The 72,089-nt window shown below is 43.3% G+C and overlaps 1 pseudogene; it reads right to left on the bottom strand.

The window, feature by feature from the left end:
* Positions 1 to 43,820: 43,820 nt before the first annotated feature.
* LOC148149190 (endogenous retrovirus group 3 member 1 Env polyprotein-like) lies at positions 43,821 to 60,815 on the bottom strand (annotated as a pseudogene).
* Positions 60,816 to 72,089: the final 11,274 nt, after the last annotated feature.

Raw genomic sequence — 72,089 nt, 5'->3', positions numbered from 1 at the left:
TAGAACTCATGTCTCACAGCACCAGGGAGCCAGGTTTAATTCCACCTTCAGAAAACTGTCTGTGTGGAGTTTGCACATTCTCCGTCTGTCTGTGTGGGTTTCCTCCAAGTGGTCTGATTTCTTTTAATACTTCAAAGATATGCAGGCTAGGTGGATTGGCCATGCTAAAGTGCCCATGATGTGGAAGGTCTGGGTAGGAGGGTCGGTGTGGACTTGATGGGTTAAATGGCCTGCTTCCATACTGTAGTGACACTGCTAATTTATTTTCCAATCTGAAATAGAGCCTTTAATGCCAACTTCCTGTCTTCAGTGTCTATCCATCAACCCCCAATTCATCCTCATAAACTACTGTGATTTTCTATTTTATTCAATCTTATCCAATGCCTTCTGAAATTCCAAAACACTATATCTACAAGTTCCCATTTATAAATCCTGCTTGACCCTTAAAGAAATCTAGCAAGCTTGTCAAACATGATTTTGTGTTCACAAAGCCATGTTGATTCTATACATGTTAAGTCTCCCTAATACTTCCTTAATACTGGAGTCTAGCCTTTCCCAATGATAGCTGTCCGGCTAAGTAGTCTACAAGAGTCCTGCTTTCTTTCTGCACCCTTTCTTGAAGAGGAGTGTCACATGACCACTTTTCCAAACTGCTGGAACTCTCCTGGAATCCAGTGAGTTCTGGAATATTTCGACTAGTATATCATTATAACTGCAGCCACTTCCTTCAAAACCCTTGGATGTAGGTCATCAGGACCTGAAGACCTTTTTGCCCACAGTCCCATTATTTTGTTAACAAGATAAAACCTTTCAGAAGATATTTCCTTGCATTTACTTGTTTATCTGTTATCTTTGGGGTGTTTCTAGGCTCGGGATATCAACACCGCCACCATTTCCAGTTGTTCTTCTACTCATTTAAATTTCCATAATGTCTACAGCATGAAAGTAGACACTCTACACAAATCTCCTCACGCTCTTCATCATCCATTTATCAAAAGGTGGTTCCTTTTACAGAGAACATTGGATATCTACAATTAGCTGCTTCCTGTGAAACTGACTCACTGCTTTTCTTCATGTGACACCCTGGACCACTTGGAGTGAACAGTAAAATGGCATGCACTCCAGGGAATTCAGCACCAGGGTCATCTATAAGGTGAGTTTTGATCCCCAGATTTTCCTCTCCCAATTCTAGAACGATCCTGAGTTTCATTCTGGATTTTGCCTCTTGTAGATCAATTGGTTTTGGGTGGAGTGAGCAGGGTATCATGTTGTGTGGCAAATGGGTCAGGTGGCCTTTGCCTCTCCATCATTGTTCATACAAAGAGATCAGAGGCCAAATGGTATTGGTGGATCCCAAATTCCACACAAGTAAGCAAGTCATTGTTGCTTGAACCCATGCCCTTTTGTTGTTAGGAAGCTGGTTACAGCAATTGAAAGAGCGTCCAGCAATAAATGATGATAGATGCTTCAGTTGTATGGTTTGGTAGGAAATGTTAGAATGGGGATGCTTCCATTCATCTGCTGCCTTGTTCATGGTAATATCCAAGATACATTTCAATGTCTTTTTCTCTTACATACTAAAGAACAAATTATGAAAGCCAAGACATTGGAAATTTGTCCTGCTCTTATCAAAAGAAAAGCATGTATATTTTTTACGAACAACCTTCAAGTCTGAAGACTAAAATATTAGCTTACCTTCTACAACTTGATATTGCATTCCTTGAAGACAGTTATCTTCTTTTGACATGTTCAAGCACAGTAGACCCACCTTCTGCTCAATGATAAAAAAAACACATCAATTGACGAGCCTTTGAAATTTTTACATTCAGTTTCAATTTTCCTTCCTTTGCCTGGAGCCAAGGAGGTTGCCACATTTGTGCTGATATGTATAATGCAGGAGCGCTGTATGAAGTATTTATTGTGCTCAGTGAAAATCCTCGATTTCAATGCAGCTGAAGATGGTTGAGCCTAAAGTAATCCAGCGTAACCCGAGCAGTGAGATCTGAGAGTGTCTGATCCAAACTGAAATAATTGGCCTCCAACAATCACAATCATCCTCCTTTGTGTTGGGTATGACTTCAACAAATGCATTGCTCTCCTCCGATTTCCACTGACTTCAGTTTGGCTTGGGCTCCTTGACATCACACTTTTCAAATGCTGTCGCTCTTACCTCATCTTTAGTACTCATCTTTTTTTGCCCATATTTAGACCAAGGCAATAGTGAGGAGAGGAGTTGAGTATCCTTGGCAGAACCCAAACTGAGTATCAGGTTTACTGAGCAGGTTGGTTGATAGTACTGTCAACAACACCTTCCACCACTATTCTGATGACTGAGAGCTTTCTGAAAGAGCAAATTAGTTATGTTTAATATGTCCCTTTTTTGGGAATTACTGACCAATTTTTAATGTTGCTAGGAGTACCAGTGGTAATAATGTACTGTGGAAAAATTGGCTGTGGGTGCATCTAGCTTAGGGTGCATTAATCTAAAGGTAGAATCCTTTTGTTGCCTTTGAAGTGTCCTGTACCCTTAGCTATTTCTTCGTATAATGTGAAGTGAATCAAATTGGCTGAAGAGCCAGCATCTGTGTTATTGGGTTCCCAGGCGGAGTCAAAATTGATCATCCTCTTGGCACTTCCGGTGGTAGGTAGTGAATAATACTTTAGCCTTGTCTTTTGTACTAATGAACCGGACTCCCCCACGACTGAAGATGAAATTGTAGGTGGGCAGTCCTTCTCCCGTGATTTGCTTAACTGTCCAACACCTTTCCCAATGCATGTAATAGAAATGTTTAGCTTTGTTACTGAGACTGGAGAGGTTGAGCCAGATAGGCTGGAGACTAGGAGGCTGAGGAATTATGTTCCAGAAGTCTACAAAATCATGAAGGGCATGGTTAGGGTGAATAGCCAACATCTTTTCTACAAAGGAAGGGAATCCAAAACTAGTGGACAAAGGTTTAAGGTGAGAGGGGAAAGATTTAAAAGGGAAATGAGGGGCAACTTTCTTCACAAAGAAGGTGATGCAAATATTGAATGCACTAACAAAGCAAGTTCTAGAGGCAAGTACAACTACAACATTTAAAAGACATTCGGCTAGGTACATGGATAGGAAAGGTTTAAAAGTATATGGGCCAAATTCAGGGAAATAGGAGCTGATCAGTTTAGGAAACCTATTCAGTTTTGTGCTAGACCAGTTGGGTTGAAAGGTCAGTTTCCGTACTGTATGACTCTATAGCATCAGTAATCCATATACAGAACAACCTCAATTATCTGAACATCAATTATTTGAATTTTGGATTATCTGAACAAGATCTCAAGGTCCCTTAAAAATGTTATCCGTTATCCAAACAATCGGTTATCCGAACAATCAGTTATCTGAACAATTAGATATCCAAACAAAATACTCCCCGCCTATCTCGTTCTTCAATTGAGGTTCTTCTGTAGTAGCAATTTCATTTTTCCCCAATCACTGGATCAAATGAATAAATACGTTTATTTCAAACTCCATGTTGAACTTATTAACTATTATCTAACATGAAAGAACAAAGCAAAATGTTTTGATGCTGGAAACTGGACTGTATTACTCCAGTTGAGTCTTGGAGAGACATTAGTTAATATTGCAGCATACATTGGATGTTGAAAGGCATTATCTTTTATTGATTACTGGGGTGGTAGCATCATTGTGGTGATGTCACTGGACTAGTAATCCAGACACAGACAAATGCTGTGGGGACATGGCTTCAAATCCCATCAGGACAACTAGTGGAATTAGCCTCCGATAGATAAGGGTGTGGGCTCGTTGGAGTTCGTCTGCTCCAAGGCAGTGGCATCGTTATCTCCAGGTACTTTTCATCTTTTTTCTTTTCCTTCTTCACCTTCAAGGCTAGAGCGGTGTTGGTGGGGCAATGGCTGCAGCATTTGCAGTGTGGATCAGGACTCTTGCCAGCAGCAGTGCCTCAGTGAGGACTCCTGGCAGGGGTAGGCCCCCAACCTAGACTCTTTGCGCTCGCAGCAAGGCAGCTGCAGCAATAGCGACAGCAGCAGAGCCAGGGTGTCCTGGGATATCAGCATTGTCATTGTTGTTCCCTTAGTCGGACTGCTCGAGGTGACCTTGCAAAAATCCTGATGCCAAACTTGTACCCCAGCTTGAACAGAAGATGAACTCTTACCTAAGTAGTTTCTTTTTGTCCATATTGTAACTCAAAATGGCACAAGATTGTGGCAACAAAGCTCTTTTCCATGTATCTTTAACATTTATGTGACAGTAAATCAATCATTGATTCAATAAATCTTTCATTGTATTTGATTAATAAATCTGGAGTCAAAATCTTCTCTAATGATAGTCAAGAAGACATTGTGGATTGTCATAAAGACACATCTTGTTCATTCACGCCCTTCAGGAAGGGAAATCTGCTGTCTTTATCCGATCTAGCCTACATGCCATTCCAAACCACAGCAATATGGTCGTCTCTGAACCACTCTCTGCAATGACCTAGCAAGGCACCCAGTTGAATAAAACTGCTACAATGCCCAAAGGGAATGAAACTGGATGGGCCATTTGGCATTAACATCAATACCAGAAGCAGCAAATCTAAGCTGGTTGACCTTATCAAGTCCTTACTAACATATAGGAGACTAGTAAATGTCTGAAATAGTTATAATCATGGAAAAATACCCTACAGAGGATGTCCTAGAAAACACACTTCATCTGTCACCTCAGCTGGGCAATGCCACTCAAACTGGTAACGCAATGGAATACGTTGGAAAGCACATTTCCCTGAATGCTCAATATTGAATTCTCACAGCATCAGATCAAACAAGGGAGAGAATAGCTCCCTTTAACAGATGATCTCTGAGAGAGGAGTCATGGGGGTGGCATGGTGTCTCACTGCTGCTTCACATTGCCAGGGACCTGGGTTCAGTTCCAGCCTGGAATGACTGTCTGTGTGGAGTTTGTACATCTTCCCTGTGTCTCTGTGAGTTTCCTCTAGGTGCTCCTGTTTACTCCCACAGTCTAAAGATGTGTGAGTTAGGTGATTGGCCATGGCTAATTGCCCATTTCATTCAGGGATGTTCAGGCTATGTCAGTTGATATGGTAACTGTGGGGTTACCATATCTAACTTGGATGGGCAGGTGTGAGTCAGGCTGGGTCTGGGTAAGATGTTCTTTAGAGGGTTGCAGTGGACTCCTCAAATGTTCTGGAGATTTTTAGGCCCATCAGTAGCTAAATAATGACCACTAAAGGGTCTTTATCAGTGCTTACTGCATGGCAGGAGGATATCGACATAATTTATTGATCTGGCCTTATTGTGGACCCGTACCAACCAACCCCTCCCACCCGCTGGCTGAACACCTCAACTCCCCTTCCCACTCCGCCAAGGATATGCAGATCCTGGGCCTCCTCCATTGCCACTCCCTAACCATCCGATGCCTGGAGGAAGAACGCCTCATCTTCTGCCTCGTGACCCTCCAACCCCATGGCATAAATGTGGATTTCACCAGTTTCCTCATTTCCCCTCCCTCCACCTTGTCCCAGATCCAACCTTCCAACTCGACACCGCCTTCCTGACCTGTCCTACCTCTCCATCTTCCTTCCCACCTATCCGTTTCACCCTCCCCTCTGACCTGTCACCATTACCCCCACCTCCATCCACCTATTCCACTCTCAGTTATCTTCTCCCCAGCCCCACCGCCCCTCCCATTTAGCTCTCCACCCTCGAGGCTCCAGCCTCCTTCCTGATGAAGGGCTTTTGCCTGAAACGTGAATTGCCCTGCTCCTCGGATGCTGCCTGACCTGCAGCATGACACCCATGGACTCCATTGGCCAACAGGTCCACTTCCACACAGTAGGGATTCTACGATCCTATGATGTGACCTGCTCGTTCCATTAGGAATGGAGTTGGGAATGTGTCTGAGACATTTGGGGACTTTCCCAGCAGCTGAATGGGGCATGAAGAATGTGAAGACTATGGTAAAGTATTCAGTAAGTATGTGTCTTTAGTTGCACTTAATTACTGCATTTTATAAACTAACCAGCTGAGCCAAGCATTGACATTATTACAACTTCATTATGCCAAAACAACCTGGTGTCAGCTCTGAGCGTGTTGGAAATATTGAGCAATCCACTAGCTCTGGAGATTTTGGGGTGCATCAGTAGCTAAATAATGACCACCAAAGGGTCTTCACCAGTGGTTAACCAATGGCAAGAGGATATTGACATAATTTATTCAATGTCAATCCAATTGCTGAATTTGTTGCTATCAATATCCTAGTCATTACGGACAACAAATTGACTGGACTAACCACTTAAATATTGTATCAACAAGAACAGTTATGTGATGAATAAATTGCCTCTTGTCTCCCCAACCCTAGGCCTCCCAAAAGTCTGTCCACTTCTTATAAGACACAAGTTAGGAGTGTGAGGAATACTGTTATGAAGTTGAAGGTGTGTATTGTACCTGTAAGAGAGTGAATGCAGGCACCTGTCATGTGACTCACAGCACTCTCAGAGCGTACAGGAAAATTGAAAGTATGTAACTTTTGCCTGTGAAACAAATACCTGAGCTTGGTTGGTATGTTTTCACAGCAGGCCAAATTTAAGCAATCAATTTAAAATATGCCCCAAGGTATTAAAACCCAATTGAATTTGAAGTTTCCTGTTTTGACAACATTGAAACAATGTGGTGATCCGATGTTTTGAGGTATTAAAAGCAGGCATTTTGGTCAGTTAGCCAGAGAAAGAGCACCTCCTGCCATTATCATACACTCTGCCCAAACACTCTATAAAAGGTACCTTTTCATATGAAAATTCTGTGCAGCAGAAGACTGAAGATGACCCAGGGAGATCTACAACCAGAGGATTGACACTGCTGTCTGGTTTTTGAAAATTGATTTGCTGTAAATTGAATAGGGGTTTTATTGGATCAGTATATTGTTATGGAGAGGGAGGTAGATAACAAAGCTTTAAGAGAAAGGAGGCTTAGAGTTGTAAATTGTTGTTGTTTAATGTTCACTTTTGGAGTTTAAGAATAAACTTGTTATTTTTTTCTTTAAATATTGGAATTTGAGGTAGTTCTCTGTCACTCATATTTTAACAGATTATAAGGCAAGGTGAGCTTTTCTATGTGTTTGGTTTAATTAGCAGAAGGGATCCCCCCCCCCCTCCCCCGTCATACCAATACCCAACCCCCAACTCTTGCCTGGATGGGTGCAGCTTCAACATCAAGCAAAAAGCTTGATATCACCCAGGACAAAGCATTCTACTTGGTTGACATCATATGTATCACCTTCCAGGCTTACTTTTCACAGTGGGTTTTCCAGTGTGCACCATCGACAAAATGCACTGCTGTAACGCAGCCAGCTCCTTACAACAGTGTTTGCTACTGTCTAGAAGGATAAGGGTGGCAGACACATGGAAATCCCAGCACAGGCAAGTTCCCCTCCAAGTCAAATGTCATCCTGAGTTGAAACTCTATTTCCTTCACTGTCACTGGAATCCTTGAATTGCTCTCCAAACAGCCTGCTGGTTATCCAAACATCCCAAGGACTGCAGCATCTCAAGAAGACGGGTAATCCTTGCCTTCTCCAGGGCAATTAGGTTTGGGAAACAACTGCTGCTGATGACCAAATAACAAAAAAAACACTCATTTTAAAGGCAAGCATCACTATCTTGAACGAGTCTTTTTTTCTTTACAAAGTGTGTGTCAAACTCCAGGTGTTCAGTCTTTCTCTCAATTTCTTGAGCTTTTTTCACCTAAAGCCAATGATATTCAGTTCAAAACAAACTTTCCTACTCGGGATCCAATGCAATTGTGCCTGAAAATTCTGTCAACACTGTTGAAAGTTAAGGAAACACACACTGAGTGATGAAAATGTAATGAAATATTCTTGAAATTGGACACCTGATAATAAAGCTAACTCGGTAAACTGAGCTAGCATGGTGAATGAAGAAAGGTTTGATCTTCACAGAACAATATTACTTTACCACCAATCCGATTAGGTTCATTGCTAGTATTGCAGCAGTACTCTGTTACCAAGCAGCCGAATCCTACAAAGGATAAACAGAAAGCACCTTTCGTGACCTCAGGTCACTTCAAATAGTGTTACAACCAATTTTCTGAAATAGTCATTATTATAATATTGGAAACACAACAGCCAATTTCTGCACAGTAAAGGCAAGAGTAAATCATAGGGTTTTAGGTCTAACAGCTCAGTTGAAAGACAGCATCTCAGTCGACATCTTATTCAAACTCTCCTCACCCAGAAGTCAACTTACTGAGTGAATTTTGCACCCTCGTCACTAATACCTCCAAAGCATCTTCATCCATCCTTAGCCAAGAAGACCAAAAAAAATTGCATCTGGTTTGAGTTATAAAAATAGGTTGGATAGAGCCATAGACCCATAGAATCATAGAGATATACAGCACAGAAGCAGATGCTTTGGTTCAGCTCGTCTATGCAAACCAGATATCCCAACCCAATCGAGTCCCACCTGCCAGCATCCAGCCCATATCCCTCTAAACCCTTCCTTTCAGGTACCTATCCAGATGCCTTTTAAAGTTGCAATTGTATCAGCCTCCACCACTCCTTCTGCCAGCTCATTCCATACATGTACCACCCTCTGGGTGAAACGTTATCCCTCAGGTCTCTTTTATATCTTTCCCCTCTCACCCTAAAACCATGCCCTCTAGTTCTGGTCTCCACCACACCAGGGAAGAGACTTTGTCTCTTTATCCTATCCATGTTCTCATGATTTTATAAATCTCTATAAGGTCACCCCTCAGCCTCTGATGCTCCATGGAAAACAGCCCCAACCTATTCAACGTTTCCCGATGGCTCAAATCTTCCAACCCTGGCAACATCTTTGTAAATCTTTTCTGAACCCTTTCAAGTTTTGCAACATCTTTCTGATAGGAAGGAGACCAGAATTGCAAGCAATATTCCAACAGTGGCCTAACCAATGTCCTGTACAGCTGAAACATGACCTCCCAACTCCTGTACTCAATACTCTGACCAATAATGGAAAGCATACCAAACACCTTCCTCACTATCCTATCTACTTGCGACTTCACTTTCAAGGAGCTATGAACCTGCACTCCAAGGTCTTTTTGCTCAGCAACACTCCCTAGGACCTTACCATTAAGTGTATAAGTCCTGCTAAGATTTGCTTTCCCAAAATGCAGCACCTTGCATTTATCTAAATTAAACTGCCATTCTCAGCACATTGGCCCATCTGATCAAGATCCCAGTGTAATCTGAGGTAACGTTCTTTGCTGTCCAGTACACCTCCAATTTTGGTGTCATCTGTAAACTTACTAACTATATGTCTTATGCTCACATCCAAATCATTTATATAAATGATGAAAAGTAGTGGACCCAGCACTGAACTTGCGGCACTCCACTGGTCACAGGCCTCCAGTCAGAAAAACAACCCTCCACCACCACCTTCTGTCTTCTACCTTTGAGCCAGTTCTGTATCCAAATGTCTCGTTCTCCATGTATTCCATGAGATCTAATCTTGTTAATCAGTCTCCCATGGGGAACCTTGTTGAACGCCTTACTGAAGTCCATATAGATCACATCTGCCCTCATCAATCTTCTTTGTTACTTCTTCAAAAAACTTAATCAAGTTTGTGAGACATGATTTCCCACGCACAAAGCCATGTTGACTATCCCGAATCAGTCCTTGTCTTTCCAAATACATATACATCCTGTCCCTCAGGATTCCCTCCAACAACTTGCCAGTCAGTCTTGCAGATGTACAAAGATATTTAAGCATAAAGTGTTCACTGACTGACCACCAAAATGAGACTCACTAGTCTGTAGTTCCCTGGCTTGTCCTTTCCACCTTCCTAAAATAGTGGCACCACGTTTGCCAACCTCCAGTCTTCCGGCACCTCACCTGTGACTATCGATGATACAAATATCTCAGCAAGAGGCCCAGCAATCACTTCCCTAACTTCCCACAGAGTTCTTGAAATGCATGAAAGTGGATAAATCCCCAGGACCTGATCAGATGTACCCAAGACCCCCTGCACTTCCTCCTCTGTAATCTGGACATTTTGCAAGATGTCACCATCTATTTCCCTACAGTCTATATCTTCCATATCCTTTACAACAGAAAATACTGATACAAAATACTTGTTTAGTATCTCCCCCATTTTCTGCAGCTCCACACAAAGGCTGCCTTGTTGATTTTTGAGGGGCTTTATTCTCTCCCTAGTTACCCTTTTGTCCTTAATGTATTTGTAAAAACCCTTTGGATTCTCCTTAATTCTATTTGCCAAAGCTATCTCATATCCCCTTTTTGCCCTCCTGATTTCCCTCTTAAGTATACTCCTACTGCCTTTATACACTTCTGAGGATTCACTTGATCTATCCTGTGTATACCTTATATATGCTTCCTTCTTTTTCTTAATTAAACCCTAAATTTCTGACCTTAAATTTACCTGGACTTCTCTGGCACCTCCCTCCCCTTCCTGGACCTCTCCATCTCCATCAATGACGACCGACTTGACACAGACATTTTTTACAAACCCACCGACTCCCACCCTACCTCTTGCAAAAATGCCATCCCGTATTCCCAATTCCTCCAGCTCCACCGTATCTGCTCCCAGGAGGACCAGTTCTACCACAGAACACACCAGATGGCCTCCTTCTTTAGAGACGCAATTTCCCTTCCCACGCGGTTAAAGATGCCCTCCAACGCATTTCGTCCACATCCCGCACCTCCGCCCTCAGACCCCACCCCTCCAACCGTAACAAGGAAAGTATGCCCCTGGTGCTCACCTTCCACCTTACCAACCTTTGCATAAACCAAATCATCCGCCGACATTTCCGCCACCTCCAAACAGACCCCACCACCAGGGATATATTTCCCTCCCCACCCCTTTCCGCCTGCCGCAAAGACCGTTCCCTCCGTCACTACCTGGTCAGGTCCACGCCCCCCTAAAACCCACCCTCCCATCCTGGCACCTTCCCCTGCCACCACAGGAACTGTAAAACCTGTGCCCACACCTCCTCCCTCACCTCTATCCAAGGCCCTAAAGGAGCCTTCCACATCCATCAAAGTTTTACCTGCACACCTACTAATATCATTTATTGTATCCGTTGTTCCCGATGCAGTCTCCTTTACATTGGGGAGACTGGACGCCTCCTAGCAGAGCGCTTTAGGGAACATCTCCGCACCAATCAACCACACCACCCTGTGGCCCAACATTTCAACTCCCCCTCCCACTCTGCCAAGGACGTGGAGGTCCTGGGCCTCCTTCATCACTGCTCCCTCACCACCAGACGCCTGGAGGAAGAACGCCTCATCTTCCACCTCGGAACACTTCAACCCCAGGGCATCAATGTGGACTTCAACAGTTTCCTCATTTCCCCTTCCCCTTCCCCCACCTCACCCTAGTTCCAAACTTCCAGCTCAGCACTGTCCCCATGACTTGTCTGGACTTGTCCTACCTGCCTAGCTCCTTTTCCACCTATCCACTCCACCCTCTCCTCCCTGACCTATCACCTTCATCCCCTCCTCCACTCACCTATTGTACTCTATGCTATTCTCTCCCCACCCCCACCCTCCCCTAGCTTATCTCTCCACGCTTCAGGCTCTCTGCCTTTATTCCTGATGAAGGGCTTTTGCCCGAAACGTCGATTTCCCTGCTCCTTGGATCCTGCCTGAACTGCTGTACTCTTCCAGCACCACTAATCCAGAACCTCAATTTCTTTAGTCATCCAGCATTTCCTATACCTACCAGCCTTTCCTTTCACCCTGACAGGAATATAATTTCTTTGGCTTCTCGTTATCTCAATTATGAAGGCTTCCCATTTTCCAGCCGTCCCTTTATCTGCAAACATCTGCCCCAAATCAGTTTTTGAAAGTTCTTGCCTAATACTGTCAAAATTGGCCTTTCTCCAATTTAGAACTTCAACTTTTAGATCTGGTCTATCCTTTTCCATCACTATTTTAAATCTAATAAAATTATGGTCGCTGGCCCCAAAGTTGCCCACCCCACTGACACCTCAGACACCTGCCCTGCCTGATTTCCTAAGAGTAGGTCAAGGTTTGCACCTTCTCTATTAGGTACATCCACATACTGAATCAGAAAATTTTCTTGTACACACTTAACAAATTCCTCTCCACCTAAACCCTTAACACTATGGCAGTCCCAGCCTATGTTTGGAAAGTTAAAATCCCCTACCATAACCACCCTATTATTCTTACAGATAGCTGAGATCTCCTTTGTTTCTCAATTTCCCTCTGACTATTGGGGGTTTATAATACAATACCAATAAGGTGATCATCCCTTTCTTATTTCTTAGTTCCACCCAAATAACTTCCCTGGATGTATTTCCGGGAATATCCTCCCTCAGCACAGCTATAATGCTATCCCTTATCAAAAACGCCACTCCCCCTCCTATCTTGCCTCCCTTTCTATCCTTCCTGTAGCATTTGTATCCTGGAACATTAAGCTGCCCGTCCTGCCCATCCCTGAGCCATGTTTCTGTAATTGCTATGATATCCCAGTCCCATATTCCTAATCATGCCCTGAGTTCATCTGCCTTCCCTGTTAGGCCCCTTGCATTGAAATAAATGCAGTTTAATTTATTAGTCCGACCTTGTCCCTGCCTGCCCTGACTGTTTGACTCGCTTCTGTTCTCAACTGTACCCGTCTCAGATTGATCTCTTTCCTCACTATCTCCCTGGATCACACCCCCCCCCCCCCCCGCCAACTTACTAGTTTAAATCCTCCTGAGCAGCTCTAGCAAATCTCCCAGCCAGTATATTAGTCCCCTTCCAATATAGGTGCAATCCATCCTCCTTGTACGGGTCACTTCTACCCCAAAAGAGATTCCAATGATCCAAAAATGTGAATCCTTCTCACATACATCAACTCCTCAGCCATGCATTCATCTGCTCTGTCCTCCTATTCCTGCCCTCACTAGCTCATAACACCAGGAATAATCCAGATATTACTAATCTTGAGGATCTCCTTTTTAAATTCCTGCCTAACTCTCTAATCTCCCTTCAGAATCTCAACATTTTTCCTTCCGATGTCATTGGTTCCAATGTGGACAATGGCCTCTTTCTGGCCCCTCTCCCCCTTGAGAACGTTCTGCACCCTCTCTGAGACATCCTTGATCCTGCAACACACTATTCTGCTTTTTCACTACTGGCCACAGAAATGTCTGTCTGTACCTGTTTGGTAATTTTCCCAGACCCACTCCGATGTCCAGCGATACATGAATTCAAACAGCGAAAGTAGTAACTGTGCAGGTTCACTGTGGTCCTTTCACCTTAACATGAATATACTGTCTCTGGACTCTCATTATCTCATTTCTGAAAGCTTCCCATTTTTCAGCTGTCCCTTTATCTGAGGGGTATCTTTATCTGCCCACAATCAGCTTTTGAAATTTCATCCCTAATACCGTCAAAATTAGCTTTCCTCCAATTTAGAACTTCAGCTTATGGATCTGGTCTATCCTTTTCCATTACTATTTTAAACCTAATAGAATTATGGTCGCTGGCCCCAAAGTGCTCCCCCACTGACACCTCAGTCACTTGGCCTGCCCTATTTCCCAACGTTTCTCAAGTTTTGCACCTTCTCTATTAGGTACATCCACATATTGAATCAGAAGATTTTCTTGTGCACACTTTACAAATTCCTCTCCATCTAAACTCTCAACACTATGATAGTCTATGTTTGGAAAGATAGAATCCCCTACCATAACCACCTTATTATTCTTACGAAAATTCATATCTCCTTACAAATTTGTTTCCCAATTTCCGTCTGACTATTAGGGGGTCTATAATACAATCCCAATAAGGTGATTATCTCTTTCTTATTTCTCAGTTCCACCGAAATAACTTCCGTGTATGTACTTCTAGGATTGGCCGCCTCAGCACAGCTGTATTGCTATCCCTTATTAAAAACACTATTCCCCCTCCTCTCTCACCTCCCTTTCTGTCCTTCCCGTAGCATTTGTATCTTGGAATATTAAGCTGCTGGTCCTGTCCATCGTGAGTCATGTTTCTGTAATTGCTATGATATCCCAGTCCCATGTTCCTAACCATGCCCTGAGTTCATCTGCCTTCCCTGTTAGGCCTTTTGCATTGAAATAAATGCAGTTTAATTTGTCAGTCCTACCTTGTTCTCTGCTTTGTCCCTGCCTGCCCTGATTGTTTGACTCGCTGTACTCTCAACTGTATCAGTCTCAGATTGATCTCTTTCCTCACTAACTCCCTGGGTCACACGCTCCCCTTCTCCCACCACCCCTCACCACCTCATCTTAATAGTCTAAATAATCCTGAGCAGCTGCAGCAAATCTCTCAACCAGTATATTAGTCTCCTACCAATTCAGCGGCAATCCGCCCTTCTTATACAGGTCACTTCTACCCCAGAAGAAATTCCAAAGATCGAAAAATGTGAATACTTCTCCCACACACCAGCTTTTCAACCATGCATTCATCTGCTCTATCCTCCTATTCCCACCCTCATGAGCCCACAGCACTGGGAGTAATCCAGATATTACTACTCTCAAGGATGGCCCTTTTAAATTCCTGCCTAACTCTCTGTAATCTCCCTTCAGAATCTCATCCTTTTGCCTTCCTATGTCATTGGTTCCAATGTGTACAATGACCTCTTTCTGCCCCTCACCCCCTTGAGAACATTCTGCACCCTCTCTGAGACATCCTTGATCCTTGCACCAGGGAGGCAACACACCATTCTCATTTTTCACTGCTGGCCACAGAGATGTCTGTCTGTGCCTCGGACTAGAGAGTCCCCTAACTCAATGGATCTCTTGGAACTCGATGCACCCCTCATTGCATTAGAGCCTGTCGCAATACCAGAAACCTGGCTGTTCATGCTACATTCCCCTGAAAATCCATCACCACCTACATTTTCCAAAACAGCAACCTTGTTTGAAATGGGTACAGCCACAGAAGATTCCTGCACTACCTGCCTACCTCTTACCTTTCCTGAGTTAACCCATCATACATCTCTATGACTCTATGTGACTGTATCTGCAACTTTTCCCCCTTCCTTTAAATGCCACCCATCACATCCACTCGCTCTTGTAAATTCCTCATTTCCTCTAACTGTCTCTCCAACTGATCCATTCGATCTGATAGGAATTGCAACCAACAGCATTTATTACAGATATAATCCTCAGTAACATGTAAGCTCTCCCTAAACTTCCACATCTGACAAAAAGAGCATATCACTCCATTAAAGGCCATTTTTGCTTCTTTAAATCTTATTCCTCAACAAAACACTGATCCAGGCTAACATAATAAATATGGCTTATATTTTTAAGTTTAATCAAGAGACATATCTCAATAAAACATATAATCAAGAAAGAACTCACTCTACTCACTACTGCAGACTTATTGTAAGGTCACATTTAAAAATATTCTCTTATCTGTTTCTGTGCAATGATCTCTCCCAAACAGGTTCCTCCAAGATCAGTTGTGAATTTCACTGATTGTTAATTTTCCCAGACGCACTCCGATGCCCAGCGATACATGAATTCAAACAGCAAAGGCAGTAACTGCGCAGGTTCACTGCTCTGTCAATTTGCAGTATGGGTTTCATTCTCTCCCTCTCTCTCTCCTGCATTGACCTCACCATCTGCTGGCTTTATCCATTCCTCTCCCTCTTAAAAGTGTTGTTGTTTTGACTTTTTTTTCTAAAGTTCTAAAACAATGCAACAGCATATAAAACAGCTAGATGAGCTGCTCATTTTTAAGATGAGAGGAGAGAGGTTTAAAAAAGACATGAGGGCAAATCTCTTGCACAGAGAGTGGGGTTCCTGTGTGGAATGAACTTCCTGAGGAAGTGATGGATGTGGGCGCAATTGCAATGGGTTTGATTTGATTTGATTTATTGTAGTCACATGCACCTAAGTACAGTGAAAAGATTTGTTTGTGAGCAATACAGGCAGATCATAGTAAGCAAGGATATATAGATCATAGAGTGCTTAGACATAGTGAGGCAGACAAGGTTACACTGCACAGGGGATGCACAAAGTAAGATTAACAAGATCAGCTTTATTTGAAGTTAGAGAGTCCATTCAGCAGTCTAATAACAGCAGGGAGGAAGCTGTTCCTGAACCATGTTCAAGCATTTGATGGAAGAGGTTGTAGGAGAGCATTACTTGGGTGGGAGGGGTCTTTGCTGATGTGGGCAGCCTTTCCACAGCAGCAAGAGGAGTAAATGGAGTCCATTGATGAAAGGTTGGCCTCCGTGACAGTCTGGGCTGTGCACACAACTTTCTGTAGTTTCCTACAGTCCTGACCAGGGTAGTTAGTCTGGATTAGTGGTGCTGGAAGAGCACAGCAGTTCAGGCAGCATCCGAGGAGCAGTAAAGTCGATGTTTCAGGCAAAAGCCCTTCATCAGGGTAGTTAGTCTACCCTGGATATGCAAAAGTTGGCTAGGGTCCTTATGGACATGCCGAGTTTCCGAAGCCCTCAAGGAAGAAGAGGCATTGTTGTGCCATCTTGACCATCGCAACTACGTGGGACGTCCAGGATAAGTTGGCGGTTATTGCCACTTTAAGGAACTTAATGCTATCCACCCTCTCAACCTCAGCTCCGCTGATGTAGATGGGGGCATATTCTCTTCCTTTCTTTCTAAAGTTCAATAATCAGCTCAGTTTTGTTTTGCTGACATTGAGAGAGATTGTTATCACTGCACCACAACACCAAGCTCTTTGTCTTCTTTCTGTATTCTGACTCATATTGTTTGATATCCATCCTACTATGGTGATGTCATCAGCAAACCTGTGGATGGCGTTCATTCGAATTTAGCAACACCGTCGTGTGTGTACAGGGAGTGCAATAGGCGGCTGAGAATGCATCCTTAGGCGGATCCAGTGTTGAAGTGGAGGTGGTGTAGTTGTCTATTTTCGCTCATTACGGTGTTTGGGTCATTTGCAAAGGGTAGAGCTGATACCAAGGTCTCAGAGCTTTGAGGTCAGTCTGGAGGGGTATTGGTGTTGAAGGTGGAACTGCAGTCAATGAATAAGAATCTGACATATGTGTCCTCATTGGCCAAATGTTCCAGGGATGATTGCAGGGCTAGGGAAATGGCATCTGTTGATTAAAAGATATTTGGATAAGCACATGATTAGGAAAACTTTAGAGGGGTATGGGTTGGGAGCGGGTAGGTGGGACTAGATTACTTTAGGATTATGTTGGTATGGACTGGTTTGACCAAAGGGTCTGTTTCATGCTGTATGACTGACTGTATGACTTGAAGCATTGTTTAATCAAAACCCTTTATACTTGCAGGAGGCAATATTACTTTATTGTATATTGTGAGTAAGTGTCTAAGCAAGGTGCTGACAGTGGAATGTAACTTTGAAAGGTCTTTATGTCTATAGATGCATAGAAGAAGGGAAGAAAATCCACTAAGGGGAAAATTGGCCATCTGGTCAACTTAAATTGATAGATTATAGTCATTTGTTAGCACGTCCTATGGATATTTCTGAGAAGAGACACTTTTTGTGGCAGCTTTTGTCTTGTACTAGTTAATGCAATTCTTAAGAAAACCAGTTTAGGAGGAACGCCAATTGCTTATACTATATGAGAGGGGTGTTTGGCATGTGGATGCTGTTTAATAGTTGTGTTGTTATGAAGAAAGCACCAGATAATGATGATTGGCAATCAACTCCCAGAGTTTACACTTTAAATCAAGCAAGTTGACTCTCGATAATCTAAGCATTGCCATGAGAAACGAACAATGAATGGCTGTTACCTATTTTGTTGAAGAAAAATAGGTACAGTGCAAAGATATTAATATTAATGTATGTAGCTTCCAATGCACACTAGTGCACCACACAACAATCCAGGAAATGCTGTCGAGTTGCAGAATCACATTAACGGTGAACACTGTGTTGTGAGTTTTACAGGCACAGCTAATTGGGTACAATCAGTAACTTGCTTCTTGTGTATAGCTGAAGGAATATGCTCTTTTATATGATCCAGCAATCTCTGGGGTGGCCTGTGTACCTGACGGTATACTGGCACTGAAATTCAATTTACACACTGCAAACATTGGTTTTCCCTTTAAATTGGCATTCTCACGAAATGTCCTAATGAGTGCAAGAAGAAACTCTTATTTAAAAAGTCTTTGACAGAAATATTGAAATAATTCACGATTATGCATTGCTGAAGTGAACCAGAGCACTGCTAAAATCACCCTATCCATCAGCATCCCACAAACTGAGAAACAAACAAAATATCTTCTTGTTATATAAATCCTCAAATGGATATTGGGGAAGGGGTGTGTGTGAACTGAGCAAAGAATTTGTATTCATGTAGAGCCTTTCACATTCTCAGTATGTACAATAATGTTTCAAAGACAAATCAATTACATCTGAAGATTCAACACTGTCCTTGTACAGGCAAATGCAACGGACAAGTTCCACACAGCAAGATCCATCAATTAATCATTTCTTAAATAAATCATTCTGGTTGCCCCTGGTGAGGTCAGCATTTATTATTCATTTCCCATAACTGTTAAGGAAATACTAGTCAATAGATTAGTTGAACCAAAGAGGTCTGTATAGTGAGCCGTTAAGTAGGAGTGTTCAGGATTTTGATCCAACACTAATAAAGGAATGGCTGGATATCTCCCAGTCAGGATGGTGTGTAATTCAGAGATGGACCTGGGAGGTGAAAGGCACATATCTTCCCCTCTTTTGTATTGGACAATGGAAGCTGCATGTTACTGAAGAGACAGTCTCAGTATTTCTGGTTTTGTGTTGTACTTTGAGGGATAAATATTGGCGAGAACATGGGCATGCACCTGAGATGCAGACAGGGCTTTGGTTATACAGTGTATCAGTTTGCAAATATCTGAAAGGGTTAATAGCGAGCAGGACGTGACAAAATCCTTTATTTTTATGAACTGTGTGCAGTAGGAACCAAAAATCCAAAGTACATTATTACGATCAGGGAGAGATAGTTCCCAAAAGATTTGAGGCCTACAGCTGGTTCCTGTGGTCAATTCTGTCTGGCATGAGGTTTAGGTCTTGATGTACTTTTTGGGATGTGAAAGAGGAACCCTTAAAAAGTAGTTCTGTCCCAGTTAGTTGAAGTTACAGATAGACAAAGGCAGAAAGAAGCTTTAGCTGGGAAGTTAAAAATCACACAACACCAGGTTATAATCCAACAGGCTCCTTCATCAGGTGGTTGTAGAGGTTAAGATCATGCTCACAGAATTTATAGCCAAAGGAGTCCAGTGTCATGGAGATGTGAGACAGTAAACAATCTTGGGTTAAAACTTTCATCTTTTATAATGGGATATGCTGGTTTCGGTTCTTTGATCTGTATATCTCAGAACTTCTTTTAAATCACATTCTCAAGTTAGCTCAGCTTTTTAAACAGTCGGTGTGAAGTCTATCTGTGTCTCAATGCTATGTCAGATGGACAAACTCTCTGTATAGCTTTACAGTTTTACATGGATTCATGCAGTTTTTGAGCAAAATAAAATGCAATTCTGCAAAAACAAATCCACCCCATAAGCTTAAATGTGTGCGCATGTAGGAACAACAAATTGAGTGTGCATGTGAGTGTGTGAGTCACATGATAGAATGTATGTGTATATATGTGTGTGTGAATAAGCTTGGTTAAGTATGTGTTGGTGCGAATGCTGGGGTTGATGTGTGTGCACATGACAGAGAAAGAGAGAGAGTGTGTGTGTGTGTGTGTGCGCGCGTGCGATAATGTATCATGCAGTGGGGTCACCTGTAGTGTGACATGAATCCAAGGTCCTGATTGAGGCCATCCCCATGGGTACTAAGCTTTGCTATCAGTTTCTGTTTAGCCACTTTAAGGAAATGAAGTCCTGAAGTCCGCCTTGGAGGATGATCACCCGAAGGTCCGAGGCCAAATGTCCCAATGTCCATTCACCTGTTGTCTTAGCGTCGGCTCGGTCTCGCCAATGTACCATACCTCAGGGCATCCTTGCCTGCAGCACATGAGATGAACCACATTGGGCGAGTCACATGAGTACTCAGCATGTACGTGGTGGGAGGTGTCCCCACGTGTAATGGTGTTACCCGTGTCGATACTCTGACACATCTCACAGTGGCTGCTGTGACAGGATTGTATGGTGTTGTTGTTCTGAAGGCCGGGCAGTTTGCTGTAAATCATGATCTGTTTAAAGTTTGGTGTTTGTTTAAAGGTGAGAAGTGGAGGCACAGGGAAGGTCTTAGCAAGGTGTTCATCCTCATCGAAAATGTGTTGCAAATTGCAAAGAACATGTGGTAGTCGTTTGGCTCCCAGGAAGCACTGGACAATAAAGGGTACCCTGTCTTTGCAGCCTGTGTCTGCAAAGGATGTCCTACCATGCTACACTTGTCCAGCTTCCATCTGAAACATATTAAAACAGCCATCCCCTATGGACAAGCACCACGCATACACAGGATCTGTTCAGATGAGGAGTAATGCGACAAGCACTTGGAAGTACTCAAGGATGCCTTCATATGAATGGGGTACACTGATCAACTCATTGACTGCCAGTTCTGACGTGCCACAGCGAGAAACCGTAATGACCTCCTCAGGAGATTTTCGATGAGGATGAGCACCTTGCTAAGACCTTCCCCACAGCTCCACTTCTCACCTTTAAACAGCCACTGAACCTCAAACAGATCATGATTCATAGCAAACTGCCCAGCCTTCAGGCCAACATCCTACACCTCTGCCACAGCAGCCACTGCAAGACGGTCAGAATGGGACACTTCAGTGGTCCAGGACATTTGATCTTGGACCTTTGGGTGGCCATCTTCCAAGGCTGACTTCGGGACAAACAACAGCATAGAGTGGCTGAGCAGAAACTAATAACAAAGTTCGGTATCCATGGGCCCGGCCAGGACCTTGGGTTCATGTCACACTACAGGTGACCACCATTGCACTACACACACACACACACACTCTCTCTCACATGCACTCCCCTCACTCACAGCAACACATGCACCCTCTCACACATACGCTATCACACTCACACTCACAAACACACACATACTTAATCAAGTTTACACACACACACACAGTATCACATTACTCACACCCACACACAGTCACATGCACACTCAACCTGTTGCGCCTACATGCGCACACATATAAGGTTATGGGGTGGATTTTCTTTTGCAGAATTACATTTTATTTTGCTCAAAAACTGCATGAATCCATGTAAAACTCTGTAAAACTATACAGAGGGCTTGTCAGTCTGACATAGCCTTGGGACACAGACAGACTTCACACATGTTGTTTAAAAAGCTGAGCTAACTTGAGAATATGATTTAAAAGAAGTTCTGGGATTTACATATCATTGAACAGAAACCAGCATATCCCATTATAAAAGATGAAAGTTTTAATCCAAGATTGTTTACTGTCTCACATCTCCATGACACTGGACTCCTTTGGCTATAAATTCTGTGAGCATGATCTTAACCTCTACAACCACCTGATGAAGGAGCAGCGCTCTGAAAGCTCGTGCTTCCAAATAAACCTGTTGGACTATAACCTGGTGCAGTGTGATTTTTAACTTTGTCCACCCCAGTCCAACAGCAGCACCACAAGTCTCAGACAGCAAGGAAAGTAAACCATTCTGGTTCAGGTGAAAGTGAGAATCCAATCTTTGCTGTGGTTCTGTATAATCAGGAAGAAATTTCAGATGTCAGTTGGTGCAGCTTGGTGTTGAAATCAGGGCTCAGGAAATGTCTGGGGTACAGTGAAGTCTCAGATACAATTGTGTGCCACTAATAATTCGGCGAGTGAGGGTGAATGAATTTTGTTTCAATTGGACCCAGGAGAAAAAATATGGGGCAGTACTGACTTGGCAAAACAAACTGTTCATGAAAACGATGGAGTTATGCCTGTGAGTATACAATAGTCTCTGGAATCCAGGGGATGTAGTGCTAAATAAGGAAGGTGAACTGTCAGAAGATGAGTAATCATAGAGCCATAGGGCATGGGAGCAGCCCCTTCAGTCCAACCAGTCCATGCTGAAAATAATCCTAAACTAACCTAGTCCCACCTGCCTGTGCTTGGCCCATGCCCTCCAAACATTACCTCTCCATGTACTTATCTAAGTGCCTTTCAAACGTTGTAAGTCTGCCCAGCTCCACCACTTCCTCAGGAAGTTCATTTCACATGGGAACCACTCTCTGTGTAAAACATTTGCCCCTCATGTTTCTTTTTAAAATCTCTCTCCTCACACCTTAAAAATATGCACCCCAGGCAGTTCATGATAGAGTGGATTTTTAGAGAGGGTTAAGTTCAGATCATCAAAAGTAGAGAATTATAATCCATTCTGAAATTTTATTGAGGTTTAGTGACCCACAATTTCACTAATAACTAGGAGGAATTTCTCAGGAGTCTGGCCTCACATCTGGAACCCCTCATAGACTCGGTAACAATGTCTATTATATCAATATAATTCATTGCTAGAGTCTATCATTTATTAAACTATGTATTATTAGTGAGACCAGTAAGCCCTTTTCCTCTCTTACACCATAGATTCAGAAAGGACTTACAAGGACGTTGCCAGGGTTGGAGGATTTGAGCTATAGGGAGAGGCTCAATAGGGTAGGGCTGTTTTCCCTGGAGGTCAAGCAGCATCCGAGGAGCAGGAAAATCGACATTTAGGGTCGGAGCTTTTCATCAGAAATGATATCTGCTCATTCCTGATGAAGGGCTCCGACCTAAAACATCGATTTTCCTGCTTCTCAGAAGCTGCTGGACCTGCTGTGCTTTTCCAGCAACACGTTCTCAACCCTCATCTCCAGCATCTGCAGACCTCACTGTCTCCCTGTTTTCCCTGGAGCTTTGGAGGCTGAGGGGTGACCTTTTAGAGGTTTATAAAATCATGAGGGGCATGGATAGGGTAAATAGACAAGATCTTTTCCCTGGGGTGGGAGATTCCAGAACTAGAGGGCATAGGTTTAAGGTGAGATGGGAAAGATTTAAAAGAGACCTAAGGGGCAACTTTTTCACACAGAGAGTGGTACTTGTATGGAATGAGCTGCCAGAGGAAATGATGGAGGTGACATTTAAAAGGCATCTGGATGGGTATATGAATAGGAAGGGTTAAGAGGGGTATGGGGCTAGGTGCTGGCAGGAGGGACTAGATTGGGTTGGGATACCTGGTCGGCGTGGGCAAGTTGGACCGAAGGGTCTGTTTCCGTGCTGTACATTTCTATGACTCTATGACCAGACAAAGCAGGCTTTGTTGTTCCTTCCACTTCAAGCAAGTTGTAACAGCAACTTTCACCATAAGGAGCAGTATCATGGGGTGGCAGGTGCACACAACAGGTTAATCCATTCACCTAAAAGGATGATGTCTCTCTCAATGATTGCTCCCAGCTATCAACCAAGACTCTTTTCAACAATCTGAAAGTTGAAGTTAAACGTCTAATCTTCTGACTCAGGGATGATTGATCCTCACTCACGCATACACAACAACTGAGGTTCAAGCAGATTTAATAATGTGTTAAATGTTTTCCATGACTGAATTTAAAGCATCTGTTTAGAATATTAATGGGTAAATTGTATTAATGTTAGCATGGTATTTTCTGTTACTTTGAGCCACAAACGCTTTCAATGGATAAATAATCCAGTTTCTATTGCACATGACAGTGTAAGGCCGATAAATTTTCATTCACTTTCTTTTTACATTAGACGGATTTTGAAATATAAACTGCTGCTTAAATCTCAATGATGTGCTGAGATTGATCATGGAGTAATCCAGGCATTTTTTATATCAAAGATGCAAAACACATGTTCTCAGGAACTCTATATGACTGTAAGACACTGACATTTCATGGAAAAATTGCAATTATAACATTTGTCACTCATATTTTTCAAGAAACACAAGCAGACCAACCTTTGCAGGAATGTATTTGTGACAGCAGTAGCGTGTGTGTCAGAGGTACTGGCTGATGAGGTTTATCTCTCACAGAAATATGAGATGGAGGGCAGGAAAGGCACCAGACATGGAAGTGATGATAAAGAAACTAACCAAGCAGCTTTAATGGATTCTGTACAATCAAATAGTACATAAGAGAATTCTCTGACCTATAGAGTCTGTGATGGTTCTTTGAAGCAGCAATCCAATTCAGTTCTCTGCTCACCCCGAGCAGCCGTGAAAAGTTGGATCGTTTACAATATATTCAAATTAACTTTGGAAAGGTTTTATTCAATCAACCACGAACAACCTATCAGTCAGTGCATCCCCAATGACAAACAACATGCAACACACCTCTTTTGCATCATTCTGGGATGTTGAGGGTAAGACAGTACATTCTGGGGAATTAAATATATCGCCATCAAGCAATCATATCCAACAATGGATTTCTGAGGCAATACCATGCAGTTCAGTCTCAATCGACCATTCGGGAAAGCATGAGAGGGGTTATTATACCTCTCGTGAAGTTGTCACAGTGTAACACAGAGTCACTGCACTAATCACAGACTCACAATTTTACAGTACCTGGTCACAGGCTGCCAGATTGCATTAGTGTCACAACATCACTGCTTCCAGTCTCAGGGGCCACCGTGTATGACAGTCTCACAGCACCTTGCCAACAGGCTGTCACAGGGTATCATAGTATCACTACTCCCAGGAGAAAGTGAGGACTGCAGATGCGAGGGATCAGAGTCGAGAGTGTGGTGCTGGAAAAGCACAGCAAGTCAGGCAGCATCCGAGGAGCAGGAGAATCGACATTCTGGGCATAAGCCCTTCATCAGGAATGACTTCATCAGTGACTTATCACTGCTCCCAGTCACAGGCTGTCACAGGATGTCACAGTGTATCACAGCATCACTGCTCCCAGTCACAGGCTGTCACAGGATGTCACAGTGTATCACAGTATCACTGCTCCCAGTCACAGGCTGTCACAGGATGTCACAGTGTATCACAGTATCACTGCTCCCAGTCACAGGCTGTCACAGGATGTCACAGTGTATCACAGCATCACTGCTCCCAGTCACAGGCTGTCACAGGATGTCACAGTGTATCACAGCATCACTGCTCCCAGTCACAGGCTGTCACAGGATGTCACAGTGTATCACAGCATCACTGCTCCCAGTCACAGGCTGTCACAGGATGTCACAGTGTATCACAGCATCACTGCTCCCAGTCACAGGCTGTCACAGGATGTCACAGTGTATCACAGCATCACTGCTCCCAGTCACAGGCTGTCACAGGATGTCACAGTGTATCACAGTATCACTGCTCCCAGTCACAGGCTGTCACAGGATGTCACAGTGTATCACAGCATCACTGCTCCCAGTCACAGGCTGTCACAGGATGTCACAGTGTATCACAGCATCACTGCTCCCAGTCACAGGCTGTCACAGGATGTCACAGTGTATCACAGTATCACTGTTCCCCGTCACAGGCTGTCACAGGATGTCACAGTGTATCACAGTATCACTGCTCCCCGTCACAGGCTGTCACAGGATGTCACAGTATATCACAGCATCACTGCTCCCAGTCACAGGCTGTCACAGGATGTCACAGTGTATCACAGTATCACTGCTCCCAGTCACAGGCTGTCACAGGATGTCACAGTGTATCACAGCATCACTGCTCCCAGTCACAGGCTGTCACAGGATGTCACAGTGTATCACAGCATCACTGCTCCCAGTCACAGGCTGTCACAGGATGTCACAGTGTATCACAGTATCACTAGTCCCCGTCACAGGCTGTCACAGGATGTCACAGTGTATCACAGTATCACTGCTCCCCGTCACAGGCTGTCACAGGATGTCACAGTGTATCACAGCATCACTGCTCCCAGTCACAGGCTGTCACAGGATGTCACAGTGTATCACAGCATCACTGCTCCCAGTCACAGGCTGTCACAGGATGTCACAGTGTATCACAGCATCACTGCTCCCAGTCACAGGCTGTCACAGGATGTGACAGTGTATCACAGCATCACTGCTCCCCGTCACAGGCTGTCACAGGATGTCACAGTGTATCACAGCATCACTGCTCCCAGTCACAGGCTGTCACAGGATGTGACTGTGTATCACAGCATCACTGCTCCCAGTCACAGGCTGTCACACGATGTCACAGTGTATCACGGTATCACTGCTCCCAGTTGCAGGCTGTCGAAGTGTCACTGTACATAGTCACAGACCATCAGAATGGATCATCATGCTGTCATTGAACCTTGCCACGGTGTATCAAAGAGTTCCAGTACTGAACCACAGGCTGTCGTACTGTATCACAGTGCTGCTGTTCCCAATCACAGGCTGCCATAGTATATCACAGTGTCACTCTTCCTATTCACTGGGTGTCACAGTATATCACAATGTTATACAACAGGCGTAGTCAGTCAATGTTTATCATACTGTCACAGGCTGTCATAGTGTGTGCCATAATATATCAGAGCGTCACGGCACCTCATCACAGATTGTCTCACTGCTCTGATACAGGGGCTGTCACAGTTTCACTGTATGTTTTGATGTATCAAAGTGTCAGTGCACCTAATTAGACAGTCTCAAATGTATCATAGTGCACCACAAGGTTACTGTTCCGAGTTACATGTTGTCATTATCATTATCATTATCCCTGTAGCTAATCATGTGGGCTGTCTCAGTGTCACTGACTGCCAGTGCATCAGAGTATCACTGCACTACTCACTGACTGGCACAGTGTATCATAGTGTCACAACTCCAAGCCCCAGAACATCAGTGTCACTGTTTTTTTGGCACAGACTATCACAGTAATTACAGTGTCACTACACTTTGGCACACGTTGTTACAATGAATTGAAGCATCAGTGTCTGAGTACCTAGTCACAGAGCATCCTGCAATGCATCCCAGACCACAAAATCTAACTTTTAACAGGCCTGTTTTACAACATTCTGTGACTTTGAAGTTGTCATGTTAGAAGATGAATGCTGGAGAGCTAAGTGTATTACCATCAACTTTAGTGAGACAATGTGCACAATCTCAAAACCTCATTATCAGCAGTGTCACAGTGTCAGTGAACCCAGTCACAGTCTATCATAATGTTGCTGCACCTTGTCAGTTTGCACAGTTCATCAGTGTCAGTGTCATTGCACATAGACACTGGTTGTCACAGTGTATCAGTGTTAACACACCTAGTCACGGAGTGTCACAGTTTTACAGTGCAACAGCATCCAGTCACAGAGTTCCACAGAGTTACAATGTCGTTGCTCCAAAACACAAACTGCCACAATGTATCCCATTGTCAATGCACCGAGTCGTAATGTCTGACAGGCCACAGTGCTATTATTGGCTAAGGTTTTAGTTTATCCTGTTAACCAGCTAAACTAGATTAAACTCCAATCTCATGCTGTTGCCCCTGCTTGAATGCTGCTGCTGTCAATGCCTCTGGAATTTAAAATTATGATGCTCAGACTTCATTTCACAATCGCATGACATCACACAGGATGCAAAGGAGATGCTGACTTTGCTAGGCACCCTTTTGAACCATCAGATCATTTCTTGCCTAAATGCCTCAATATTAGTAGGTGGATTATCCCCACTTCCCAAATCCTCCTCATTAACTACTAAAGGCCTCTTACAGTGGTGACCATGGAGGAAACTTGAATGGAAAACCTTCCAATGAAATGACTTTCAATGAATGACTGTACATTCTTTAGTCGCGTGATTTGATGCCATCTATGAGTTTGGGATCAAGACAGACTGGCTGAGGGGAGAGCCAGTTCAGGAACTATCCTCAGGCCTAAAACTCTTAACATCATGATTTATTTCAATGAAGTTCTAAATCGAGCAATACTAAACATTGCTTTAAACGTTGATGCACCAGACTCTGAAACTAGGTAAGACTATTCTTTGCATGTGCTCCTGTTCTATTTAATCTCTCAACATATCCAGACTTCAACCAACAACCAAGTAACTCCTCCCTTACCATGCTATATATGCCCAGTGAGGAGTAGATCTATGACATCATTGACAGAGTGCTCCAGAGTCCTAAAATTCTTACGCAACATGTATCACCCATGGTTCAGCATATAGCACACATGCCTCTGCTTACTAACTTCTGATTTCAAGTCATGAACTATGTCTGAAGCACAAATATCAAAGCTAACTTTGATTGAACTGCAGTTCTAAGGGATTATTGTGGGTGGCACGGTGGCACAGTAGTTAGCACTGCTGCCTCACAGCGCCAGAGACCCGGGTTCAGTTCCCACCTCAGGAGACTGACTGTGTGGAGTTTGCACGTTCTCCCCGTGTCTGCGTGGGTTTCCTCCGGATGCTCCGGTTTCCTCCCACAGTCCAAAGATGTGCAGGTCAGGTGAATTGGCCATGCTAAATTGCCCATAGTGTTCAGTAAGGGGTAAATGTAGGGGTATGCATGGGCTGCGCTTCAGCGGAGCGGTGTGGACTTGTTGGGCCGAAGGGCCTGTTTCCACACTGTAAGTAATCTAAAAAAAATCTAATCTAAAAAAAAGTGAACTTTCTATGGATGTTTTGTGTTTCAGATGAAATGTTAAATCGAAGTCCTGTTATACAAAAGATCCCATAGAACCATTTTAAAGACCCAGGGAGTAATCTCTCATGTCAGCAAATATTTGTCCTTCATTTAATATTATAAAACAAAATGGCTCTCTGGTTATTATCACATTGCTGCTTGCGAGTGGAAGTTGCTGCAATTCCTATGTTACCTTTCAAAATGTGCTTCATTCTCTGCAAAGTCTTCTGAGACATTTGGTGGCTACCTAAAGTAAATAACTGCAAATCTATCTTTCGCATTAAGAAATTGTGACCAAGTGATAAATCGCCTTCACACAGAATAATTGGGTGTGGACAAAGTTATATTTGGATGTTTTTTATTTTGAAATAGTAAGAAACATGTTGTGAAGAGGAGGTGCCAGTTTACAAAGTTTCTTATTAATGGGCTGAAAAAAACTGCATGAATTGCAGGGCGATTTGATCGATCTTTCCCAGATTATTGGAAAAGGTCTGTGACTGTTTTTGTAGTGAGATAATTAAGCCTTCATCGGAGGCCTGTCAGTCAGCTAATCCATCAATAATCCCATTTCATTGCACATTGCACTGAATTGAGTCACATGATTCACATCATTAATTCTCTCGCTGCAGTTCTTTACTTTGAGAAAATCTGATCGGGTCTTGCTCAGTATTATTGCCAGAAGCTTTTTTTTTTGGATGCATTTGGATTTTCACTACCAAACAAAAATAACGTTTTTCCAATTTCTGTGATATGTCATTGGGTTCACACTGAGTGCGTACAGCATACTGCCTTTCCCTCAATTATGAATTGCCATCTGTAATCGTCAGAGTTGGAGATGTTCTATCGAAGCCCCAAGTCAATCACTTCCTATCAATATATATCAATATAAAACTGGCTCTGTTTTGCAATATTAGTACTGAGATGTGTGACAAGTTATATGGAAGTGACTGGAAAATTATATGAAGGAAACTACGAATTTAATACATGGCGGTGCAGACTGGATGGGTCAAAGGGCCTGTTCTGCTCTGTGTGTTTGCTTGATTCTATGAAACATTCACAGGTCCATCGATATGGAACATAGGGAATGGGACTACACTTGCAAATAACCCATCACTACACAGGCCCAAGGATGGACCAAATTAACCCTTTCTGTGACACATGAATCGTCTCCCTTTATCTACTTCTGGGTTCAGAAAAGAACCTTCGCTCACTATTTTTGATTAACTGTCAGCTCACATTCTCCAATGGAGCTTCTTCAGAGCTCTGAAACTCTAGATAGAGTCACTTTGACGCTGGAACCCGGCTGCCTGCACATAATCTCCCACAAGGGGCATTTGATCTGATGCCAAGTTCAGGGTCAACAAATCTAATCTAATCAAAAGGCACAGGTCCTCAGCACCTACTTGGATTTTAAAGCTAAAGAATTAAATGCGTGTAGTCAGCTCTGATACAACAAACAGAGAAAGACTGAAGGGCTAAAGGAAACCAAGCTACTCCATTGAAGCTGCTTATTTTTAGCTCCAACTCCCAAAAACACACTTTGTCCCTCTCCAACCCAGAAGGAACATAAACCTCCTTCAAAATGCATCTTTAATACCCTAAAGCAATTAAATTCAGTCCAGGAGAATGCATCAAATAAATGATACATACTTTTTTTATTTGTTGGTCGGAAGTGGACATTGCTGTCTGAGGCAGCATTTATTGCCCATCCTTAGTGGGGATTGAACTGCTTTCTTGAAGCCAACAATGTCATTAGGGAGAGAGTTCCAGGACGTTGACCTTGTGACAGTGAAGGAGCGGAGATCTATTTCCAAGTCGGGTTGGTGAACTTGCAGGTGGTAATGTTCCCACGTATCTGTTGCCCTTCTCCTTCTAGACAGAAGTGGTTGTGGGTTTGGAAGGTGCTGTGCAAGGAGCTTTGCAATGCGCTTTGTAGATAGTACACATTGCATCCATGAGGTATCAGTGGTGGAGGAAGTGAATGTTTGCAGATATGGTGTCAATCAAGCGGGCTGCTTTGTCTTGGATATTGTTGAGTTTCTTGAGTGTTGTTGAAGCTGCACACATTCAGGTAAAAGGGGAATATTCCAACACACTCCTGACTTGTGTCATGTGGATGGCAAACAGGGTCTGGGGAGTTAGGAGGTGAACTACTTGCTGTGGGATTCCTCGGACTGGACCTGCTCCTGTTACAGTATTACTATAGCTAACTCAGTTCAGTTTCTGGTCAGTGGTAATGATGAGAATATTGATACTAAGGTACTGTATTTGATGGGATCTTTACTCAATCAAGATTCAGCCAGTTACCATTAGACACCATACAGAGAGTATTACAGACACTTTAGGTGGTTTAACCTGACATTATTGTTCACTTGAGCAATCCTGGATACTTTTGCTGAACATTCAGCACTTACCGAACCAGAATTAGACAGCACAAGGGAATCTAAATTATTGCTCATGGGTGCTCCTGTGGGGAGCAACTACATAACATCTGCTTTACAGCAGACTGTGTGCAAAGGAGGCAATGAGGTTTAACACCCAAATACCCTTTATGTGTGTGCCAGCTTATTACTGAGGTAATTTAAACTACACCCACCTCCTTGCTTTCTTCTTATTGACTCGTGCTAATATTTATCCAATTTACCTGTTAAAATTGACAATGGACTTTATCCAACCACTCTGCACCAGAACATCCCATGTTTTAACAATGCTCTGAATAAAGAAATTTCTCCTAACCTTTCCCCTCCAATCCTTCTATAATAGGTTTAAACTGTCTTGGCCTTCTCTGCTCCATTGACATGAATTAATTCTTGGAACTATGTTTTCCATCCATGGTGACTCAAGCAGTGAATCTCCACTATTTAATCTTTTTTTCAGATTTTAATGTTATTTCTGCAATGGTAGGCACAAGGCTCTTGCTACAGTGGTGTCTCTGGTTGGAGAACACACCCATAGAATCCCGACAGTGTGAAAACAGGCCCTTCGGCCCAAAAAGTCAACACCAAACCTCCAAAGAGTATCCCATCCAAACCCATTCTGCATTTATCCCTAACTAATGCACCTAACTTATACATCCCTGAACGCTATGGGCAATTTATCCTGGCCAATTCACCTTACCTGCACATCTTTAGACTGTGGGAGGAAATCAGAGCACATCCAAGCAGACACGGGGAGAACATGCAAATTTCACACAGACAGTCGCCCGAGACTGGAATTGAACCCAGGTCCCTATGCTGTGAGGCAGCAGTGCTAACCACTGAGCCACATCACAGTCTACAAATGCTGGGATCCATACCATTGGGAAGGGCAGGGAAACATACATACACTTTACTCGCTGAGTAATACATCATGGTGATTTATATTTGTATTGCAGGGCCTTCATTTTCAACAGGTTAAAATTCTCTCCCAGGCAACACATTTGAAACACCATCAACATAACTACTGAGGACTTAGGAGAATGTTAACAAGTGCTGGATGCTGACTGGCACACATTGCCTCTCAGTACTGTGATGCTCTGAATGTAACATTCACAATGCTGTGTTTGAATTCCTTCATAATATTAACGTCCATCTAGTTAACTTCTTCCAGCAATGGAAATCACTGCATTTCTCCAATTCAAGGTTCTTGAGTTTTCTCTTTCAATTGACCCTTCCTTGGTGGCCATATGCCTTCAGGTCCCTGACTTTTAACACCAGAATACCCTCCCTAACTCTTTCATCTCCTTTAAGTCTCACCTTAAGATCTCAGCACCTTGATCAAGCCTTCGGTGATGTATCTAAATACTTTTCAGTGACTAGGTCTCAACATTTATATTGGAAAGCTCCTGTGGAGGAGTTCGCAAAGTTGTAATCTTCAAAAGTGTTTTATTAATTCAAGTTATTAAGGAGACATACAGTTGGACCATTCTGCACTCCATTGCTACTCACTTACTTGGAGCACGTACCTGGATGCTCACAGCATCCCTGGCATGTCTCGCCTTGCCTTACCTTTCCTTGCCTCTTGCACTTTCTTTCCCCCCAGCCAGAGCTACCAGCTTCACAGTACTTCTGACTTAGTTTATCTTTAGCTTTTCAAAAGCCAGGAAGCCTTGCTCTGGCTGTCAGCAGTCCTCAAGGGAGACATCCTTCGCTCTGGGGCCTGGCACAGTCACCAGCAGCATCCGATATAAGTCCAGTGGCTTGAACATGGTCTTTGGGAAGGTGATAGATATAGTTCTTAGATATGAAGAGATCAAAGGCAAAGGAACAAAAGCAGGAGCAGGAGACTGAGTCGGATGGTCAGCCAATGTCATATTGTATGGTAGGTTAGGCAGAAAGAGCTGAATGGCTCACTGCTGCTCCTAATTATCCATGTTTCTATGGTTAGTTGTCCTTTGATATAGTCAAAGTCAGGATCCTCTCCGACTAAAGGAAGTGGAGTTGAGTGTCAGGCAGCCCACTGCCCTCTTTTGTCCCTATTCTGGGCTGTTTTGTCCCAGGATGAGAGAAATTAAGGGATAGAGTGAGATGAATGTAGGTGGCACTCCTCTTAAACCTAGTCAGGGAAAGACAGTAAGCTGTCCCGAGTGAGGGACCAGACAGTGCAGGGATCATGCAGAGTTAGGATGTTGGGGTTTTGGAGTGAGACCGAGTGAGGGAACATATTGCAGGTGTAATTGAGAAAGGTAGAGCAATTAATAGCCTTGGTGGGAGGTCGGAGCAGAGGTAAAGTGAGTGTGAGGCATTGGAGAGAAGATGGTAATACTTACCTTGGCCAAATACATCAAGTCATTAACCTTCTTCCTTCACGGCTGAGTCTTCCATCAGATGGTTGGATCTGCAAGGACCCATATGATCACCTCAGATTTGGTGGCGTGGTCACCTCTGCTGGTCCAGCAGGAAGAGGACATCCACCCAGAGTTGCAAATCATAACCGCAGATTCTCACCACAAAACTATATTTGGCTGTGGTACAGATGATAGTATGAGTGGTTGGTCATGTTAATTTCTGTGTGTTAATGTATCTGAGCTTGAGTTTAATTTATTGCTGTTACATGTACTGAAAGACAGTGAAAAGTGTTGTTTTACATGCTCTACAGGCAAATTGTACCATACAATCCGGGTAGCAGAAATGAGTGCAGAATACGGTGTTACAGCTGCAGAGAAGGTAGAGAGAGAGAGAGAGAAAGAGAGATCAAAATTAACATATGACAGGTCCATTCAAAAGTCTGATAGTAGCGGGGAAGAAGCTGTTCTTCAATATGTTCATACGTGTATTCAAACTTTTATATTTTTGGGGGGGGGGGGTGTGCACAGAGGATACTCTTATCTGCAAAATACAATTTTGATTTCTCTGTTTAAAGAATGACTGTAATATTCATACTGTTTCATGAGGAAGCAACATAACTTTAATATAGTGAACATAAAACCCAGCACAGAGTGGAGATTTTCAATTTATTTTCCTTTGCTGAAATTGGAGGACAGCTCATTCTCTTAATACAATTGGGCAACTGGCTGTGTTCAACTAATAACAATGTGGATTTTTATAAAAATAGTGCATAGACACATCCAGGAAGCTAATTTTAAGTTAGTATCATTTGATGTTTCACCAAAGGTGCGCAGGAACCTTTGCAACACATCAGCAACACATTGTGCCTTCAATAAATTTCATTTTGCACTCATATTATCTCCATCGAGCAATATTTCAACAAAACCTATTCCTTCAGATACAACACTGCAAATTTTAGTCAAAACCATACATGCCCAAGCCAAGATTGAGGATTACAATGGTGTCAGAGGTTCACCAGCATCTGCTGATCTATATTACCAGACATACCCTTGTGGGACAGGATCAAGTATAAGTGCTAATTTGGCAGGTCTGTAATGTGGGTTAGAGGTGGGCAAGGTATTTGTGCTTTGGTTGGAATAAGAGAAACAAAGCAGGCTATTTGGTTTTTACTTTTTGCAAATCTGAAGACCCATGTGCTACAGTTATATATTGTACCAGCTTAGTATGAATTAATGATTGTTCCTCAGATCTTTATCTGCATGGTGAAGTATCCAAGTTCAGCATGATGTATTGCACATTGAAAATCCAGACTACATGCATCGCTCTAACCCATTTCTCACTGGTACACTTTGTGACTCTCTGCATGTATTATTTTCTTTGCTTTCTGGACATGAATGCACAGTAATGTATTCCTTACTATCCACTGAACCTGACATTTACAAGTAATCTCTCAACTGCTTAATACTTGTGATCCTCAGAGTACATTGTTTCTCACTTGGTCCCACTCTGAGTAGCGTACTGTTTTATACTTGCCCGACAGCAGATATACACAGTTTGAAAATGAAAAATGAAGAAAGACTTGTAACTGTAAAGCACATTTCACAACCTCAGGGCAAAATCTGGACGAAGACATACATTTCGAATGGAGTCACTCTTGTGATACAAACTGGATAGCTGCCAATTGGTATACATCAAGTTCACCCAAACAGTTCTGAGATAAGCGACCAGATCGTCTGTTTTGATGATATGGACTGAGGGATAAATATTGGCCAGTGCGCAATAAGATCTATTTTTTAAGATAGTGCCATGGAATGAGTGCCCAAGAGCATATAAGGACTTAGTTTTAAAGTCTCCACAAAAGGCAGCACTTCTGACTGTTCATTAGCACTGCCTTGGAGTATCAGCCTAGATTCAGGTTTCCAGGATATATTGCCTGACTGCAGATTGTGTGCTACTGATTACGAATGCTTTCCCTTGATGTATATGATCCTTGAATATCAGTGGAACATGCAATATCCCTTTAACTGGAGGTGCTGCACACAGCTTTAAGTCAGGTGGTAAAAGTTCACCTTGTGGGCCTTGGCAACTCATCAGAGATGACCGTCTCGCTGGCACTAGTATCCAGCTCAAATTTGATTGGAGAACAAACTTACCCAGATCATTTCTGATTAAACTTATCAGGTTACTGTTTAATCACCCCTAGAGAAGAGTAACATTAGTGTTCTGTAAATGTTTGTTCCTCATAAAAAGAAACTTAATCCATTGCAAAATTGACCTGTTTGTCAGGGTCAGAGTCAGGGTTAGGGTCAGGGTTAGGGTCAGGGTTAGGGTTAGGGTTAGGGTCAGGGTTAGGGTTAGGGTTAGGGTTAGGGTTAAGGTTAGGGTTAGGGTTAGGGTCAGGGTTAGGATCAGGTCAGGGTTAGGGTCAGGGTCAGGGTTAGGGTCAGGGCCAGGGTTAGGGTTAGGGTCAGGATTAGGGTTAGGGTCAGGGTTAAGGTTAGGATCAAGGTTAGGGTGAGGGTTAGAGTTAGGGTTAGGGTCAGGGTTAGGGTTAGGGTTAGAGTTAGGGTTAGGGTTAGGGTTAGGGTTAGGGTTAGGATCAGGTCAGGGTTAGGGTCAGGGTCAGGGTTAGGGTCAGGGCCAGGGTTAGGGTTAGGGTCAGGATTAGGGTTAGGGTCAGGGTTAAGGTTAGGATCAAGGTTAGGGTGAGGGTTAGAGTTAGGGTTAGGGTCAGGGTTAGGGTTAGGGTTAGAGTTAGGGTTAGGGTTAGGGTTAGGGTTAGGGTTAGGGTTAGGGTTAAGTTCCAAGACATGAATATGATTGGAGGCTGGGAGTGAATTCGTTTGATATTGGGTTTGTGTTTTACAATATCACACATCCTCAAGAAGTGAACCTTTATATGAAAATCAATGCATCATCAGAGAAAGGCTGCATTGCCTTGCCACTGCTGTGCAGGAATTAGGAACCTCAGCTGAGGTGTGTGTATGCTGTATTATTGGAGGTTAATTAAATAAAACTTGCTGACAAGTTGCCCATGGCTTGCCTGGTTCAATGTACCTACCGTAGGTGCATTTGAGCATCCACTCTCAGGTTTATGGATAGTTGAGTGGGAAGGCTATGGCACAACATCAACAGCAGCACTACTGCATGGACTGTTAGAGGTCAGGCTGATGGGCCTTTCACTGTGCTGTGAAGTATTGTGGTCATGGATGCTGCTAATGAACTGTAGGAAGCCCTGCTGTGAGATACATTGACAGCCTGAACCATGAACCATGAAGGAGAACCAGTTTGGACTTTTGTCTCACATATGCTATTTCAATATTAATGCAGGTACGTCCTCCAAAGGAAATAAACCTCTGCACAGCAACAACCTATAAAAATCTCAGCAGTCTAACTGTGTGAATACTGATGCAAATAATCAGAAAATCACTGGACTGCAAAATTGTTCTGTAGCACTCTGCAGTGCAAGTTGGTGTGGCAGGTTTGAATGAGTTTGTGAAAGTGTTTTCTGTGGTAATCTCAGGCAAACTTTCATTGTCCATGGACATTGGATGAATTTTCCTGAAAAACATTTTGTTAGATTATGTGACGTGTACACAAATTCATATTGACCCTCTGGGTTTGACCATAGTGACCATCCCTGCAGACTATTCTACAGGCTAATTTACGGGGGAGGTAATCCCCTACTGTTTCTTTACCTTTGTTGTTAATGAAGAGGAGATTTCAAGGTGTACAGAGGCAAACTGACTTTGGTGCTAGCTTCCCAAGTGACGATTTACAAGCTTTCTGAATCCTGCACATAGCATGGTTTCCTAACACTCAAAGACACTGCTCATAGATTTTTGTGAAATCCTATTCTCTATGGAGAAGGTTGGGGACAAAGCCTTTTTACTCAATAGGGAAAATTGCCAGTTACTAATTGCAAATGCTTTCTCTTGCTAGATGAGATCCTTGAATATCAATGGGACATGCAATATCCCTTGACCTGGAGCTACTGCACACAGCTTTGAGTGAGGTGGTAAAAGTTCACCTTGGCTGACCATGAAGTCTCATCAGAGATAACTGTGACACAGGCACCAGTATCCAGCTCAAATGTGGTTGAAGAACCATTTACCAAGATCATTTCTGATCAAGTTTAGCAGTGTTGAATCGCTTCTAGAGAAGAGTAATATTGGTGCACCATAAAAGAAACTTGTTCCATTGCAGAATTGACCTGCTTGTCAAGGTTTGGTTCCAAGACATGAATATGTATGGTTGGATCCAGTTTGATATCGAGTTTGTGTTTTACAATATAGTACATCCTCAAGAAGTGAATTTTTATACTATAATCATTACATTGTTGGAAGAAAGACATTGCAACATGACACTGCCTCGGATTTCATGTTGATCTTGTCACGTTTTTGTTTAATTCGTTCATGGGTTGAGGGCTTCGCTGGCTGCCAGCATTTATTGCCTATCCCTAATTGCCCAGAGGACAGTTAAGAGTCACTATATTTCTGTGGGGCTGGATTATGATATATTTTTCAAATGAGATGTCTGTCTCCTCTGTTCTGATGTTTTATTATTTATAAGTAGTCAGTAGTCCCTGTAAAATGTTCTGCAGTAAATTGGACAAAGCTTCTTGGAATAATTTTCTAAACTCTAGTACTATTACCCGGATTGCATGTTCCAACGTTAGATCCTCTTTTGCTTGAAGAAATCCAGCAACTAATCTATCCAAAGGACAAAAAGCAATTCTGCATAAATGAGCCCTTGTTGTAAGTGTCCATAGCTGTATGAGTCTGATAATCCATTCAGGTCATCAGTGAAGCTGTCGACAGACTCTCCTGGGAATTGGTATCTGCTGTGGAAGCATGATTTTTCTGGTGTTCTATTTGTTTTTGAAGTGAAATATTGATCAAAGACTGTTAGGAGATTGTCAAACATAATTTGCTTCTCATCAATCCATTGTCAACGTAACACGTGATCTGGGTTCTTCCCATATAGCAGAGAAGTGTGCAGTATGTCATAGAGGTCTGAGCAATATGGGCAAGATTTGCAGCAGAATCAAACAAGAAATGCAGTGAGGCTCTTTTAAGCTTTTCGCAAGTGCTCTCATGAGATTTTCACGAGGCAGCAGCATGTTACCAATTTAGAGAAATTATTATTTGTTAAATGCTTCTTTGAGAGTGCAACTCACCTCATTAATACTCAATCTTCGATCTTGCCAAACAAGCTAGCTGTCGAGAAAATTCAACATGGAAACAAGAGCAGGTACCTGGCAGATTCAGCTCGGTGCTCACTTCGAATGACCTCTCTGTTCAATATGATGACCACAGTACCTCACAGCACAGTGAAAGGCCAATCAGCCTGACTTCCTAATGGGCCGTGCAGTGGTGCTTCTGTTAATGCTGTTCCATGTTCTTGCCACTCAACTATGCACAACCCTGAGAGTGGATGCCCAGATACATGATGTTGGACAACATCTCAGGGCATGCTAGATGGGTACATACACAGACATTGGCATTTGACATGTGCCAACCTTCCTCATGGCACATCTCTGATCACTTACAGGAAGCTTCTGCACTTCAACACTGCACCTCAGGCTACAGTGGCAACTCTCATTGTCATGCTGCAGCAAGGAGACTGTGCTTTCAGGGATACACACGAGGGTCATGAACTGGATCAGGCTGCATCACTGGGCTCTTTGCTTGCTATCATAGAGTTCATGTACTCTGAACCTATCGAGATGCTCATTGCATCCCTGCCTTGCATTGATATCTTTCACTTTGCCCCCTCAACCAAGGATGCCAGTTTTATATCATCTGTGCTTTGCCTTGTTATTGACCACAAAAAAGGAAGCTTATCAGGTTTTCTCACAAGCGTCACTCTGGTCACAGGGGGCGAGCCTTCACTCAGGGGATCCCTGCACAGTAAGGCGAGGGCAGCCTTTGGTTCCACTCCATCACCTTTGAAACGGTCCATTTGCTTCCTGGGGCAGTTCAAATCAGGATGCCGTCCACAGAAGGGATGTGGTCCTGAAGCTTAGCAAACACATCACCCACCTTGACTCTTTCAGCTGTATGGTGGACTGTTTCCCTCCTGGATTGAGAGCGCAGCAGGTATAATGGGAGGTGGAAGTGGGCAGCACTGCAGGTATTTTTGGTCCAGCTGGAGAGGTGCCCCCAGTGAGTGAGTAGGCAGTACAGAGGGCATACAGGATTAGTGGTATCAGGGCTAGTGTAGGTGACAATGAGTGGGGAAGATGTTGCAAGCAGTACTGGGTGTGTTAGAGGATGAGCCTTCATGGGAGGTAGGTACAGTAATGCAGAAAGCGAGTGTAAAGTGTTGGAGGTGACACCTATGTTGGATAGAGTGGAGAAGGTTAGTGACTTCCTTGATATTTTTGTGTGCATTCCTCCAAATGACTGAGTGCACTTAAGCATGGATCAGGTTGGCATGGAGTGTTTTCCTGTCTTTCTCTGTTGGTCTGTGGGGGAAGAGGGTGTTCCACCCCTGAACCAGCCCATACAGCAGGACTTCCAGAATCATGCCCACAACAATCATTTTACCTCATCTGCCATGTCTGGAACAAATGTCAGGAACCATGTAAGGCACCTCCAAACTGTCAGTGCTCATCTGAGTACACAACAGGCTTTCAAAGATGGAAGGGGTGAAAGGGATGCAGGCAGGCTATATGCTGTAATTGGTGACTAGTTCTGGAAATGACATCTGGAAAGATGGGCTCCAGCTCAGGTGTGAGAGATGTCATAGCTGCAGGGTAGGTCATTAATGCAGCATGTTGTGTAAGATCCAATGTTAAATCTCAGTAGGCCTTACAGCTAAAAACCCTCCAAAAAACTCAACACATCTTGGACTTAGGCAAAGGAAATAAGATCCAGCCTTAAGTGTCCAATCCTGTCAACATGCAGAAATCCAGGAGTCCTGATTTTCATATTTGCTGACCTAACAAACAATCATATCAAATGTTCAGGTGGGAAGGTCACCACAGACAAATTTTGTTGCAATGGCTGATTGTTGATTGGAGTTTGAAGTTATCGATTAGCTTTTTTTATTTTGCTGATGTTGTGAGGATTTTGAAGCCCATGTACTACACTAATGTTGTCGTGTTGTTATATTTTTAGAATAGTGTAGAATTAGGCCATTCTGCCCAACAAGCCTCTGAAGATCAGCCCACCCAGACCCACCTCCCCGCACTATCCCTGTAACCCTACCTGTCCCATGGCTAATCCATCTAGCCTACACAACTCTGGACACTATAGGCAATCTAGCATGGCCAATCCACCTATCCTGCATATTATTGGATGGTGGGAGGAAAATGGAGCACTGGAGGAAACTCACACAGACACGGGGAGAATGTGCAAACTCCACACAGTCGCCTGAAGCTGGAATCGAGCTGGGGTCCCTGGCACTGTGTGGCAGCAGTGCTAACCACTGAGCCACCATGCCACCCTATTCTTGGTTGATTGAAGTTGTTTTGAAATTGGTGAGACTGTTGTTATACCAAACTGAAAATTGTGAAAGTACCTGCTTTTCCAAATGTTGTTTCTTTTGAATGTAAAGATCAGGTTTCCTTTACCAATATGGAGATGAATGAAGATATTCGTTTTCCAAAGATGGCTGAAGAATCTCTGAAAGATCTGCGGTAGAAACATTCTCAAAATGTGACAAACAATAAAATTCTATTATGGTATTTGTTTAATTGTTTAAAGATGGCTGCCATGAGGCCATTTGCTCCAACCTTTCAGGGTCAAAGGTCTTGTCTGACTGAAAGTTATGTAATGTGATCAGACTTGAACCTTTTTCCTTTCCTATAATATTATTTGTTTAACAATTAAAACTGATAAACTGTTGTTACTGAGTAATACTTGCTCTATACACTCAAATTATCAAAATAATCATAGAATCATAGAGGTTTACAGCGCAGAAGGAGGTTATTTGGTCATTATGTCTGTATGAGCTCTTGGAAGTGATAGCTAGCTCATCCCATTCTCCAGCTCTATCTCCACATCCCTCTATATTCATGACTTTGTACATAAAAATGAATTGCTAACTTCAATATTAAGACTAGCAAACTTTGAATTCCGGTGAAGGTTTGATTTCTGATCTTCCAAAGGATCAGCATGAAAGCTGTTTGTAAAGAGGTTTCTTAACTTGCTTGTGTTTTTTTTTCCCCATTGAGTAAATAGTCTAAAGTTGATAAAGGACTGTCAGAAGTCTGAATTCAGATTCCCAAATTAGTTTCTTGGGTCTTTCCCTCTAAGGGATTGAATCTGCCGTGGGTGTCTGGCAATCAACGTCTTTTCAAGCTTGTTTAATTCTGATTTATCCCCTTGGCTGCTAATGAGCTTATACTTGTACCCACCTCCACCATTTTGTCTGGCAGCTCATTCTATACACCCACCACCCTCTGTGTGAAAAATTTTTCCCTTAGGTCCCTTTTAAATCTTTCCCCTCTCACCTTAAACCTTTGCCCTCTAGCTTTGGACACGCCTACCCTGGGCAAAAGACCTTGGCTATTCACCATATCCACGCCTAGCTTGATTTTATAAATCTCTTTAAGGTCACCCCTCAGCGCCCGACATTCCAGGGAAAACAGCACCAGCCTACTCTCCCCAAAGCTCAAAACCTCCAATCCTGGCAACAATCATCACTATCACCATCTCTACATCCTCCAAGATGTTCTGAATAGCTGAGGTATAGTTGCAGCACGGTCCAAAGACTGTGGAAGCAGATGGCATGAAATGTCAGCTTGTTGCTATGCAAGATCAGACAGCTGGCAGCGTGTTTGTGGACACCTGCATCCAAAGGGGCTTGTAGTGTCTCACTGCGGCTCAGCAAGCCATGCTCCGGCAGAGTACGGAGATTCCTGAGGGGCCTTGTTTCTCCTCAACCCCCCCCCCCCCCCCCCCCCCCACCACAACTTCGCATCCCTTGCCTTTTGCAGTGGCCGCAAGAGGAAGGAACCTGCCATTCTCTCACACTGCCCACGGTGAGGGGGTGGTGCCTCGTCTGTAACCTCAAGGCCCAGAGTCTCCAATTCTCTCTGCAGTTAACCCCATTGAAGGCCAGTGGCCTTGCACCAGCCATGCTGTAGCTAGTGGAGGACATCATATAGGAGCACGAGGCCAGGCAAACCCACCACATGACAGGAACTAAAGCAAGGGACAAAAATGAATAATTGAACATTGGATAGATTATTGGAATTATTGTTGAATAATGTCTGTGTGGAGTGGATACTCCATGGCATGTTTCCAGGGTTGTGAAAATACCTTTAAATGAGGTATTGTGTGAACAAAAATTGGCGTATGGGTTTTTCAGAGTGTTGTGCAGTTATTCAACAGATGTAAGTAATATTGCATTTGTAGTGCTAATGGCTTTGTTGTAAAGAATATAAATTTTACTGCTGCAAGATTTCTCGAAGGCATGTTAATACACTTTACATTCAGAAACTAACACTTGTAACAATTCAATACTAGGATATGAACATTGTTGGTGAGGTATTTGTTGCCTTAATTGCTCTTGACTGAGTCTCCTTCTTGAACTGCTGCTCTCAGTCTAGCACCTATGGTGCTGTTCGGAAGGCAGTTCCAAGACTTTGAAGCTGTGTTAATGAAGGAATGCTGATATAGTTCCAAGTCTTTTAAAATTTTTAATTCATTTTTGTGGGATGTAGGCTGGCCAGCATTCATTGCCTAGTTATTTAGTCCCTAGTTGCCCTTGGGAAGGTGAAGGTGATTTGCCTCCTTGAACCGCTGCAGTCCACCTGCTGTGGGTTGACCCACAATGATATTTGGGAGGGAATTCCAGGATCTTGACCCAGTGACAATGAAGGAACGGTGATATATTTCCAAGTCAGGATGGCTTAGAGGGGAAATTGAAGTTGGTAGTGTTCCCATTTCTCTGCTGCCCCTGTTGTGGAGTCATGGAGTCATAGAGATGTATAGCACAGAAACAGACCCATCAATTCAACTCGCCCATGCAGGCCAGATATCCTAAATTAATCTAGACCCATTTGCCAGCACTTGGCCCATATCCCTCTAAACCCTTCCCATTCATGTACCCCTCCAGATGCTTTTTAAATGTCACAATTGTACCAGCCTCCAGCATGTCGCCTGATAGTTCATTCCATCCACACACTACCCTCTGTGTGAAAACATTGCACCTAAAACCTTTCTTGCCCCTCTCACCCTAAACCTATGCCCTGGACTTTCCCACCTCAGGGAAAAGACCTTGTCTATTTGCCCTATCCATGCCCCTCACGATTTTATAATCCTCTATAAGGTCACCCCTCAGATGGAAGCAGTCTTGGGTTTGGAAGGTTCTGTCTGTGGATCTTTGGTGAATTTCTGCAGTGCATCATGAGGATAGTATGTGACTTGGAGGGAAACTTGCATATACTGGTGTTCCCATGTATCTGCTGCCCTTGTCCTTTGAGCTAGTCGAGATCACAGGTTTGGAAGATGCGTTGGTTAGGTAGCCTTGAAAGATTGGAAGTTTTGAAGGATCTCTGGTTCATTTCCACAACTTGTTTGTCAGACACACTGGTGTCAACATCTGCTGATGCTGGGTAGTCACACAATAACGCATAGAAGCTTCAGGTAGGAGTTTTTAAGTTTGTGGTTTTCCTGAATGCCAACGGAGGTCAACAGCTTGAGTAAATAGCATACAATCTCTGCAATAACCTACAAGCATAAATGAAGACCAGCTGTAAATTAAAAAAAGATGTCCCTCTCAAATATGAGACTGCCCTACACAACCCTTTAGCTGATTGAATCTCACCCACCTGTTATTATTGTTATTACTGAATGTGTTGCGTTCAGACCTTTGCCACTCTATTATTTCCTTTCATCACTCTGTGTGCATGTTTTATTTATTTGTGTGCACGTGGTCTTTGTGGAAATGAACTGAGTTCATTCAGTACACCATCGATTGGTAGCAAGGGTCCACTCAGGTTGCACCAAAGTTATGCTTTGAACTGAAATGCTATCATTGCTGAGAGTAATCAGGGAGCACTGAATGCAGTAAGATGACTTTATGAAAACTAATTTCTTCCATGCTTGCCCGTTAACTCCAAAAGATTGTTTTAAAACTTTCATTAATCCTCTTTTCCTCATTGCCGTTGAACCCAAGGCCAGGATGTCCTCCTGGGCAAGGGGCAAAAGTCCAGGAATTAGCCAATCAGCTTCACCCATTGGTGTTATGACTACAGGCTAAGCTTCCAATGAGCAGGTTGACTGCTTCCAGCTGACTTTCCTTTTGAGGGTCAATGGAGCAGGTAATCACCCCCATCCCTTCAGTGCCTTCTATCTTGTTTAATTCTGCAGGGTGCTGGTTACAGAAGGAGCACTTTTCACTGCACCAGATTGGTTCCTATTTGCTCTTTTCAACATTACAAACTCTTCCAGGCTTGGACGTGAAAATGTTCTTAATTGAAACGCTCATGCATTCCTTTAAATCCTAGCTTTAATGTGGAACAATGCATATGACCTATAAACAATATGCATCAGGATTGAAGTCCTAAAGCCTGCAAGAGAATGATAACGCGAGAATATTTGTGAATCATAAATTGATTCTATCTGTCAACTGAGCTTCATCATTTCCTTCCTGGTCACAAAGTTCACTCTGTAGAAAGACTTTATGCTTTAATGGGAAGATAAATGGTTATTTTCTGAAAGAATGCCTGTGCTATCTGAGGGTCTACAAGATCACCTCCCATTCTAACTGTAAATTGTTTGGTTGAACATTTGGAGTCCTGCCTGGTCTGGTTGGGGAGCTCTGAATAAATAATCTTCCGAATATGGTTCTGAACAAGAAATCTCCTTTTATAAACCCATTTGATTTTTTTTTAGCAGGATGCTTATGGGAGTAATCAATAAGGGATTCATCTCTTCTGACCATTATGATTCATCCAATAAATTAGGTGGAATGGAGCTTTGGAGTCCATCAAGCCGGTGGCACAGTGGTTAGCACTGCTGCCTCACAGCGCCTGAGACCCGGGTTCAATTCCCGCTTCAGGTGACTGACTGTGTGGAGTTTGCACGTTCTCCCCGTGTCTGCGTGGGTTTCCTCTGGGTGCTCCGGTTTCCTCCCACAGTCCAAAGATGTGCAGGTCAGGTGAACTGGCCATGCTAAATTGCCCGTAGAATTAGGTAAGGGGTAAATGTAGGGGTATGGGTGGGTTGCGCTTCGGCGGGGCGGTGTGGACTTGTTGGGCCGAAGGGCCTGTTTCCACACTGTAAGTAATCTAATCTAATCTAAGTGAATCATTGCAATGGATTTCAGGAAAATATTCTGCAGTTTGAAGCCAGATGCAGAGGCTGATTCAAGTCAGAAAGCAAAGGTTTTCAATGTTCAATGGTTTCACTGTTCTGTTGACACCAAGTTCAAAACTCAACCACCTAACAACAGGGGTTCCATAACTTGTCAGCTCTGAATTTCACAATGTTACTGTACTCTTTCAAGCATGACTTCTTGGATTATGACTAAATTCATGATGTACATTTTGCCAAAGTCAAATGTATAGCAGTGAGGAAGAAGATAATATTAGTTGAACCATGAAGTTTTTCTAATGTTGTCTCAAGCACCATGTTAGCCCTATCTAACCCTATCTAATCTCAACATTAACCAGCCAGTCCATCTCTGGGGAGAGAAGATCCAAGGTAAATTTAAGGAGAAAATAAATACTTTTGGAAACTGATCTCCAACTGCTGAATGAGATCAAACAAAGAGACACCAGTGCCCTTGCAACAGATATTCCAAAAACCAGCTCCTAATTTATACACAAGTTCATTATTTTGTCTATCTTGGACAGTGATTGGGTATTGTGGATAATAGGAATATGCTGTATTTCATTTTTGGATACCACTATGATACAATATGACATGGGCATGACAAGGATAACAGAATTATTTGAGATCTGAGTATATGGCCATTACAGGATTTAATGCACAGTATTATGAGCCATAGGCAATGGCAAAGCCAGAGAATTTTCAGTAGAAGAGCTGGAACCATGAGCTAAAAGGCAGAGAATCCTTCGGGAATGGACTTGGGTTTCCTTTCAGCACATGTAAGGAAGGAGGTAGGAAATCACCTCATGTATTCTTTATTCTTGTCGTACTGCTCACGCAAGTTAAAAATGGGAGACTTTAAGAAATGGAAAGTACAAGATAAGGAGATGGAGAAATGAGCAGAAACCTGCCCTGAGGCAGTGTGAGCAAGGAGCACCTTGTTTCTGCAGAGGCTATGGGCCAAGTGCTGGAAAATAGAATTAGATTAATTAGGTGGCCAGCACGGACCAGCATGGGCCCGATGGGCTGAAGGGCCTTTTTTCAGTAGTGGAGATCTATTTGACCTTCGTTTTGCTAAGGGGCTTGAACCAAGATAACAGCTTCCATCCAATATACACTGTTGAGGGCTACATAATTCTAGTCAAGAGCCACAAGACATTTTACAAAGCAACTAAACAACGCTACCCATAACGTACAATTTCTTTAGCTAATGTTCCGAAACCGCTGTAACAGTTTTCTATGCATCGACATTTCAGCTTGGCATTGAACTGATTTTTCAAGGGAAAAAAAGGAGATACGGCCAACATCAGGAGCATTTTAAAAGGCAGGGCGGAAAAGCAGATAGGTGAACATTGCAGATCCTTAAACGTTTGACGCTGAACTTCACTTTAAAATCTAATTCTACCACGGAATTGTAGGATACCACAAAACAAAGTGAGGCTATTTGGCCCATTACGTCTGTGATGGATCTATGGAAGGGCAATCCATTTCTTCCTCTCCCTCACTCCTGCCCATTTTCCTGGCATTTTTCTTCCCTTCAAGTTTTGGGGTCGTTTGAGCTAGAGTAGGGCATTAGGAGAATAGGGTCAGATTACAGGAGGATATCGATGGACTTGGTCAGACGGGTTGATCAGTGCTAAATGGAATTCAACCCAGATAAGAGTGAGGTGATGCACTTGGGCAGGATAAGTAAGGCAAGAGAATACTTGATGAATGGTAAGGTCCTGGGAAGCACTGAGGATCAGAGAGACCTTGGTGTCTGGTGGTCCCTTAAGGTAATTGGACAAGTTAGGAAGGCATATGGGATAGTTGCCTTTATTAGCTGAGGCATAGAGTTTAAGAGCAAATAGGTTATGGATGCAGCTGTACAAAAAGTTAGTTAGACCTTAGCTAGAATATTGCATGCAGATCTGGATCCATGTCATAGGTGGAATGCGATTTCACTGGGCAGGGGATTTACAGGGACGTTGCCTGGGCTGGAGAGTTTTATTTATGAAAAGACATTGGATAGACTGAGACAAAAACAGAAGTGCCAGAGAAATTCAGCAGGTCTCAGCAAATGCTTCCAGACCTGCTGAGTGTCTCCAGCAATTTTTCTTTTGGTTTCAAATCTCCAGGATGTGTGGTTCTATGTGTTATATCAGGCAGACTGAAGTTACTTTCCTTGGAGCAGAGGATACTCAGATGGGACATGGCTGAGATGTTTAAAGTCATGAGGTAGACAGGGAGAAAGTTTTCCCCTTGCTCGGGGGCGAGGGTAGGGAGGATGCGGGGAGGGGGATAGATTTAAGGTAAAGGTCAGGATATTTAGAGGGGATGTGAGGAACAACTTCTTCACCCAGAGGGTAGTGGGAATCTGGAACTCACTGCCTGTAAAGGTGGAAGAGGCAAAAACCCTCATGACATTTAAGAAGTAATTAGTTGAGGACTTCCAATGCCAAGGCATACAAGATGATGGGCCAAGTGCTGGAAAACTTGATAAGAATGATTAAACAGTTGTTTTCGACTGGTGCATGGGGCTTTTTCTGTGCTGTAGATAACTATGACTTTATCGAACCAATTCCCATTAGAAAGCTAGCGGTGAACATCTTCCTATCATCATTTCCCCATGTCCCAAACTAACATCAGACAGTGTATTCCAAATCCTTGTTGTGAGTAATTGTATTTCCTCATATTAGTTCTGATTCTTTTACCCAACTGCCTTAAGTCTGCCCCCCTCTGGCTAGTCATTGTTTACTCATTAGGAAGATTGTCTTTAATTTCTCAACATCCTCTAAGATTTTAAAGACCTGTATCGATTCTTCTCACATCTAAGCAGAACAGTCCCACCCTTCCAGCCTTTCTAGAAAACTGAAATTCCTCATCTGTCATAAAATTCTCCAATATCTACTTATTTCTGCTAAAGTGCAGTCATGCAAGTTAGATGTAATATTCAAGCTGGGGCCAGGTGAATCCATTATGTGGGTTTACAATGTGAGTTGGCTTTTAAACATCTGGCCTCTATTCACAATGGCATAGGGTGGCATGGTGGCTCAGTGGTTAGCACTGCTGCCTCAAAGCACCAGGGCCCCAGGTTCAATTCCAGCCTCAGGTGACTGTCTGTGTGGAGTTTGCACATTCTCCCCGTGTCTGCGTGGGTTTCCTCCGGGTGCTCTGGTTTCCTCCCACAGTCCAAAAATGTGCAGGTTAGGTGAATTGGCTCATGCTAAATTGCCCATAGTGTCAGGTGCATTAGTAAGAGGGAAATGGATCTGGGTGGGTTGCTCTTCAGAGGGTCAGTGTGGACTTGTTGGGCCAAAGGGCCTGTTTCCACACTGTAGGATATCTGCTGTAATCGAAGTTCCCAATTGCTTCATTAATTACTTTGTTAACCTGTCCTACCACCTTCAGAGATTTTGCCAAAATGCTCCCTCCCTTTGCACCTCTTGTAATTAAAACAAGATTCTCCATTTTGTTACTGGAGGTATAGAGGATGAAGGTGAAGAAATAATGATAAACCTATATCATTGCTCAGTCTGATGTTAGAATACTGGGCTGAATCTTACATTTTCTTTCACTCAGTACAAGCCGAATCGGGTTTGGTGTGATATTTGCTACTTTCTTCTGGAGTCTGACCCAACCTGCCACATTTGTCGCTGCTCCAGCCCCTAGGGGAGGTATCATATCCAATTGGCACCCAGTCTCACCACACACAATTCCTGGAGCATCTTATCACTCACTGGATATTCTGGAACTGACCAGCACCCTGGTGCCATCTTTGAAGGCTTATTGCGCATCCAAACAAGTAATATCAGTCTGAAGGTGGTCTGCATGTTCCTGACATTTTCCCCCTGATGTGGCAGACAGGGGTCATGGGTGCCCAGCTCTGTGGGGCAGGTCCTGGAGTTGCTGCTGGATGGGGCATGGTACAGGCGTGACTTTCTCTTCCGCCAGGACCAGGAGTGATTGCCATGACACCTGACCATGCCAGCCTGGTCTGAGATTACCGCCTGGATTAAAGCAGTCTCAGCCACTTCGAGGAATGCCAAGCACAGTTGGAAGGAGGTCAGCGGCCTTTTTTACTCTGCCAGGGTCAACGTCATCATTTCCTCTCCAAGACCTCTTGCGAAACTCGATTTCTGCCCTTGTACCACCTCCAACCAAGTCTCATGCTCCACCACTCTCACTGCATTTGCAATTGCCCTCACTCAACTCATCACAATACCACCAACCTTGCGTGTCCTCTGAGTTGCCCAACCACTTATCCCGTTCACCTCCCCACCGGCATCAAGGGTAATAGCCGTGTTGCCTGTTCTAATCTTCCTGTACCTGCCTTTCTCTCATTCCAGGAAGAAAACTGCCCCCAACAGGGCAGAAAAGACACAAGAGAATTGATGTGCTATCCATATTCAGCAGCTCACCCCTAAAGAGGAGAGGATCCTGATTCCAGCTGCCTTGAGCAGGCTCTGGATTGTTATTGAACACTGCTCTTGACTTAAGTGAAGGCTGTCCCTCTTGACTTGAGTGAGGACTGCTGAAAACTATGACAAGCCTCCTGCCCTTGTGTTTGTGCAAAGCTACATGGCAGGACATCTGTAATATGAGCCTGAAATCTCCAGCTGAAGGGGCAGAACACATAATAGAGCAAGGCAGTGCAAGCATGCAGATAGGCTGGAAGTGAGTGAGTGCTATGACAATGAGCAAAGAGCCCAGAGGTGCAGCCTGGTCCAGTCCATGAGCTGGGTGTGTGTCCTTGAGCATGCAGTGCCCTTTTAGCAGCATGACAGTGATAGTTAATGGTGCAGCCTGAGGTACAGCGTTGAAGTGCAGAGCTGTTCTTGAAGTGGATCAGAGATGCACCCCTGAGGGTTCTTACAGATGTTGGTGCCAATGTCCTTGCAGATGGATGTGTGTCACTGGTGCTCATGGAGCGCACCTGAGATGCTGCCTGGAGTCCATGATGACGCTCTGTTGAAGCAATCAACGAGTTGAACTTGACAAGAACCCATTCTGGTTTCATTGTCTAGTTCTCTGATAGCTAGTTTGTTTAGTGAGTTTGAATGGATTGTAACCAGTAGATTAATGTGGCAGATTGGTCTGTTAACAGGGCATTTGAAAGTGACAATGATAGCCAATTGGGAACTTGGCTATGACTGACTTGAGTAAAGCATCAAAGATGCAGCCTGATGGCCTTGATGTCAAGAGGACACACATTGACCTTCTCTCCTGATCAAGATCCTGTTGTAATCTGAGGTAACCTTCTTCACTATCCACCTCACCTCCAATTTTGGTGTCATCTGCAAATTTACTAACTATACCTTTTATGCTCACATCCAAGTAATTTATATAAATGATGAAAAGTAGTAGACCCATCACCAATCCTTGTGGCACTCCACTGGTCACAGGCCTCCATTCTGAAAAACAACTCTCCACCACCACCCTCTGTCTTCTATCTTTGAGCCAGTTCTGTATCCAAATGGCTAGTTCTCCCTATATTCCGTGAGATCTAACCTGCTAACCAGTCTCCCATGGGGAACCTTGTCGAACGCCTTACTGAAGTCCATATAGATCACATCTACTGCTCTGCCCTCATCAATCCTCTTTGTTATTTCTTCAGAAAACTCAATCGAGTTGTGAGACATGATTTCCCAAGCACAAAGCCATGTTGACTATCCCCAATCTGTCCTTGCTTTTCCAAATACATGAACATCCTGTCCCTCTAGATTCCCTTAAGATAGGCAATTAGAACGATTAGAAGATTGTATGGCTGCAGCAGATTATTAGCATATGGAATATGGTTTCAGAAACAATTGTGGAAGTAGAATCCATGGCAGCTTATGATGTAGCTGATCATGGAGAAGCCCTTTTCAGAAAAAAATACATTCTCGAGAGAGCCAAAATTAGTGGCCAACTCTTTCAAAGGGCTAGCATAGGAGAACAAAATGAATGGCCTCTTGCAATGCTGCCAAACTCGTAGATCCTAAAGCATCTTTAACTAATCTATACCATTGTTGTCACCAATAGGAATACAATAGCGTCGGCTTTTCTTTATCTTCAGCAACCCTTTGATGAATGTAGCTAACCAGCATTCACCACAGCGCAGTGTGAAGCTTCTATTCTGGAGTTTGATCTCGTCTGATGACTTTGTTGTCAGGAAGTAATTTGTGTAATAAAGTGCCTTCATGCTCAGTCGCTGCCATGGAAGATGATGTTTAATTAGATCACAAATAGCTAAAGATCAGCGTTGATTAACTTGAAAAAATGATTGATTAATTGGTTTATTGTTGTCGCTTGCGCCAAGATACAGTGAAGTCTTTTTTTTATGTGTGTGCTATACAGGCAGATCGTACAATACAAAGTACCATCAGGAAAGCAGAACTGAGCACAGAATACAGTATTACAGCTGCAGAGAGAGAGAGAGAGAGAGAGAGAGAGATCAGGGTTAACATTTGAGAGGGTCATTCAAAAGTCTGTATCAGCAGGGTATAAGCTGTTTTTGAATCTTTTTGTACGTGTATGCAAACCTTTATACCTTCTATCCAAAGGAAGAGGGTGGAAGAGAGTGTAACCAGGACAGGAAGGGTCTTTGATTATGTTGGCTGTTTTTCCAAGACAACGGGAAGTATAGTTGGAGTCAGGGATGGAAGGCTGTTTTGCGTGATGGACTGGGCTCTGTCTCTGTAGTTTTGTACGGTCTTGGGCAGAGCAGTTGCCATACCAAGCTGTGCTGCATCCAGGAGGATGGGTTCCATGGTGCATCTATAAAAAATGGTAAGAATCCTAGTGGTCATGCTGAATTTCCTTAGCATCCTGAGGAAGTAGAGACGTTGTGCTTTCTTGACCATCGCATCAATGTGGGTGAACCAGGACAAATTCTTGGTGATCATCACTCCCAGGAACCTGATCTTCTTGACCATCTCCACTTTAGCACTGTTGATGCAGACAGCAGCATGCCCTCCACTCCACTTTCTGAAGTAATGACCAGCTCCTTCGCTTTGTTGATGCTGATGGAGAGATTGTTGTCTTTACACCAAGCTGCTAAGCACTCAATCTCTTTCCTGTACTCTGTCTCATCATTGTTTGAGATCCAAACTCCAATAGTGATGTTGTCAGCAAACTTGTAAATGGTGTTGAGTTGGAAATAGGCCACACAGTTGTGAGTGTATAAGGAGTGTAGTACGGGGCTGATTGCATAGGCTTGCAGGGCACCAATGTTGAGGATTATGGTGGAGGAGGCGTTATCATCTCTTAGAGTCATAGAGTCATAGAGATGTACAGCATGGAAACAGACCCTTTTGTCCAAAGCGTCCATGCCGACCAGTTATCCCAACCCAATCTAGTCCCACTTGCCAACACCCAGCTCATATCCCTCCAAACCCTTCCTATTCATATACCCATCCAAATGCCTCTTAAATGTTGCAATTGTACCAGCCTCCACCACATCCTCTGGCAGCTCATTCCATACATGTACCAACCTCTGTGTGAAAAAGTTGTCCCTTAGGTCTCTTTTATATCTTTCCCCTCTCACCCTAAACCTATGTCTTCTATTTTTGGACTCCCCGACCCCAGGGAAAAGACTTTGTCTATTTATCCTATCCATGTCCCTCATAATTTTATAAGCCTCTATAAGGTCACCCCCCTCAGCCTCCGACACTCCAGGGAAAACAGCCCCAGCCTGTTCAGCCTCTCCCTGTAGCTCAGATCCTCCAACCCTGGCAATATCCTTGTAAATCTTTTCTGAACCCTTTCAAGTTTCACAACATCTTTCCAATAGGAAGGAGACCAGAATTGCACGCAATATTCCAACAGTGGCCTAACCAATGTCCTGTACAGCTGCAACATGACCTCCCAACTCCTGTACTCAATACTCTGACCAATAAAGGAAAGCATACCAAACGCCTTCTTCACTATCCTATCTACCTGCGACTCCACTTTCAAGGAGCTTTGAACCTGCACTCCAAGGTCTCTTTGTTCAGCTATACTCCCTAGGACCTTACCATTAAGTGTATAAGTCCTGCTAAGATTTGCTTTCCCAAAATGCAGCACCTCACATTTTTCTGAATTAAACTCCATCAGCCACTTCTCAGCCCATTGGCCCATCTGGTCCAGATCCTGTTGTAATCTGAGGTAACCCTCTTCGCTGTCCAGTAACACCTCCAATTTTGGTGTCATCTGTAAACTTACTAACTATATGTCTTATGCTCACATCCAAATCATTTATATAAATGACAAAAAGTAGAGGGCCCAGAACCGATCCTTGTGGCACTCCACTGGTCACAGGCCTGCAGTCTGAAAAACAACTCTCCACCACCATCCTCTGTCTCCTACCTTTGAGCCAGATCTGTATCCAAATGGTTAGTTCTCCCTGTATTCCATGAGATCTAACCTTGCTAATCAGTCTCCCATGGGGAACCTTGTTGAACGCCTTACTAAAATCCATATAGATCACATCTACTGCTCTGCCCTCATCAATCCTCTTTGTTACTTCTTCAAAAAACTCAATCAAGTTTGTGAGACATGATTTCCCACGCACAAAGCCATGTTGACTATCCTGAATCAGTCCTTGCCTTTCCAAATACATGTACATCCTGTCCCTCTAGATTCCCTCCAACAACTTGCCCACCACCAAGGTCAGGGTCATCGGTCTATAGTTCCCTGGTTTGTCTTTACCGCCCTTCTTAAACAGTGGCACCACGTTTGCCAACCTCCAGTCTTCCGGCACCTCACCTGTGACTATCGATGATACAAATATCTCAGCAAGAGGCCCAGCAATCACTCCTCTAGCTTCCCACAGAGTTCTCGGGTACACCTGATCAGATCCTGTGGGTTTATCCACCTTTAACCATTTCAAGGCATCCAGCACTTCCTCCTCTGTAATCTGGACATTTTGCAAGATGTCACCATCTATTTCCCTACAGTCTATATCTTCCATATCCTTTTCCACAATAAATACTGATGCAAAATATTCATTTAGTATCTCCCCCATTTTCTATGGCTCCACACAAAGGCCGCCTTGCTGATCTTTGAGGGGCCCTATTCTCTCCCTAGTTACCCTTTTGTCCTTAATGTATTTGTAAAAACTCTTTGGATTCTCCTTAATTGTATTTGCCAAAGCTATCTCATGTCCCCATTTTGCCCTCCTGATTTCCCTCTTAAGTATACTCCTACTTTCTTTATACTCTTCTAAGGATTCACTCGATCTATCCTGTCTATACCTGACATATGCTTCCTTCTTTTTCTTAACTAAACCCTCAATTTCTTTAGTCATCCAGCATTCCCTATACCTACCAGCCTTCCCTTTCACCCTGACAGGAATATACTTTCTCTGGATTCTTGTTATCTCATTTCTGAAGGCTTCCCATTTTCCAGCCGTCTCTTTACCTGCGAACATCTGCCTCCAATCAGCTTTCGAAAGTTCTTGCCTAATACTGTCAAAATTGGCCTTTCTCCAATAAGAACTTCAACTTTTAGATCTGGTCTATCCTTTTCCATCACTATTTTAAAACAAATAGAATTATGGTCGCTGGCCCCAAAGTGCTCCCCCACTGACACCTCAGTCACCTGCCCTGCCTTATTTCCCAAGTGTAGGTCAAGTTTTGCACCTTCTCTAGTAGATACATCCACATACTGAATGAGAAAATTGTCTTGTCCACACTTAACAAATTCCTCTCCATCTAAACCTTTAACACTATGGCAGTCCCAGTTTATGTTTGGGAGGTTAAAATCCCCTACCATAACCACTATTATTCTTACAGATAGCAGAGATCTCCTTACAAGTTTGTTTCTCAATTTCCCTCTGACTATTAGGAGGGTCTATCATACAATCCCAATATTCTCACTAAATCCCTGGGTCCCACCCCCCCACCTTACTAGTTTAAATCCTCCCAAGCAGTTCTAGCAAATTTTCCTGCCAGTATATTAGTCCCCTTCCAATTTAGGTGCAATCCGTCCTTCTTGTACAGGTCACTTCTACCCCAAAAGAGATTCTAATGATCCAAAAATGTGAATTCTTCTCCCATACACCAGCTCCTCAGCCATGCATTCATCTGCTCTATCCTCCTATTCCTGCCCTCACTTGTTCATAACACTGGGTGTAATCCAGATATTACTACCCTTGAGGACCTCCTTTTTAAATTTCTGCCTAACTCTCTGTAATCTCCCTTCAGAGTCTCAACCTTTTCCCTTCCAATATCGTTGGTTCCAATGTGGACAATGACCTCCTGCTGGCCCCTCTCCCCTGTGAGAACATTCTGCACCCTCTCTGAGACATCCTTAATCCTGGCACCAGGGAAACAACACACCATTCTGCTTTTTCTCTGCTGGCCACAGAAACATCTGTCTGTACCTCTGACTACAGAATCCCCTAACACAATTGATCTCTTGGAAGCCGACGTGCCCCTCATTGCATTTGAGCCAGTATCAATACAAGAAACTTGGCTGTTTGTGCTACGTTCCCCTGAGAATCCATCACCCCCTACATTTTCCAAAACAGTATACCTGTTTGAAATGGGTATATCTGCAAAGGACTCCTGCATTAGCTGCCTACCTCTCTTACTCTTCCTGGAGTTAACCCATCTTTGTGACTGTATCGGAGACTTTCCCCCCTTCCTGTAACTGCCATCCATCACATACTGTTGATGTTGCAAATTCCTCTTCTTACTGATTGTGGTCTATACAGCAGGAGTCAAGAATCCAGCTGTGGAGGGGGAATTCTGGATCAGTGGTGCTGGAAGAGCACAGCAGTTCAGGCAACATCTGAAGAGCTTCGAAATTGACGTTTCGGGGAAAAGCCCTTCATCAGGAATAAAGGCAGTAAGCCTGAAGCGTGGAGAGATAAGCTAGGGGAGGGTGGGTGGGGTGGGGGGGGGAGACAGTAGCGTAGAGTACAATGGGTGAGTGGGGGAGGAGATGAAGGTGATAGGTCAGGGAGGAGAGGGTGGAGTGGATAGGTGGAAAAGGAGCTAGGCAGGTCGGACAAGTCTGGACAAGTCATGGGGACAGTGCTGAGCTGGAAGTTTGAAACTAGGATGAGATGGGGGAAGGGGGAATGAGGAAGCTTTTGAAGTCCACATTGATGCCCTGGGGTTGAAGTGTTCCGAGGCAGAAGATGAGGCGTTCTTCCTCCAGGTGTCTGGTGGTGATGGAACGGCGGTGAAGGAGGCCCAGGACCTCCATGTCCTTGGCAGAGTGGGAGGGGGAGTTGAAATGTTGGGCCACGGGGCGGTGTGGTTGATTGGTGCAGGTGTCTCGGAGATGTTCCCTAAAGCGCTCAGTTAGGGGGGAAGCCAAGACTTGGGTCTCGGAATTTAGAGATAAGTTTGTTTGGAATTATGGTGTTGAATGCGGAACTAAAGTCAATAAGTAGGAGCCTGACGTAGATACCCATGTTATCCATTTGTTCCAGGGATGAGTGTAGGGCCAGGAAGATGGTGTCTACTGTGCATCTGTTGCATCAGTAGACAAACTGCAAGGGAGCAAGGTAATTTGAATGGCTGGAATTGATGTGTGCGTGACTAACCTCTCGAAGCACTTCATAATTATAGAGGTCAGAGCCACCAAGCGATATATATTGAGACACACTGCATGATTTTTTTTAGGCACTGGGATGATTGAAAAATGGAAAGCATTCTTCAAATTCTGAGCTGTTTTTGAAAGACAAAATATCAAAAGCTAATTGTGACCTTTGGTTACAGCTCACCAACTATATAGCTATGTAGACCATATAGCTATATACACCAATGAAAATGCCATTGTTTTTCATCCATAGCGTGATTTCTCTGTTTATCTGATAGTCAAAGCAATAAGGCTGAAGACAAGGTCTTTGAACTGTTCATTTATTTTCAAGTAAATCACTTCAGAGTGACCTCATTGTGTTTATCTCTCTCTTGACAAAAGTAACTCGTGATTGAGAGTGTCCTGATGTTGGCGACAAATGCTGGTGTCATATTGGATATGTGGCATAATTTGTCCTCTCCTTTGAGTAGTGAAAGCATTCCAATGAAACAAGGTTAATTGCAAAGCAGCAAGTGCTTCTACTTTACATGAAACGTAAGGACAAACAAAAAAAAAGTGTTTTCATGAGATCAATTTTCAATCACTCCTCGCACCAGAAAATTATTACAATTGTTTGCATTTGCTCCTGGCCTAACTAACTTCACATATCAGTAGCCTCTAAACTGATTAACACTAATATTTGAAAGACCCTGGGATACTTCACTTTAATTATTTCAGACACTCAATTATGCATGTTAACAAAAGTCCTTTTGGTGTGGGAGCCATGGTAACTGCATTCTTTCTTTAGCTTGGTTGCCTGCTGTGTGTCCAAGATTGGCACCGTTTTCATATTACAGGCCTGAGCAACTTCACAATGTGTGAAGTAAATCAAGCTAATCTTGAATGAGAAAGTAAGACTTGCGTTTGTATAGCACATTTCAAAATGTTCCAAAGTGCGATACAGCTCAAGAAGTACTTTTTTGAATTGTAGCCATTATTGTAACATAGGAAATATAAAATCAATTTCACAACCAGCAAGGTCCCTTACACAGCAATGTGATAATAATCAGATAATTTGATTTAGTGAGAAATATGGAGCAGCTATCACTCCCCTGGTCTTCTTCCCATTATACCTCAAGATCTTTGATATCTAATTCTAAAAGCATACAGAACCCTCACTTTATTATCTCATTCAAAAATAGCACCACTGACACTGCAGCATTCCCTTGTGCCTCAAGAGTGTCATCCTAGACTTTGAGCTCAAGTCCTTGGGAACTGAACCAGTATGCTTGAGAGCCAGACGTAAAAAATATTCACTCACACAGACACAGCTGACTTCAATAGATCAATGCAAATGCATGATGCTGGAAATCTGATATTGAAACAGTAAGTGCTGGAGAGACTTACCAGATCTGGCAACATGTGAGAAGGGAGAATGCAAGATAACTTCTCGGGTCGCTAATGACCTTTCACCAGAACTATAACCCAAATCACCAACTGTGTTTCTCTCCACTGGTGTTGCCTGACCTACTGAGTACTTCCAGCATACACTTCTATATTTATTCCTAACTACATTCATCTCAGACAGCCAACTCTGCATGGCATAACACCTAGAACTTCGATATGGGAGCCATAGGCTTCTTGACTAGGTCAACCCTGGAGCCATGACAGCACTCTGGCTTCTTAGAAAGGGCTGGGTTCAAACACGCTGTGGGAACTTTAAAAAATAATCGTTTCGCTGCTGCAGCAGGCAGCTCTGCCTTTTTGAAGGTGCTACTTCTGAATGAGTCATCGAACCATGGCACATTCTGTCATCCTATATAGATGGGAAAGCCACCATGTCACGATGTTGTAGAAAAACAGTGGGTTCACCACAGTGTCACAATTAATATATATCTTTAAAATACTGATGTTATTTAAAATCAGGCTGACTGATCATTATCCTCTCACTCTCTAACGGGGCAACACGATAACCAGACTGCTGGGTCTTGTACTGGTGAATGCACTCCAAAAGTTTTTCACTTGTTGCATTGCGCTTGGTAGGCCAGGATGTAGTAGAAGGTGCTATGTATATTGTTAGAAACAAAAATCAATAAAATTTAGACGAGACCACCAAAGCTGGAAACAAAACAATTTATTACGAACTTGCAAGTAAGGGCTTCAATTGCATAAATTAGAACTTAGGTTAGTGTACAGTTATACCCTTTGAGCTGAGTGAGGTCATCTCTCCAGACTAAACTGTTGTTTTAAACATTATGGTAAAAGGAATCATTTCCTTTAATAAATCTGCATTAAAGTTAGTACTTAATTATCCGTAATTATGCACTGAAAAGTAGAGATACTCTTCCCTAAATACCTGCGGGGTTAATCGTTCTCTTGCTGTACCCCTTTTCTGTATGCTTTTTCTATATCTGCAAAAACAACACTTTACCCCATTTCGAACAATTCCCCCATTTCTTTTCTTAACCATTTGTTGTCTTTGCAATCTTATTTTCTGCCCTCTTTTCACCCTATGGTGTCGAGGTTCACAATCTAGTCGTTTCTGTCCTTCTAAGTTTGTCTTTTTTTTAAACTCTAGGAGTAATCTGTTACTCTCTCTTTCTTGCACTTGTGCTATTGTCATGACCATTATTGGTTGTTGTCCTCCCAAAGACATTACCAGCTTAGTCATTATCCATTTTAACACATTAAACCCTATCAGTAAACCTACAATTATTAGTAGCACATAAATGCCTAAATTCACTAACCATTTTCCCAAACCAGTCAGTCCCCAGTTGCCCCATCCCCATCCTTCATCTTTTTAGAGTTCATCCCCAATTTCTCTTATATTGCTTATCTTTTTCTTTGCTATTTCTGCCTTATCTTCCACTATAGAAGAGGTGTCTGGGATGAAGGTGCAACATTCTTTGCCAATCAGAGCACTGGTTCCCCCTTTTTCGGCCAAAAGATAGTCTAAAGCCATTTGATTTTGTAAAGCTGTTAGTCTCGTGGCAATCATTTCAGTGGTTATGGCCGATATTTGGGATTGAGTTTCCCCCATTGCGCCGCTGGTATCATTAATTAACTTTTCAAGAGTGGCCGCCAGTTTCTGTATTTCCACCCCTGCCCTTGTAGTACCGTAGTTTGGGAGTAGTGTCCACAGTAGACGGTCTCCTTCAGAGACCTCTCGGGTCTTACGTCTTATCCCCCCCTCCTTTCTCAGGTTGGGCTCATGTTTTTCTATTCGGAGGTGAGGGACTATATAAGCGAGGTAACAACAGCTACTCCAACCTTTCTGGTCACACAAACATATTTTTCCCCGGGAATAAATGGATAGGCCTTCAGACCGCATACCCAATATGTTCCATTTAATATTCGGGGAGTGGTCATGGCAGTGGCTTGACTGGCGTGGACACAAGATGATTTTCCTAGTTGGAAAGGTGCAGCATTATTCTGATTACAGAAACAGGTGGTATTCACTGCTCCTTTCGGTGGGGAAATTCTAAGACTATCAATAGCGCCCTGATTTTTCGGGGCTGGCCTTGGGAACCATCCCGCAAAGTTATATTTGCTCCTTTCAGATCTCCACTTTGTATTATTTGAACCCACATCAAATTATTGTACATCGTATACTTCTTTTTTAGTGAGCGGTATTACTGAGGGGGGGATTCCAGATTCACCATAGTGTGGGATCTCTGCACAGACCCAACAGTCGGCAAGTCCCTCTTGTTTAGCATAATTCTGGCACAGCGTAGTGAAGAGATTTTTCCCACTTCCTTGAATAGTTAGTACTACTAACATTACAATACTATACCAGTATCCACCCATCTCTGAACCCTGCCTACCATCCTGTCTTAACCGTTTAGCTGTCAGGGAGAGGTGAGTCCACACAGCTCTTACAATCAATCAGAGGGTTGTCTGTAGGATGAGTGTGCCACTCCGCCTTTGGGGCGTTCACAGGACCTTTAACGTGAGTGAGATGACTCTACCCTTTCTCAGCAGTCCGAATAGCTGTTTCACTAGTTAGGAGGGTTAGGGATGGTCCCTCCCAGCTCGGGTGCAGTTTGGTAACTTTCCAGGTCTTGATCAGGTCCCAATCACCCGGTTGTATTCGATGTACTGCAAACTTGAGTGGTGGTGTCTGTACCAACAGGCCTTTACTCCTAAGAATAGACTAAGAAGAGCCGAGCGCCACAATATAGTTCTTTAAAAACTTATCATTGAACTCTGACCAGCCGTTAGGCAGTCTTTCAGCCTCGATAATGCTTCCCTCTATATTCATTGTGCTTTTTACCCTCAATCATCTGGGAGGACCCGTCGATAAACAACCGAGCTCTCGCATGCAACGGTACGTCTCTGGGTTGCCAGGGGCCACCCCCCTCTCTCTGCCACAGAAATGCAGCTGGATTCAAGCAACAGTCTGTGACTAACACAAGGTCATCCTGTTCTATTAAGATTGTCTCATATTTCAAGATCCTAGAGTCTGTGCCTTTTACTCCAGAAACCTTGAGACCTTTGTTAGTTAATTTAACACCGCTAGGTGTTAAGCTTAGGGATGATCGTGCTGCTCCCGTATCCACTAAAAACACTGTTTCCTCTCCTTCAGGTCCCACCTTCAAATTTATCAAGGGTTCCCAGTGGGTCTCAGGAGGAGGGAATCCCTGACTCCCCTAATCTTCATCAAAAATCATCAATGATACTGCTTATCTTTGTCATCCTAACCTTGGACATTGTCTTTTAAAATGTCCTGTTTTTTCCACAGTAATAACATCCTGCCAGTTGCTTCCTTCCCCTACCATCTGCTCTCTGTCTCTCTTGTCCTGCTCTGTTCTCTGATTCTAACTTTCTCGTCGTAATTTCCTCAACCGCTGCAACCATTATTTTAGCTTTTTGTTTTTGTTTCTCCACTTCCCTTTATCACACACACTTTCTGTGCCTCATATAACAGATCTTCTATCTGTTTTTCACTCCAGCCTTCTAATTTCTGTAATTTCTTTTGTATGTCCAGCCATGATTTAGTCACAAATTGGACCATTAAAAGTCCCTGTGCTACCGGATCATCGGGATTCATTCCCGAATATTTTCTAGTGGCTTCTTTTGATCTCTGTAAAAAGGTGACGGGGCTTCCTCCTTTGCCTGTCTTACTTCAAAGGCTTTTAAAAAAAAATTCAGAGATTTAGGTGCTGCTTCTTTAATACCCAAAATGACCATTTCTCGAAAGTACCTCAATTTTCCTCTATCGTGTTCACCCATACCCTTCCAACGTAGGTCCACATTGGGGAATTTGTTTTTGGCTGTTATCACTCCCTCACCCACCGGATGTCTCTTTTCCACTCCCTCAGAGCAGATCTTCTAATCATGCCCCTTTCTTCTCCTGACCGTACCTGATGTGGGGTGCTGACTACTAAGGCTCCCCTAAAAGTAAGTTTCCGACTCTCCTCTACCAATAAGGCTATTGCTACCAGTGCCTGCACCCACTCTGGCCAGTAATGTAGCCTTCCATTCTTTAATTAATAATGAATTAATGCAGTCATGTTTTAAATTAACCATGAATCAACATGACAGGTGACTGAGAATGTATGAAGGAATCCTGCCAATTAATATTGATTCAGGCTAACACAATTGAATTATATAATATATATAATTAATAATTAATATTTAGCACCTTTTGTAGTTAATTCAATCCCCAATTTGGTGGCAATATCTCGTCATGAACGCAAAACTGATTCTTCATGCCTCTCATCACAAAACTGTTGCCATAATCCGATTAACGTTTTTTTCGTTCCCACCCCCTTGGGCTTAAAATTTAAGGATGACCTTGCTGCCCCCGCATCGACGAGGAAAACTACGTCCTCTTTGTAAGGTCCCACCTTTAAATTTATCAAGGGTTCCTGGTGGGTCCCCGGGGGCAGGAACTCCTGACACCCCTATTTTTCATCAAGGTTCATAAACGGCACTGCCTTTACTTCCTTTTTCGAATCTGGACACTCTCTCTTAAAGTGACCTGTCTTTCCAGAGGAATAACATCCCGCATGTGGGGATTTCCACTTCGATCCTTGTTCCTGTCCACCAGACCCCTTAACATCTCCTCCCCGATCCTTTCTCCACACTTTATTTTCAAAATGCTCCCACCACCATTCTGGTTTCCTTCTCCTTTTAGTTTTGTCCTTTTCTTTATTACCTGATCAACCATGGCTTATCATTATTTTTGCCTTCTGTTTCTGCTTCTCATGTTACGTTGCCAGATCGATTGCTGAGCCGATTTAACCAACTGAACAGCCTTAGGACAACCTCCTGGCCATTCCTCATCACCCAATGTTTTGTTTAGACCTTGATTTTTTAAAGAAATATTGCAATATTTCTTGCTCCCAGTAATCTCAAACACAATTTATCAATTTCTGCTTGCTTTTCTTTAAAGCCTGTTCCTAACTATACATTTTGGAATCTTACTTGTAAATATATATTTATATATTATAAATTCATTTATTCAGTGTTTAATATTCAAAATACAAAATGCACACAGTTCCCAACTCTGAAATCCGCCACAATCACCCGGTTCCAGTCCCCTGATTCAAATCCGAAACTAGTCCTCCCAAATAGTCCTGACCAGTCATTGCTCAATTACAATGCTATAGGTCATGAAATAACCAGAGCTGCCTTAAAAGGGTTTGTCCATTCAAGTTAAAACTTCAACTGTCCTCCATAAATCGCTTTTATGTAAGGATAAAAGAGATTAGTTAGAAACTGATAGTAAGGCAGTCATGTAAAAAGAACATTTTATTTCATAATCTTGCAAAATCCTTAACCTTAAAAGAAATCATGTTAAAATTTCCATAATAGAAATCAGATTCAAAACAGTCCCGGATCTCTAGCTCCCGGGAACATTCAATCACCAACAAACAAATGTGCATTCAGACTGAATCACAAAGGGTTAAACTTTCTACTAGCTGTACAGCTCTTTTCTCGTTCCCTCTTTCTCTCTCACACACACACAGACACCATGTCTCACAGACACTGAGTTTCCCGCAACGACTCCTCTAGCTTTTGAATATTTTTCTGGACGTCTGGCCAATAGTTAGTTACGAAGTGCACCCTCAGTAGCCCTTCAGCTACTAGCCCTTCTGACACGAAGCATAACCTGATTCCTCCTGACTGTAAGGCTGTTTTTCATTGACATTTTATCATTTGCTTTTTATCCTTTCCTCGCGTCCGAGGATTGTACTTCCAATCTCTTAACATTTTTCCTAAAGGACTGTCCATTGAGATGTGGTCCTCGGACGTCCCTCTCATGTCCCCTTCGACACTTAAACAACTAGTCTTATTTCCCATTTTAATACTCGGCCGTTTCTTTGTGTAATTTAATTAACCTTACTGATGTCTGGTGTCACCTTCTTCCACACCCACTTCAGGGTCCTGACCTTCGCGTGGGGATTTCCCCTCTTAACAACCGGTCTAAGGCTGGGTGATCGAATCAGGTAGACACCTTACTCATCAGATTAATCTAGCCAATTAAACACTTTATTTTAAAAGTTGCCAATTTCCCGTACTTCTCGTACGTCCCGTACTTCTCGTACGTCCCCGACCACCTAAGATCGTCCCGACCACCAAGGTCGTCCCCGACCACCAAGGTAATACTTAAAGGTCCCTTTTCATACCTTGGTCTGTGCACAAGAGTTACCTGGTCGAATGCGCACCGTCCCGCGGTAATACCCGGCAGCAACCACTGTTGCTATTCCAGACAACTATCACTGCTCACCCCGGTTCGCCCGGTTGCCCGGGTCTTGTATACACTATACACAAGAGTTGTCCTGACCAAACCCACCCTGTGTCAGCGTGCCCTGTCCCACGGCCCCGGTCGCCTGGAGATATACAAATATATCTTACCCGGGTCTTCTGTACACAAACGTTACCCAACGAAACCCGCCGCACGCCAGTCCACAGCAATGGCAGCAACAACCGTTGCTTGCCCCGGTTGCCCGGAGATATACAAATATATCTTACCCGGGTTTTGTGTATAAAAGAGTTACCCGACCCGCTGTGTGTCAGTGCTCCCTGCCCCGCGGTGATAGCAGCAAATACCGTTGCCTACCCCGGTCGCCCGGATAATACTTATTCAAGACCTTTTTCTTACCCGGGAACTGTGCATAAGAGTTACCCGACCGACCCCGCTGCGTCTCAACCCGTCTTGTTTCCAGGGTCTCTCAGTCCGGATCTCGCTCGCCCAAAGCCGCCTCAGCAACAAGGGGAAACTAGAGAATGCTGAAATCGGCGAGGTGCACCTTCTCCGCTTCTCCAAGAGTGCCGAGCGACCGGAGCTTGGGATCCCGGAACGAGTCCCCAAATCTGTTAGAAACAAAAGTCAATAAAATTTTGACGAGACCACCAAAGCTGGAAACAAAACAATTTATTCCGAACTTGCAAGTAAGGGCTTCAATTGCATAAGCAAATGAAAGCAAATTTGAACTTAGGTTAGTGTATAGTTATACAGTTTGAGCTGACTGAGGTCATCTCTCCAGACTAAACTGTTGTTTTAAACATTATGGTAAAAGGAATTATTTTCTTTAATAAATCTACATTAAAGTTAGTACTTTATTATCCATAATAATGCACTGAAAAGTAGAGATACTCTTTCCTAAATACCTGCGGGGTTAATAGTTCTCTTGCTGTACCCCTTTTCTGTATGCTTTTTCTATATCTGCAAAAACAACACTTTTCCCCATTTCTAACAATATGCAAGCATTCATTTCCTATTGCTAAACAGTGGCCTGATTTACCCGGCTGGTTGGATATATCGTGATCAAGTCATGGAAAGGAAACAGACCCTTCAGTCCAAATCATCTACACAAACCAAATATCCTAAACTGATTAAGACCCATTTGCCAGCATTTGGCCTATATCAGCAGGAATTCACAGGACCTTCTGCGTGCCTCCTTATGAGCTGTCTTCCTGGATTGGTACCTGTTCCTCCTGAACTTCCTCCTCCAGTGAATAAATTTTTTTGACACCTGTCCTTTGACATGGAATCATTCCTGATTTGGACAAAGTTGGGGAGATGAAATTCAACTCTTCAAAAACAAGATGCAAGATCATTTCCACATTGTAGGGAATCTAATCTAATCTAACATGATCCCTGTGCATTATTGTCCATGACATCACAATGAAACACACAAAACCACCTTTATGACGCTAACATCAACGCTGTACTGAAGCTGCCATTTTGTTGTAGCTTGTCTTAAGCCAGCACAGAGTCAGACAGAAGTGATGGAGACACAGTATCATTATCACACATTCACAGAACTATTAAAACATGGAAGGAAGGCCATTCGTCCTCTCGACAATTTATCCACTACAATTTCCTTGTCTTTTCCCTCTATATTTTTCTTTTCCTTTGCAGATAATAACACAATTCTCTGCTGAATACCTTGAGTGAACCAGCCTCCCGTATTCTCTCAAGCAATCCATTCCAAATCTTTAAGTATTCACCAAATGCGGGAGTTTCTCCTCATGTCCCCCTTGCTCTTTTGTCAATTTTACATCTGTGTTCTCTTGCTATCGAACCCTTTACTAGTGATAATAATTTTCCCTACTGACTCTGTCCAGACTTTCCATGATTTGGAATACCTCTATCAACTCTCCTCTCAACCTTTCCTTCTCCAGGGAAAACAGCCCCAACCTTTCCAGACGATCTCTGTTCCTGAAAATCCTCATTCCTGGAGCCATTCTTGTGAAGCTGCACCCTCTTTAATGCCTTTACGTCTTTCTTATCCTGGACTTGATTCTCCAGCTGAGGCTGACCCAGCCTTCTTTGCATCCAACATGACTTCCTTGTTTTTGTACTCTATACCTTTGTTAACAAAGTGAAGGATGCAAAATGCTTTAACATCTGCTCTCTCAATTTTTCTGTCGCCTTCAATGATTCATGTAAAATTACATATGGCTCTCTCTGCTGTTGCACCTTTTCAGAACAGTATCCTTTATTTCATATTTTATTTCTGTGTCCTTCCAACCAAAATGAGTCACTTCACAGTCCTCAGTGTTACATTTAGTCTGCTGCTTGACTGCTCATTCCACTGAATCGACTATCTAAATTCTCCCCTGCACTGTTCTCAGTACTTCCAAGTTCTGCATCATCTGCATATTTTGACTTACCTCCTGTACACCAAATTTTAGATGGTTAATATATATCAGAGACAGCATAACATAAACCCCTGGGGAACTCCATTATAAACCCTCCTCTGACCTGAAAAACTGCCATTAATTATTACTCTCTGTTTCCTGTCATTCATCCATTTTCACATCTATGTTGCTTCCATTTCTTTTGTTGCGTGCACTTACAGACAAATCTATTGTGTGGAATTGTATCAAAGGCTCATGGACATTTATATACACCACGCCAAAAGCATTCCCCCCATCAACTTTATCGATTACCAATTCAAAAGCTCCAGCAATTTCATTAATCATAATCTGGCTGTGAAAATCTACATCAATTGAAACATGATACTTCTGGATGCAATCATGTATTTCTTCCAACAGCAAAGAAGTTGAGCAGGTGGAAGAATATATCAACAAAATACTAGTTTTTTAAATTACACAAGGATTTTACATCTCCGCCTTCACATTTTGTGGAATCTATGGAGGAAAGTAAATGGGTCTAGCTGTCCAAATTTCAAAACCCACCCTCTCCCGGTGGATCTACCAGGTCCACTGATCTTTGTAAAAAAGGAGAAAATGAGGACTGCAGATGCTGGAGATCAGAGTCAAAAAGCACGGTGCTGGAAAAGCACAGCTGATCAGGCAGCATCCGAGGAGCAGGAGTGTCAACGCTTCGAGCATAAGCTCTTACGCTGCCTGACTGGCTGTTCTTTTCCAGCAACACACATTTTGTTCTTTGTAAAGGTTAGGTCTGAACTATTAATGCTCCCAAGCAGAGATGATGCTTGTAACTGAAACCTAAGTCTTTGATCAGAGTTGTACCTGTCCTGAGGCGGCAGATAGAAGTGGTGGAGCAGCAGAGTAAAACCATAGGCAGCCTGGTCGGGATGACTCCCTGGTGCAGCCCTACTGCAAGCAATTTTCCCAGTGACAGAGTTCCAAGGAGGCCAGAAGCTAATTTGCACACCAACAGGGTCCATTAAGGATTGTTGTACAGGATTGCTAGCATTTTACTGACAGTGGGGCAGCCCCTCCTACCATGTGAATTGAGGTGTGGGTCCACCAGCTTAGTGGAAGTGGCCTTGCCATGGTAACCAGGGAGATCATTGGAGCTGAAGATCCTGTGGTCCAAAGAGGAGGGGAGGCTGCTGGCAGGGGACTCAGCATGATCTCTCTTAAAGGATTCACCTCTAACTCTTGTCCTGCTGAGTTTTGATATTTTATTTACTTAACTGAAGGTGACCCATAAAGAACTCAGTAGCACCCACCTCTACTGAGACACGATGGCCAATTCGGAGGTTAGCAGTGGTACAATCGTTGAGCAGTCCCAATGCCAGAAAATGCAGAGTGGAGCCCACTTTTCTCTTTGAAGTTGAAATCCCCCCAAAATAATAAAATTCAGGCCTTTGTGTTCCACGGAGAGCTTTCCGTTTGCTCTCAAGTCCGGGCAAAATTTGTAGCACGCCTCAGAGCTGAGTGTTCTCAGCTAATTTTGATCGTAGATTTTACACCCCCCTACCTTCACTAATTCGTTTCCCTGTTTAAAGATGGAATAATAACTCTACACCAGACTGTCTTTGGACTTGACTGCCAAACAAAATTATCCAATAGTAAAAGAACAAGTGAACAGTTGCAGTAAAACTGCACGCAGTTTTTGTTTTATTTAGTGAGCTTAGTGAATTTTGCAAGAAGGTGAAAAGGTAAAACCGCACACAAGCAGCTGCCGTATGCAATGTTTTCCAAATGGACAGTTCTTGTTCTCTCTCTTTCTGAGCGATCCTACAATCTACCTGGCCTGACTACTGCACATTGCAAGGCTTCAGGTGGGTTCCCTGACTTAGACAAGGAAGTTTGACAAATGCACTCAGGCACTGGTACTGGTTGAGATGAAAAAGCCTCCACATTGGAAGAAAGTATACTTAGTGTTGTTGAGTCATAGAGATGTACAGCACGGAAACAAACCCTTCGGTCCAACTTGTCCATGCCGACTAGTTCTTACTGCTCCTGGGGTTTCTAGCAATCTCTTTGTTTTTATTTTGTGGAACACGAAAAATAAAGTATAAGCAACCTGAAGTGCTCAAACTTATTGATCATCCAACAGCAGAACACAGGCTGTAACATCACAATGTGGCTGAAAGCTGACCTTCTTGTTTTTGTGGCATCATGCCACGTCCTCGTGTTCTTTGAAGATGCTGCTCTGACATGCTTGCTCCCAGGAAGTACACCACTGTCCTGCTCCAAAGTCATGCCTTTAGAATATGACAGATCCATCTGAGATAGTGGACAAGACTTTGCTTTAATGTCCATCTGAAGAACAGTAGCTTCAACATATCAGCACGCTCACAGTAAAACACTAGATTGTCAGCCTGGATTAGGTGTACAGGTACTGGTGACTTGGAGGGCAGGGTGAAATTCTACTTGAAGCCACCAATCCTTTGACTCAGATACAGGAGTGCTATCACTGTAAATCCACTGTTGATATTACCAATGTGTCTCCTCAGTGAGGAGCTGCAGTTTGATTTCTCTTTTAATTGATTTAAATTAGCTTTATCGTCACATGTACTCAAATGAGTACAGTGAAAAGTTTAAGTCACCACTTACACCGCCATCTTTGATATAAATATGTCTAGGCACAATCCTTAGACATTAGATTGGGAAATAATTCAGTTGAAGAAGGGCTCATGCCCGAAACGTCGATTCTCCTGCTCCTTGGATGCTGCCTGACCTGCTGCGCTTTTCCAGCAACACATTTTCAGCTCTGCCTTCTAATATTGCCTACTAATCTCCTGATTCCAAGCTGTATAGTCTTCTTTCTAACTGACATGACCTACGACCATAATGAGCAAAGGGGTCAGAGCATTCAGCTCCTCAATGCTGTTCCGACAATTAACTAGGAATAAAAATGGAAACTGTTGGAAAAGCTGAGCAGGTCTGACACATCCATGGACAGAAATCAGAGTTAAGGTGACGGGTCCAGTGACCCGTACACTGATGGCAATTCGGAAAATGTTGGTTTTTATGCAGAAGATAGGGTGGGGGGAGGGGTTAAGGAGGAAACAATAGGTGGACAAAGAGCCTAAAAAGAGAGAAGAACAATTGGACAGACAAAGGAGTGGATAACGATCTGGCTAGGAGGGTGAATAGCTGTTAATGGGAACTCTTAGTGACTAACTAAGAGTCGTGTGTAATAGCAGACCATGTAATAACAAGGCCTGGTTGTGAGGGTTGGGGGTAAGGACGTGGGAGAGCTCAAGCCTGAAAATTTTTAACTCGACATTGAGTCAAGAAGGCTGTAGAGTTCCCAAGTGGAAAATGAGGTGCTGTTCTTCCAGCTTGCACTGAGCTGGAGTGCCAATCGACTAGATCATGGTTCATCAGTTTCCCTTTGCTTCCCTATCCCTTCAATTGGTTACCTAATGAAACTGTGTCAATTTTCATTTGGAAACTTGCAATTCACCCAAACTCACTAGATTTTTTTTTGACAGGTAATTCCAGGTTTTCACTGGCTTTTGTGTGAAGTCATACTTCCTGATAGGATTTCAGAAGCTCCACAACCTTTGTACCCGAAGTCATCCTTTTTTAAAAAGCTTTTCTCGTACCTAAACATTCCAATTCCTTTTAGTTCTTTCAGCTGATGTGTTGTCAGTTTGGAAGCTTTACACCTGTCACTGACAGAGTTCAGTCACTTTGGTTCTCAGAGTGAAAAAAGCAGCTCCTGGTGCCATTCCTCTGACTAGCAATAACCATAGGTTTTTCTACAGCTTCTTATCAGCTTTACAACTAGCAGTGTCACCACACATAATCTTAATAATTTATCAGGACACGACAGAAGGTTTTCTTTAATAAGTTTAAAAATCACACACCAGGTTATAGTCCAACAGGTTTAATTGGAAGCACACTAGCTTTCGGAGCGTCGCTCCTTCATCAGGTGGACTATAACCTGGTGTTGTGTGATTTTTAACTTTGTACACCCCAGTCCAACACCGGCATCTCCAAATAATGACTTTAATAAGTTTATTTGGTTTCTCCAATTTTAAATTGCTCCATCTTGACAAAAACACTGATATTCTGTCTTGATCTCTGAAACACAGACCATCAGGTCATTCAATGTATCTCTGCTATTACAGGTAATCAGCTGTATTACAGCTAATCAGCAGTTACATCTTTTGACTGTTTTGCTGGATATGACACTGCATCATTGATGGTCTATTTTGTATTATTAGATTATTTACAGTGTGGAGACAGGCCCTTTGGCCCAACATGTCCACACCAACCTGCCCCCACCCAGACCCAGACCCATTCCCCTACATTTACCCCTGACTAATACACCTAGCACTCCAGGCAATTTAGTATGGCCAATTCACCTGACCTGCACATTTTTGGACTGTGGGAGGAAACCGGAGTACCCAGAGGAAAACCACACAGACACGGGGAGAATGTGCAAACTCCACACAGTCGGTCACCTGAGGTGGGAATTGAACCCGGATCTCTGGCGCTGTGAGTCAGCAGTGCTAACCATTGTGCCACCGTGCCACCCACGGATTGCTTTCATTTGGCTGGGTTGGTTATCACAAGAATATTTTGACTGACACGTTCATAGGCCTGCTTAGCCTTTTATGTTTCAAGGTGGCCTGGTGGCCCAGTGGTTAACACTGCTTCCTCAAAGCACCAGAGACCTGGGTTCAATTCCAGCCTTGGAGGACTGACAGTATGGAGTTTGAATGTTCTCCCTGCATCTGTATGGGCGTCATCTCGCAGTCCAACTAAATGCACAGTAGATGGAATTGCCATGCTTTAAAAAGAATGTCCTGTTGTCTGTCCTGCAGGTCAGATGAGTTGGCCATGGTCATAATGATTTAAAAAAGTGGGGGTTGGAGCTGGGTGGGATGCTCTTCAGAGGGTCAGTGCAGACTTGATGGGCTGAATGGCCTCTTTCAGCCCGATAGGGAT

The sequence above is a fragment of the Chiloscyllium plagiosum genome, unplaced genomic scaffold, assembly GCF_037043375.1.
Source record: "Chiloscyllium plagiosum isolate Xiang-an unplaced genomic scaffold, Cpla_swu_hap1 HiC_scaffold_9, whole genome shotgun sequence".
NCBI lineage: Eukaryota > Metazoa > Chordata > Chondrichthyes > Orectolobiformes > Hemiscylliidae > Chiloscyllium > Chiloscyllium plagiosum.
The sequence above is the reverse complement of the archived record's forward strand: the minus strand, read 5'-3'. Positions and strand labels throughout refer to the sequence as shown.